This window comes from Rattus norvegicus, chromosome 2 (genome assembly GCF_021556685.1).
Source record: "Rattus norvegicus strain SHRSP/BbbUtx chromosome 2, alternate assembly SHRSP_T2T, whole genome shotgun sequence".
NCBI classification, from domain to species: domain Eukaryota; kingdom Metazoa; phylum Chordata; class Mammalia; order Rodentia; family Muridae; genus Rattus; species Rattus norvegicus.
The window spans coordinates 113,548,197-113,609,144 of record NC_141535.1 but is presented as its reverse complement, the minus strand read 5'-3'; the positions used below and the strand labels follow the sequence as shown (position 1 = coordinate 113,609,144).

At 43.5% G+C, this 60,948-nt stretch overlaps 2 protein-coding genes across 6 annotated transcripts in view; both read left to right on the top strand.

The window, feature by feature from the left end:
* The first annotated feature begins 4,422 nt into the window (after positions 1–4,422).
* On the top strand, positions 4,423–32,494 carry Skil (SKI-like proto-oncogene). Of its 5 annotated transcripts, none has more exons than XM_087614206.1 (8): positions 4,423–4,516; positions 6,070–6,132; positions 6,687–7,832; positions 21,443–21,540; positions 23,222–23,316; positions 26,680–26,909; positions 27,266–27,490; positions 28,367–32,494. In XM_087614206.1, exons 3-8 carry the CDS (start codon positions 6,744–6,746, stop codon positions 28,523–28,525), a joined length of 1,896 nt encoding a protein of 631 aa, XP_087470332.1. In that variant the 5' UTR covers positions 4,423–4,516; positions 6,070–6,132; positions 6,687–6,743; the 3' UTR covers positions 28,526–32,494.
* A 27,245-nt stretch (positions 32,495–59,739) lies between these two features.
* Positions 59,740–60,948, top strand: part of Cldn11 (claudin 11) — a 13,295-nt gene continuing 12,086 nt past the window's right edge. Inside the window, 1 exon segment of the mRNA NM_053457.3 lies at positions 59,740–60,160. Within this exon segment, the coding sequence (NP_445909.2) occupies positions 59,935–60,160 (226 nt within the window). The 5' untranslated portion in view covers positions 59,740–59,934.

Genomic DNA, 60,948 nt, shown 5'->3' with positions numbered 1-60,948 from the left:
TAAGACTCATGGCAGAGACCAGATCCCCCCCCCCCCCCCCCAAAAAAAATTCCTATTCGGATTGGCTGATTCTCTGAGCATAATACACGCTGAGCCCCTGACCTAGCCAGGGAGATGACTGAATATTCTTCACTCTATCTGTTCAATTAGGGGCGGGGCCACAATCTGAAGCCCTCTCTGCCCACCTCTGCCTTGCTTTAATAGCTATTGCTGTTAGTTCTGACTAATTGCTAGTCTGATGCTGCAGGTGTTGCTGGTGCTAGACCTTGATGGGTTCTGCTAGATGCTTTAATATTAGACTGTCGGGGTTGGGGATTTAGCTCAGTGGTAGAGCGCTTGCCTAGGAAGCGCAAGGCCCTGGGTTCGGTCCCCAGCTCTGAAAAAAAGAACCAAAAAAAAAAAAAATATTAGACTGTCCTCTTTCTCCTCTTACTTACATGACCGGATTGCAGTTCATCATGGACCTTTTCCCACTACGGTCTGTGGATAGTTAACACTTACCACAGTTACCAAGATGTGGCTATAAATTTCACTGGTTCCCTCACCTCAACTCCTTGTCCTCTTTTCGTTGGAAGCGGAGGGAGCCAGCCAGCCTGCCAGCACTTGCTTAGAGCCCTGTCTTTTCCTGTTACCTGTTGATTTGGGTATCTCCTCTCTAGCTGTAAGCCTTGTATTTACTCCTCAGTCTTCCCAACCTCACCCTTGTAACCCTAATCTCTGTTTTTTGCCGTAAGAGCAGGACAGAATTTGCTTTCCCATTTGCAGATTCTTGGTTTCTACGATTCCCAGACAGCTACACCTACTAATGAAGGGATTTTAAGGTATCTAGTCCCAGTGAGAGGACCAAACACTGGTCCCACTCTACCATTTGGGATTCTTAAAACACTGGCATGCTCTCACAGTGCTCTTGCTCAGAGCTCCAGATAGAGGCGAAGAAGGTGTGGCCTTGTTGGAGCAGTTGTAGCCTTGTTTGAGGAAGGGCGTCACGGAGTGGGCTTTGATATTTCAAAAGCCAATGTGAAGCCCAATATTTCTCTCTTTGCCTGAAGATCAGGATGTAGCTTTCAGCTATCTCTTCGTCACCATGCCTGCTATCATGCTTCCTGCCATAATGATATTAGACTAAGCCCCTGAAACTGTAAGCCAGCCCTGATTAAACGCTCTAAGAGTTGCCTCCACCATGTGATCTCTTTACTGATTTTCCACCTTACTTTAGTTTTTATTTTAGGACAGTTTCCCCTGCATATATACATGTGTATCACATTTACATTAGGTGTTCCAGGAGGTCACCTGGAGTTACAGATCACAGTGAGCCCCTGTGTGGGCGCTAGGAATTAAATTTGTGTCCCTTGCACGAACGAGATATCTCCCATGAGTTATCAGCCTCGCACCTTACGTTTTGAGACAGGCTCTCCTATGGAGCCTGGAGCTTACGGATCTAGTGATGCTGGAAGGCCAGTGAGCTTGGGGGCTCTGCCTTTCTCAGCTCCCTTCCGTGCTGGGGTTACGGTGGGCATCACTGTGACTCGGTTTTATGTCGGTCTTGGGGAAATGAAATGCAGGACCTCATGCTTCTATAGTGGATGCTTTCTTTACCAATGTACCATCTCTGTAACCCCCATGATTTTTTCCTAAGGCCTGTTTAAGATCTGTGTCTGTTTAAGATCTGTTTCTGGAATAAAGGATTATTGTCATTTGCTTTCAGTGTCTTTAATTCTTACTATTCTCTTGAGATGGCATCTCTTGTAGCCCAGGCTAGCCTCTTACTCTGTAGAAGAGGATGACTTTGGACTTCGGATCCTCTTGCCTCTACCTCCTGAATACTAGGACTGCTTATGCAGTTCTAGGGTTTAACCCAAGGTTTGATGTAGGCCAGGCAAGCACTTTACCAATGAGGCTACATCCGAAGCATTAATGTTACATTATATTACATTATACATCTTATCGGTGATTCTGAAAACCCTTAAACAGTCTTTAAAAGTGTGGTTCGGAAAAAGCCTACCCATTTGCAGCGGTGCTATGCAGACCGACCTCGCTTAGTTCCACTCACATCCTACCTTTACCTTTAGGCTAAGACCCAGGGAATTCGAGGGCAAAGTGAATTTTATTTCGTAATTGAAGAATAGTGGTAAAAAAAAATACCCAAAGCTTGGTTTTGATTGATTCTAGCCGCATGGCTGTGTCTAGTGTCTCAACTGTTATACATAAAAATCACAGACACAAAAGACTCTTTTCTCAAAAACAGATTCCTGGAGAGGACAAAAGAACAGAGAGATAATGTATTTGGTTTTTCTAAAAAAGACTATCTATTGTCTAATTAATTCTGTTTCTCAGGCCTTGGCCATGCTAGCAAGTAATTACTTTCATGGCTGGTAAGAGGACTACTAAATACTTACCATTAATTGCAGTCTCAGACTTGCTTAAGACACACACACACACACACACACACACACACACACACACACACACACACACACCCTCAGTTATCTTGGTTTCTAAGTTTGTTTCTTCTGGTTAGATCCAGAGCCAGGTGCGAGGTGACCAGGCGCTCAGTCTCAGGACTGTCCTGGCTTTGCGCCTCAGTTTTCCAGCCAGCCTTCTGAATATCCTGGCGGTTAGAACATCTATTCCCCGAGACTCGCAGATGCTGCTCTCCCCACACTGGCTCTGCACAGAACATCATTATCTTTGCTGAGCTTCTGTCTCTATGGCAATAACAGATGGGAAGTGCTGTGGAATTATTCATGTTCACACAGGCAGTCAAGAAACGGGCGAGTAGGAGGTGGGAGAGGGGCATGACCTGGGAGCACGGAGATGGGGGCCGACAGGAGCTGGGGCGGGGGCGGTGATGAGAGGTGACATTTGTTAGACCTATTGTGGGGTGAAAAAGGACGAAAATTCTTCAAGCACAAAAGTACTCCCAATTGGATAGCTGCAAATGTGGACCCAAACATGAGTAACCCCGAAGCGGTAAAATAAACTGGGCGAGAAAAAAAAAAAAAGAAAATAAAAAGGAGGGGTGGAGTGGGGGCGGGGAGCACCGCCGTCGCCGAAGCTTGAGTTCCCTAAGTCTGCGCAGTGCTACTCGCTGCGCTATTTCAGTTCCTGATCCTGCGGTGGGGTGGAGAAAAGGGGATTTCTTGGTGTTTCGAAATATGACGGGCTAGCTTCACAGAGTTGAATATTCGAGCTATCCTGGGTACGTTGGCTAGGAAGTCCCCTCATCCACCCCCGCCGGCGGTTCGAGGTGGCAGCCGAAAGTGGTTATCTTCCCCCACCTCTTACCGTCTCTGGAAAAAAAAAAAGAAAAAGAAAAAAGAAAAAAAAAAAAAAAAGGAAAAGCCCGAAAACCCCAACCAAAGTGCTTAGTGAATTAGAACCGGTCACTTTATGGAGGACGAGAGCAGCTGGGGCAGCAAGGTCTGCCCCGGCGGTGCTGAAACCTCCGCCTCCCGGGCGATGGCGGCCCGGGAGGCGACCGGGTGAGGCCACCCCAGCGCGGCCAGGCGGGGCTGATCGCCAGCAGCTGGCAGGGCGGCCGCGGCGGGAGGCCCCACGGGGGCGAGAGGCCCCGCGACGTCTGCGCGCCGGCGGGGGGGGGGAGAGCTGGGGGAGGGAGCGCGGGGGGAGCACGGGGGCAGGTGGCAGCGCTGAACGGGGAGGGTGGCAGCGCGGGGGCGTCTGCGCGGCGGGCTCAGCCCGGGGGTCGCGGCGGGGAGCCACCCGCAGGCTACCTCCGGGGCGGGGCCAGGCGGCCAGCTGCGGCCGCGGGGGTGGGGGGCTGTTGGCCGAGTCTGACCTCGGGCGCGGCCAGCTGCCGGGGTCGCGCACAGTGCAGCCCGCCGCGCCCTACCCCCTCTCCGCCTTCTCACCCCCGCCTTGCCGCGCGGCGGCCCAGCGGCCAGGGCGCCCCCAGGTCTGGCCCGTCACCACACGGCGGCGGGCGTGGCGGGGGCGGCCCCAGACAGCCGGCTGGGCGACTCGAGGAAGGAAGGAGGGCGGCGGGGGTGGGGCCGAGGGAACATCCTGTCTGCGCCGGGCACCGCAGACAGTGCCGTGCGCCAGCCGCCCAGACGGCGCGCCGGGCCAGCCAGCAGCGCGGGGCACGCGCGGGAGGGGGCGGGGGAGCGGGAGACCGGCGCACGCGCGTGCGCGGCGGAGGCACCAGGCGCGCGCCCCGGCCAGGGCCGGAGAGGCGCGCGCAGCCTGAAGCGCGCAGACCGCGAGGAGCCACAATAGGGCAGACGGCGCGCGCGCCCGAGGGACTGGCTGGCGCGGGGCCGCGCGGCGCCGCTGGCTTAGTTCCCTCCCCTCCCCCGCCCGCCGCCCTCGCTGTCCCCCGGGCGGCCGGAGACGGCGGCGGCGTCTGCGGGAAGCCGTGTCTCCGCAGTGACGTGGGCGGGCCGCGGGCCGGGTGACGTCAGAGGCTGTGTGTAGCGATGTGTGTGGGGTTCGGAGCGGCGCCGGCACAGCGAAGGCGGCGGGCGAACGACGGCGACGGCGACGGCGGGCACAGGTGCGGCCGCAGGTCGCGAGGGGACGTGAGGGGCGTGCGGCCTCTGGGGGCGCTGAGGCGGCGGCGGGGGGGTTATGGGGAGGCCACAGAGCCCGTGGGGCTGTCCGGGCGCCGAGGGCCTGAGTGGGGCGTCCGGGATGCGTGGGGTCCCGGGCGGGGTCGAGGGCACAGGGCGCGCGGCGGGGGTCCCACGGGTGTACAGGCCTCGCAGATTCTAGGACGGGTCGGCTGGGAGGGGATGGCGGTGCACTTGACCCGAGCCGCCGGGACCCGGGAGACCTGGACACCGGTCATCGCCGCCATCCCCCGGCCGTCTGCGCTCGGCGGGGATGCCTCGGGCTGGCCCCATCTCTGAGCGTCCAGCGACGCAGGCTTCCGGGCTTGGCGCCCAACCTGCCTGCGCCCCTCTGGGTGTTACGGCTCAGGGTGGGTCAGTGGTGGGGAGGCGCAGCCCTGGGGCGCAGAGGTAACCCCAGAGAACTTCCCGCGGACCGAGTGCGTGGGGGATTTCCACCGGCGGCCCCCGCAGTGGGGCGATGTGGGGAGGGCACTTAGGGTGATCCCGGTCACAGAGGTGGGGGTTGGGAGGACTCCTACTTCCTCTGCCCCCTCTCACCTCACCAGACGTCGGGAGTCCTCTGCTTCCCGGTCCTTCGGGTTGATGATGAGTGGGTGTCTCTGCGTGTGCGCAGGGCTGCGGGGGCGCCCCTGGTCTAGGTCATGCCTCCTGCCCTTTTCCTTGGCTCGCCTTGGCTGAGGTGTCCCTGTAGTGGCGAAAGTCACAGTACGGTGGCTAGGTGGCTTTCGTCCGTAATTCTCTGGGTTTGTGTTAACATAAATTGCTGGGAGTTTAGAAGCAAAGGTTTTTATTTATCGGCTTTTATTGGGTTTTCTCCAGGGAGGGAAGTGGATGAATACTCTTTTTCGCCACTCTGCCTCCATTTGCATTCTTTGTGAGGTCTGTCTGCCTTGTGCTTTTTGTCCCGGATTAGTCTTGCTAAAGGATGGAGATTTCCAGGCATGGAGTCTTACAGCTTTTGGCTTCCATTAAGCAAATTCGCTAACCTTTTAAAGGGAAAGTTTTTCTTCTTCTTCAATTTAAAAAGATAGTATATATTGACTAGATGAATTAATCTGCTTGAGACTTAATTACATATGGTAGGTATATTAACATGTATCTTTTGCGGGGTGGGGGGAGAGCAGAAACTACAGGGTTCTTTTTTCTGAAGAGAAAGGATTACTTTTTAAAATTTAAATGGCATGCATAGTTGAGAAAGCCTCTGCTACTGCGTTTTGGTTATCCGTATTCTAAATTTGTGTACTCTTCCTTGTTTGGAGAGATATTATTTAATGCTCCTGTTACCCACGGTCTGGACTGCTTCCTATTTAGATGAAGTTTCTTTTAGATAACTGGTGTTAGGTTGGAAGAAACCACCCAAGTGTTACCTTTGGCAAAGTGAACTGAGTTTAAGATTAAGAAACTGGTTTTAAACAGACCCTTTGGCCTCTGGAGCTAATTCAAATGTAACTCTCCCCACCCCTTTCTCTTCCAGATCAATTAAAAGAAGAATGAACTGTAATCCCTGAAGATAAACTGGGCAGCTTTTTTACTTAGTGTATGTATATTGCTAATTATAAAAGTTCAGGTGGAGCCAGGCTCCTGCTGTGTGGAGATTTAGACAAGTCTTCAGTTTGTCAGCACAGAGCCACAGACCACCATTTTCAGTGAGGATACCTGCCTCTTCTTTTTTGGTGTTCTTGGCAAAAACTAAAACCATTGCATCATTGTAACTCGTGTTTGGGTGTAGTTTCAGGATACAGTCATGGCATAAACTTTCCACATGCTTTGCTTAAAGAACAAAACCAACCAAACTCAACCACTATACCAAACTTTGGACTTCTTGAACTGAGGAATTAGCTTTATTTTAACATAAATAGCTGAAGTGCTCAAGAAAACAAGACTTTTCTCAGGGGTGTGCTGACAATTATACCCTTTGTTATTAGAAGCGAATTGAGAAGTTTTGTAGTATTTTCAGTTACATCCTGAGAAACGGCTGAACCGAAACAGAGTTGTACAATCTATTGAGCAAGAAAATTCATCTTTGGAAACTAAACATTTCTAAGTGAGTCACAAGTATTTGTATACGTTGCCTTTTTCTCTTCAAATTAGGAACTGAGAACAACATGCCAATTGAAGACTTAATTATTTAAAAACACCGGTGTGGCCATGGAAAACCTGCAGTCTAATTTCTCCTTAGTTCAGGGTTCAAATAAAAAGCTGAGCGGGATGGAGGATGATGGCAGTCCTCCCGTGAAAAAAATGATGACAGACATTCATGCCAATGGGAAAACGCTAACCCAGGTGAAGAAGGAGCATTTGGACGACTACGGAGATGCGTCAGTGGAACCAGATGGCGAGCACGCCAAGCGCAACTGTCCTTCTCTACCTGAAACTTTAAATTTAAACCCCAGTCTGAAACACACACTGGCACAATTCCATTTAAGTAGTCAGAGCTCTTTGGGTGGACCAGCAGCTTTTTCTGCTCGATATTCCCAAGAAAGCATGTCACCGACTGTGTTCCTGCCTCTTCCGTCTCCTCAGGTTCTTCCTGGTCCTCTTCTTATTCCTTCTGATAGCTCCACAGAGCTCACTCAGACTGTTTTGGAAGGGGAGTCTATTTCTTGTTTTCAAGTCGGAGGAGAAAAGAGACTGTGTTTGCCCCAAGTCTTAAATTCTGTTCTCCGAGAATTTTCACTCCAGCAAATAAACACAGTATGCGATGAGCTCTACATCTATTGTTCAAGGTGTACTTCAGACCAGCTTCATATCTTAAAGGTCTTAGGTATACTTCCATTCAATGCCCCCTCCTGTGGGCTGATCACGTTGACTGACGCACAGAGACTCTGTAATGCTTTACTGAGGCCACGAACGTTTCCTCAAAATGGTAGCATACTTCCTGCTAAAAGCTCTTGGGCCCAGCTGAAGGAGACTGGCAGTGCCTTTGAAGTGGAACATGAGTGCTTGGGCAAATGTCAGGGTCTCTTTGCACCTCAGTTTTATGTTCAGCCCGATGCTCCCTGTATCCAGTGTCTGGAGTGCTGTGGAATGTTTGCTCCTCAGACATTCGTCATGCATTCACACAGATCCCCTGACAAGAGAACTTGCCATTGGGGCTTTGAGTCAGCCAAGTGGCACTGTTACCTTCATGTGAACCAAAAATACCTAGGGACACCCGAAGAAAAGAAACTGAAGATAATTTTAGAGGAAATGAAGGAGAAGTTTAGCATGAGAAATGGAAAGAGAATCCAATCAAAGGCAAGTTCCTTTTTTTTTTTTTGACTAGTAATTTCAAATAGTAATGGTATCCTAATTCTGTGTCTACAGCTTTGAATTATGAAGCTAATGCTTCAGCCTGTCCATGTAACAACAAAAACCCATCAGCCTCCTGTTTGTCTGTCTTAGCCACAGTGGTTTCCGTATAGGTTTTCCCCTGAGAGAAGTAGGGTCATTCCCATTTTACAGGTAAGAGAATGAGCCTCCAGTTGAAAATGCCTTCTAAAATTGCAGGCATTGTGAATTCTTGGCCCATATCCTTCACACATCCTGCTGCTTGACTAAATCTGTTGCTTACGACTCAAGAGAGTTCGCACTTTGGTGTTGGCGTTATCTCCACTTGCAAACTGGTCCGGTGTTAGGCTCAAAATTGCCTTTCGAAGCTGTACAAATAGTTTTTGTGCTGGGATTGAGGATTGATCCGTATTCAAAGCAAATTGAGACATTTATCTGAGTAATTTGGTATCAGTAACCAAGATTTTGTTTTTAATACAAAGAAAGGAATGCTTTTGAAAAACTGTGATACAGAGGCCGAGTCAAGGTCATTTCAGTTTAATGAAGTACTGCTGCGACCAGCTGCCTGCAGAGAGATGGTAAATCATTACTCCTTCCACAGGTTTCTGGAAGGCTAAGATACTGTCTTCATTCTAGGGAAGGTTTGAATGCCTGGTATTTAAACCTTGATGTGGTTATTTTATATACTTTTCTACTTGATTTAAAGTTAATAGGTAATGTACCTAGGACTGTTTAAAATGCATTGAACATTACTCTAGAGCTGTTTTTCATGCAAGTTTTATGTTATTAATTTTTATAACAAGACAGGCCACATTTTAAGAACTTAGTTTTCCATTATTAGTTTTTCTTCCCTTTGAACTACCACTTTCTGTTTAATGGAAGAAACTTTATTAAGTAATTCAGGGTTGTTCACAGCAGTTTTAGGTAGGCTTAAATTCTAATTTAGTATTGGGTGTTGTGCGCTTAAGCTTTTGAGGGAATGTCAGTGTCTTCTGAGGCAGTAGTTTTCCGCTGCAGTGCAACATAGAGAGAGCTAGACTTTTCCTTAGGTTAGCTTGCTCCTTTCCCAGAAGTTTATCACTGACATTCCTCGCCGGTGGCTACTAAGATAAGTTCTTCAGGTGCAGTGCGAACTGGTTTTAAGTCAGGATTGACCTGATGCCGTTATTCAAAGTGGAAACTTGCCTGTAGCTAGAGCTCTCTGTGCAGTGCTCCTGCTCAGACATGATCTGTATTCCTCTGTCTGTTTCAGCTAATTAGAGCCACTGTCCTTCCACGTGTGACAGTGGCTGTATTATTTGCTCTGGTCTTCATTTCTCTTGACAACATTCTTAGAATTACCTGTTCTGCACTTGGGTGAAACCCATCTGAGAAATATGGCCCAGTCTGGTTTGAAAAGGAGAATTCACAGAGAGGGAATTGAAACTGCTTTTTTTTCCTTGGGATGCAGTAATACAGATACATTTTTTATTTGATTCTGGGAAGGTATGAGACACACACCCCCTTCTTTTGTTTTTCTCAGTTTGCTGGAGGTTTTGTACTGTGTTGTTTCCAATTTTATGTGAAATGAAGGAAGTTAGGGGAATTCAAGAAATTTTTCTTTAGAAGAAAATTGGGGTTTATTTAACACATACTTAAGCAGCTTTAAAAGTGCTGTTACTGTACATTTTAAAGTTTCCTCTGAATATGGAGAGGTAGTTTTCAAGGATCTGTGAGAGAAGTGACCTAGACTTTCCTTCTGTCTGGTGTGTCTGGCAGCTGGTAGGCTGAGGTGAAGGTTGGTCTTCTGGCTTTAGGCTAGAGATCTTCCCTGAAGCATGCATTTGAAGAATAATATTAGTGCTTACTTTAACATAATGGCTCTTAAATTCTTTACTGACTGCACAAAACTGAAGTACTTACAAAGGAAAGCAGTCTTGGGTTGGAGAAGATATTTCTCAGGGCATTCAGAGAGTCAGAATTTTAGTTGTTGGTTGCCAGACAGACCAAACTGATGAGGAAATTCATTTTTAAAAAAATCAAATCAAACTATTGTTAAACCCAAAAACTCTATTGAATATTTTGACCTACTAAATGAGATTAGATTTAGTGTGATCAGTGTAATTTGATATGGTTTGTGTAGTTTACTCATTTTGAATTCAAATAAAAAGAAATCTGAAAATATAGGCATTTATTGGAACTGTAGCAACTTTTTACTTACTGTTTTTAAAAATAATACATCCATATTTTGTGTGCATTGCTGTTTTGTCTGCTTGAGGGTCTGTGAGGATATTGGCCTTTGGGACTAGAATTACAGACAGTTGTGAGTTGCCATGTGGGAATTGAACTTGGGTCCTCTTGAAGGACAGCCAGTACTCTTATCAGCTGAGCCATCTCACCAGACCCTGTGGCAACTTATTTTAAAGAACAGCAATTGTATCAGTAATGACCAACAAGCTATTTGCATAGCTGATATATTTAATTTGCATAGTTAGCTATGCTTTAGATCCTGGGAATAAGTGGGGTCAGGTTAAGTGTTCTTAGTGGAGAGCTCAGCTTTTTCTTGGTAGAAATTACAATGTTTTGGACCCCTTCTTCAGTCATCAGAAATAATTCGTGATGGGTCTGGGAATGTAGTCAGTTGGCAGAGAGCTCGCCCAGCCCATACACAGCCCTGGGTGGATCCATAGCACGTTGTAAACCATGGGCGGTGGTGTGAACCTGCAGTCCTGGATTTGAGAAATGGAAGTAGGATGGTCATCCTTGACTACATAGGGGGATTGAGGGCTACATGGGATCTTACCTCAAAAAGAAAAAGTACATACAATTTTAGATACGCTTGGGTTGCACAGTACAATGGGTATTTCCAGAGCCTTTAATTTTTTTTTTAATTTTCTTAGTGTGAATTTTATTTAGAAAAATGGTTGTTGTGTTTTAGAATGCTCAGTTTGCAAAAATACTGTTTTCTTAATTCTTTCTCACTTTATCATAGGTATTCAGCCAGGTAAGAATCAGAGCATCTGAATCTCAGCCTAAGACCCAGGCTAAGCAGATACACCACTCAGATAAGCCTGCGGGGTGCTTAAGCTCATGTTCAGGCACACTAGAAAAGGTCACGTATGCTTAGCTGATAACAGAACTGTAGGCGATTCTTCTGTAGCCCAGGACTGACTACTTCTAATTCACTAAGGTGAGAATGGTGTGTGCCGGGACAGAGAGATGGCTCAGCACTGGTTGCTTCTGCCAAGGAGTCAGCTCTGGTTCCCAGCACCATGGCAGCTCATAGTCATCTGTAACTCCAGTGCTAGGGGATCTAAAGCCCTCTTCTGGCCTCTGAGGGCAACAGGCATGTAAATATGCTCACACAAACACTCATACACATAAAGATCCTTAAAGAATGGGTGGCGTATGCCCTTAACATATAGTAGAATTAAGATTTCCCTTTTTTTATTTTTTGGTTCTTTTTTTTCGGAGCTGGGGACCGAACCCAGGGCCTTGCGCTTCCTAGGTAAGCGCTCTACCGCTGAGCTAAATCCCCAGCCAAGATTTCCCTTTTTTAAAAAATTTTATTTATTTTATGTATATGAGTACACTGTAGCTGTCTTCAGACACACCAGAAGAGGGCATCAGATCCCATTACAGATGGTTGTGAGCCACCCTGTGATTGCTGGGAATTGAACTCAGGACCTCTGGAAGAACAGTCAGTGCTCTTAACCGCTGAGCCGTCTCTCCAGCCCAGAATTAAGATTTCTAACATTCAGATTTGTCTGCTCTTAGTACAGAATTGTAGTTTTACTTTATACAGTTAAAGGAATATTGTTTTTTTTTAGGTGATCTATGATGCAGATGTCCTTAAGATAAACAGCTTAGATACTTTCTCCTTGGTGGTAGAGAACTTAACCTGTGTTATCCCTCAGTTGAGATTCAGTTCATGCTCCCCCTCCCCCAAAGAAATTAACCATTTCACCCCCTCTAGTTTTGCAGTTTTGTTTCTGTGGTGATCACTGGAACAATGGTACACATATTTCTCATCCCTGGCAAGGTGCTATATTTATAGGAAACAGGCTTCTTGTTATAATCCTAAGGAAGTAAGCAAATACTTTTTTAATATATGGTATTCATTCATTCTTTTTTGAGTTCTGAGATCAAATTCAAGACCTTGCCCATGTTTGTCATGTTTTATCTGAGGATTCTCTGTGTAGCCCTGGCTGTCCTGCAACTCATACTGTCGACCAGGCTGGCCTCAGAAATCCACCTGCCTCTGTCCCAGGGGCTAGGATTAAAGGTGTGCTGCGTAGGCCAGCAGGTTTTCTGTTTTCTGTTTTTAAAGAATGGCTTGATAATGGTCATCCATAATTATTATATATATAACAGTGTAACTCATCAAATGAGAGGATAGATGTGAAAGCATTTGGAAATTGGAAGTCTATTATGTAGAGATGTCAGATGGTATTGAATGGTTACTGAAATATTAATATGTACATGGGAATTCCTCCTCGAGGTTTGTAATAAGAAACAGAAGCATTTTAAAATTACTAGACTGCAACAACCCAAACAGGTATGTCGATTGGTTTCTTTGAGGTGGTGCCCACTCGCACTCTGGTTGACATCTCCTTGAGGTTTCAGATAATAGAGCCTAGTGCAGACTTGTTTGGATTGGGTCAAAGTTAATTTGGAACACTGTTTTCTTTGACAGTGGATCTTAATAGGGAGTTTATGATGATTGAGTCTTTAGAGTTTATTTTTTGTAATACTGGAAGTTCCCTGATTTTACTGTAAAGTTTTATAGTACTTTAGGGATAGTATGTCTTAATTAATATAGGACATTAATTTTCTTAATCTAAAATAGAATCATTAGCTTTTTATTTTTTTTAAAGACAGTAAAAAGTTAGATATTGATTCTTTTTAATTTGAGTTACTTTTTTTTTTTGGTTCTTTTTTTTTGGAGCTGGAGCTGGGGACCGAACCCAGGGCCTTGCGCTTCCTAGGCAAGCGCTCTACCACTGAGCTAATCCCCAGCCCCTTGAGTTACTTTTCAAACTACAGCTTTTCATCTGTGTACTTTTTGTCTCATGCGGGGCTCCATGAGAGAAGTAAACCCTACAGAAAATGCTTGGGAAGCTGCTTTGCCAGTTTCCCCAAGAACAGTACATTGCAGCCCTTCACACAAGTCAGTGTCTTAGCATTTTTAATACTTTTTATAACCAGGTTGAAAAGGGTCAGAAGGAGCATGAGATCATTTTAGTAGGTTATTTTTTTTGTTTTTTTTTTTCTTTTTTTCTTTTTTTCAGAGCTGGGGACCGAACCCAGGGCTTTGCGCTTGCTAGGCAAGCGCTCTACCACTGAGCTAAATCCCCATTCCCATTTTAGTAGGTTATTAACATTTAAATATAGCCAAAACAAAATAGAATAAAGTAGAAAATTGGAGATACTATACACAGTAAGGCCAATATTCTTTTTGTATTCACAGTGAACATTATTTGAATGTTCAAATCACACCATTTTTTTTTTTTTGGTTCTTTTTTTCGGAGCTGGGGACCGAACCCAGGGCCTTGCACTTCCTAGGTAAGCGCTCTACCACTGAGCTAAATCCCCAGCCCCCACACCATATTTTTAAAATGCCTATTTTTCCAAATAAGACAGAAAAATCAAGCCTTATATTTATTTTTTTAATTGTAAAAGAACGAGGGACACATGGAGTACTAATAATAAGAGGTAGATGGGATGCAGTGATATTAATAACTGTTGCAAATACAAATGATCTGAATACCCCCAGTTAATGGCCAGATTACCAGATTGGCTAAAAATGGCAGTTATGTGCTGCCTTAAAGAAAACTATCCAGATAGAGCGTCAGTAAAGTTAAAAGTTGAAGCATGGAAAAAGATAGCACCTCTGAAATCTTACAAAAAAACTCTTATATGAATTTGGAGAGCTGCCTCAGTGGTTAAGAACATTGACTGCTCTCGCTAAGGACCCAGGTTTGGTCCCTGCAGATGTGTTTTACAGCTAGTTCCATAGGAGCCAGCCCCTTTTGCCCTTCTGGTACGCATCTGTATAGATTTGGCTTTAGCCTTAGCTTTATACATGATATGTTATACACGTTGAACAGTTGACAGGTATCAGTGAAAATACTCTGGTGGCATTGAGAGTGCTACTTTGTCTAAATCTACGAGGCTTCTACTGGCAGGGTTATCTGAAGGAGTCTGAATTGGGGGATTACCTCAATCAGATTGGCCTGTGGTGGGTCTTGGGGCACTTTCTTTATTGCTAATTGATGTGGGAGGTCCTCCCCCGGGCAGATGTTCCTGGTTTGTAGAAGCAAGCAAGCCAAGCAAACCAGGAATCAGCTTTCCTCAGTGGTGTCTGCTTCAGTTCCTGCTTGAGTTGCTTTTGACTTCTCTCCCATGGTGAACTGTGACTTGGAAGTAAAGTCACATAAGCCCTTTCTTGCCTTCCCAGGTTGTTTTTGGTCAGTGTTCTGTCACCATGACTGAAAGCAAATTAGAGCACTGCTTAATTGTCTAAGGATGTGGCTCAGTGGCTGGATGCTTGACTGGTGTGTACAGGGCTCTGGACTGATCCTAAGCACTTGGAGGAAAAAGCTGATGTTCGTAGTTTCTTACGTAAAGCTCATAGTATAAAATTTTGTTTTCCTAATTTCTTTAACTCCTAACAAGACTCTTACCAGTTCCTCACATTGCAAAGGGATAGCTGTACTACAGCTTCACACGGTTTACGATAACGACTACATATTTATTATTGCAGAGTTTGGTCTTTCAGTGTGAGCAGCAGGCACTGATGTCACTCCCGGGGATCCACGGGATCAGCTCTAGATACGTTAATGCAGGTGCTTAGATCACTGTGCCTCGGTTTTGCATTAGGTTAGTTAATTCTCAAGAACTGTGGCATGAACCTAAAGCTGAAAAGCGCTTAAGTAGCTATTTGCAACCACATAACACTATTTCATTTCAGTTGTTGACATAATCATTCACAATATGCTGAGCATGCTGAGGAAAGCAGATACCATCTGAGGGATTGGGTTTCCTTCAGTGAACGTTGTTGGCAGCCATGGGCTACGAGGTGCTTTGTGTACCTCTGCAGTCATTTACTGACCACTTGAGTGTCTTAGTGTTACATATGCTAAAGAGACCCAGAGCCAGGCATCTCATTTCATACTAAAAGAGATATTTCTTAAGCAGTAATAGCTTGATCTAGTGGTGTCCTTGGAGAGGTCGTGGATTTATGTTGAACCTATTATATAATAATGCGCGTTATATTTTAGTTCTCATGTAAGCATCCCATTAAGACTGTTAAGCTTGCCGGCCAGCATACTGTCTCTGAACACAAGAAGTTAAAGATGATGATTATTTGTAGCACTTTTAACTGTTGTTTGATGTGTGTGGGTGTTTTGTCTGAATATGTCTATGTGTCACTTGTATGCCTGGTGCCTGCAAAGAAATCAAGAAGAAGCTGTCTAGCTACCAAAACCGGAGTTTCATATGTTTCCGGGTTACCATGTGGGTTTGGGAGTCAGACCGGGTTCCTCTGCGAGAGACAACAGTTCTCTTAACTGTGCGCCTGTTTTTAGCATTTTTAACAGTTCTGCTTTTAAAAGTATTTTTGGAGGGGCAATGAGATGACAGTGGGTAAGGGCTTTTCCATCAATCCTGATGACCTGAGTTCAGGCCCCAGGGTATCCATGGTGGGAGAAGAGAACTGTTTCATGAACATACACACTTTCTCTCAAACACACACACATTCAACTCATATGAACACATCCTCACACTCTAAATATAAAAACATGTAAATGTCTTAATTTTTATTGGGAATTTGGAAGATTGATCAGCATTTTAAAACATTGTCTTAGTTTTTTAGATAATAAACATTTGTCACTACAAATTAAAGAGCATAATATTAATCTGATATTATAATTACAAAAATAAGCATACCACTTAGAAACCAAGTTTATTCTGGAGTGCAGTCCTAGCACTCATAAGAATTCAGTGCAGTGTGGAGTATTTGATACAAATAGCTTGGAGCAGGTGGACATGCTTTTGTATTTAAAGTAGTACCAAAAATTCTTTTTAGAAGATGAAGTCAACTTCCCTAAACTGTGTCATTGTGAAACTGATTAGCATGTGTCACCCAGACCAATTGTTGCTGCTTAGGATGTCTGATTATGTAAGGGCTGTGTACTCGAGGTACCAGAGCCAAGATGTAGACGTGTAGGAAAACTTTAAGACTTTTCCTACGGGTTATTTATTAAAAATTAACTTATTAAACATTTTGGGATCCTTTAAATTTTGTTTTCATGGGTGTTAATTTGATGTTTAGTAGAAAAGGAGTCTTTGGATTGAAATAATGTATCTGAAACTTTGTATGTGTGAAATGGTGCCATCTGTTAATTTTGACGTAGACGATGGTGGGGCAGTCCAGCAGTAGAGCATTTAAAATAATAAGACTCTGCCTTCAATTACTAAGTGATGTTCTTCTCCACTTGCCAAGCAGGAAAATGCATATTGCTTTAGTGTTTGAGTACACAAAGGAGTAAATTGTCCCACATCGAGTGTAAGAAAAAAGGCAGAGGATGCTCTGGTTTCGGGATCTAATTTGTATTTCTGATCAGGAGCGGGAGCGTTACTGTGGTATCATTTAATTATATTCTTTCCCTAAAACCTAATTTGTATGTTGACACAAATGCAGGCTTAGAAGAGAAAATCTGGCATGACTGTTACTGTTTCATTTTGTAATATGTGCTTAATTGTTTTTAACATGCAGTTAGGATAATTCGTTAGGAGTGTGTTTTATGGCTTACCGCAGCATTTAGGCAAAATGACTTTGCAGTACTTTATCGCTGTTGGCATTGTGCATCCCTTAGGATTTGTATAAAGTTGTACATCTTAGAAAATGCAACCAAACAGGTTCAGCTTCCCCTGTGCTTCATGGAGGAGAAAGATCCAAATCTGAGAGTGTCTGGAGTTTCTTGGTAGCCAGTAAGTAACCTTGTGCCACTCCCCTGCCTCTTATGTCCTTTCGTGTTCTCTTCACTGGTGCTGATGATTGAACCCGCGAGCTAGTTGAGCACACATGCTAGGCAAATGCTCCGCATGGACCGTTGCTACTCCAGGGTCTTCAGAGTCACCCAAAGCACTGCGTGGTAGGCATGGTGCTAGGTACTAATGTGTAAAATAAAGACGCTCTCGACCTCCAGTTACTGTTGAGAGGCCAGATAGCCACTTGCTAGGGTTGAATGGGGGAATCAGACATTGGCTAGGGACAATATCAGGTAATTGTTGAAGGAAGTGTTCCAGCTAGCTTCAGTTGTCTGCTTGGGGCATTGCCTAGGTCAGATTGGCATTTTTTGATGGCTTATTGATGTAGAAGAGCTCAGCCCGTGATAGGCATTATCAGCCATAGGGTGATATAAGAAAGCCCTATCACCCTATGGTGATATATAAGAAGGGCTGTATAAGAAAGTTAGCTGAGCAGAAGCCAGAGCAAGCCAGTAAACAACCTTAGTCCACGGGTGTCCGCCTCAGCTTACCTCGAGTTCCTGTGTTGACTTCCTGTGGTGATGGGCTGTTACCTGGAAGTGTGAGTCACAGAAGCCCTTTCCCCACCTTGCTCTGCCCATGGTATTTATCATAGCAACGGATGGCAAACTCGAACAGGACGTTTGCTCAGAGCCTGTGGTCTGTGACTCTTTTAGTTGACTGATGTAAGAATAAGAAACAAAGAATAGAAACTGAGGAGGATGAATACTTAAAAATAAATAAACGCAAAAGATATGTTTCAAATGTAGAGAAATTGCTGAACTAAAGGCATAATAACCAAGCGTGGTGGCTCAAGCCTTTAGTCCTAGCACTCAGGAGGCAAAGGCAGTGGATGTCTTGAGTTCAAGGCCGGCCTGGTCTACATAATGAGACACTGCCTCAAATGTTTAAAAAAGGGCATTCTGTGCTTGTATTATGAATAAAATGACCACACAAGTCAAAGTAGGCTTTTGAAATAAATTTAGTGATTAAAGTTGTCATATTCCAAATCAAAGTTTGAAAAATTCTTGCAAGCTGTTCTGAAGATTTCAGATTCTAGTCTGTATACTAGGAAAACCTATTTAATGTGTGGTTCAGTGTAGTGATTTTAACTTTAATGTTTGAAGTGATTTATGGGGCAATATATCTAGACTTGTTTAAGATATAAGATCAATTATGAGTTTTGTTTAATGAGTTTAACCACAAAGTTTGACTTAATTCAAGATAATCTTGTATTTCCCTGGATTATTAGAGTAATTACTGAATTACTGATGTTTCTCAACATGCCCTCTCATCAAACGGAGTTAAGCTACCCCGGGCATCACAATGTTAAAGAAGTCAGGTTTTTCAAAAAAAAAAAAACCACCTTTTGTATCTTTAAAATTTTTTACATTTTTCTGTGTATGAGTGTTTTGCTTGTGTGTGTGTGTGTGTGTGTGTGTGTGTGTGTGTGTGGTGTGTATGTGCCTGGTACCCCTGGAGATCAAAAGAGGATGTGTGATCCCGTAGATTTGGAGTTAGCGATGGCCATGAGCCTCCATGTGGGTGGTGGGAATTGAACCTGCGTCCTCTGCAAGAGGAACCAGTGCTCTTAACTGTTCAATTAGATCCCTAAAATTGTAAATATTTAAAGCGACTTTAAGTGTTCCAAATAAGTTTAGATCTAAATAGTTTACAGAATATAGCTTGATGATGTCATCTGGACTCAAGACTTAAGCATCAGTTACCATAGTAACTCAAAGTACTGGTTTAGTCATACACAATTGAAATGTAGTAAATGACTTGCTCTGGCCTATGCTGACACCCTCAGATTATCTTTTGCTACAGCAGGTTTTATGGCTATATTCTGTAATTCTTCTCTCAGGTTATCAGTGGTCTATGAACATTTGTCCTTTAGTATTTATTGCTAGAAGTCACTTCTTTTTAGTCTGCTGTAGGCCGAGGACCTGTGAACAACTGATTGCTTTACTTTGTAAGTAAGTGGTTGAGTTTGCCCTGATTCTGAATAATACATCAGAATTGTGCTACTTATTGGAATCTTAAAGAATATTTTATTAGCTTCGTGGATTTTTTTCCCAGAAAAATAGCCTACTCACATAGCAGTCTTCAATTAATAACCCATTCTTTCTTGTTTTGTGTTGTTTTATATTGTTTTTGAGCTGGAGTTTCTCTGTGTAGACCTGGGTATCCTGGAACTTACTCTGTAGACCAGGGTGGCTTTGAGCTCAGAGAGATCCCCCTGCTTCTGCCTCCTGAGTGCTGGGATCAAGTGTGCTCTCTTCTTCACCCTCTCCCTCTCTCCCTCCCTTTCCCCTTCCTCTGTCCCTGGCTCTCTCTGGCTCTTTCTCTCTTACTTTGATAATCAACTTTTAAGCCATTTAAAGCATTCCTGTGGTGGCTTGATAGTTGGTTGCTCTTCTTAGAGGACCTGGGTTTGATTCCCACCACAAACAAGGTGGCTTACAACCATGTGCAACTCCAGTTCCAGGGGATCTTATGCCTCCTTCTGGTTTCCTCGGGCACATGATCCACAGATAACATGCACACAAAAATATTTATACATGTAAAATAAAAATAAAGATTAATTTATGAAAATATTCTTTTCTATAATTTTGTAGTCTTACTTGTATTTCAATTTCCTCATCTAGTAATTCTTAGAAAACATTAAGATCTCCCAACAATACAAATTATTTTTCATTTTTTTAGTTTTCTAAATATTAAAAATTACAGTTATTTATTGGGGGGAAGCATTTGCTATGGACATACTTGTTGTGGTCAGAGGACAACTTACCAGAGTCAGTTCTGCTGTGTGAGTTCCAGAGATTGAACTCTTGTTATCCCGCTTAGTGACAGGTGTCTAACATGTGACACCAAGTGTCTAATGTAACCACCTCACCCAACATTTCTTTTCCAGTTTTCTTTACTTTTTAAAAAACTTTTCCGTGGCATTAAAGTCACACTTGTGAAGTTGTGTAAAGTTTACTCTAGAGTTGTTCCTTCTGTTTTTGTCTTTTTGTTTGTTGGTTGGTTTGTTTCAGGCATTGAGTTGCTTGTCTGATCTCTCAGAAGTTTTTTTAGTTTACAATGGTTTTCTTCATTAGCAACATGTCTCCCCACGAGACTCCCATGAGCCCCTGGGCCACTGCGAGTTGACTTTACTTTTACCAAGAACTGCACGTCATTCTTCCCTTTGTGTTCTTTCCTGACCTGAAATGTTGGGACATATAAACTACCCTCCCTAACTCTTAGTGTTGGTGACCATCCCTTGTATGATCACCATCACACTTTCTTTTTTTTAAGATTTGTTTATTTCATGTATGTGAGTACACTGTCGCTGTCTTCAGACACACCAGAAGAGGGCATCGGATCCCATTACAGATGGTTGTGAGTCACCATGTGGTTGACCTCTGGAAGAGCAGTCAGTGCTCTTAACCGCTGAGCCATCTCACCCAACCATCACACTTTTTATGTGTAATGCTGGAGATTGAACTCAGGGCCTTGCTTATTATGCCAGGCGAGTACTCTGCCCTGGGCTATAGTCAAAATTCTGTGTTTTCATTATGAGCTTGTTAGTCTCCATCTTCCTCCTGATTGCAGATGGGATTGGAGGCAAGCGTTCAGAGATTAGCCAGGTGCCCTGTTAGGTGACCGTCCTTAACCCACTTTTGGACCTGTGCACATCGCATCTCTGCTGTCTGCCTTCATCTGGCCCCTTTCAGCTCCTCCTTCGCTTTTCTGTCAGGGACCCTTGTTCCCTATTTCTCCTCACAATCAGGGGAGTGACTGTCACGGAAATATGTGAGGACAAAGTATCAACCAGGCCAAGACAAGAAAACTGCTAGAACCATAGACTATTCTTTTAGTGTTGTTCTAAAGATCACTGCTTAATGGAGGGGGCGTTTATTAGAATTAATTAGAGTGTGTAAAATTCTTAGCCAGTAATACTTAGGAAATTACCAGTTACCATTCCCCTGTTCCTTTATAGGTACTTAAAAAAAGCTTTTAATATTTATGAGGAATATGGTTTACTAATTCTTAATAGCAAGCACAGTAGTTTCACGTTTAATTGGCCAGAATACTTACTGCTATAGAATGGTATCTAGTTAAAATTTTAGCAAGTGCTGTGGCTATGGGGTAGAGGAAAGTCGATTGTGGCACCAAGAGTAAGAGGTTCTCAATGCTGTGTATTTTCAGGATTGTGTTATTTTATTTGGAATTGATTTCCAAAGTATGAAATTGTTTCTGCTAAGCTGTGCCATTTGAATGTGCGTATTGAAAGTTGTGACAAGATAGTAGCAGTCGATAAGTCAAGAAATGAGACATAGCACTGTGGGAGAGCTCCTAATAGAAGATGAGCCTTAAAAATGTGACACTTGTTCTGCAGCCCTATCAAGTGGACAGAAGATTAGCCAACAGGGCTTGGCTGTGAAGCCCAGTGGTTAGAGTGTTTAACTAACGAGGGCAAGACCCTGGATTTAATCCCTGGGTTCTATCCCTTGAACCATATTGAGCAAAGAGGATCATCTTCTCCTCTCAGTAATGTTCCTTTCTGTGTACTCCTACAGACAGATACGCCTTCGGGAATGGAATTGCCACCATGGTATCCTGTTATAAAACAGGAAGGTGACCACGGTCCTCAGACCCATTCATTTTTACACCCCAGGTGAGTGAGCCTGAGCTTGCCTAGTGGTTGTGTGCTTGTTTGTTTGTTTTTCCCACCCCTTCCCTGACTGGTTGATTCTTAGTTGGTTTGTTTATCTGTTTATTAACAGCTGTCTTCCTACAGTTCTAGGAATTAAGACTTAAGTCGCTTACCTTTAGGTTTTCCTTGTTAGCTAATGCTAATTCAGAGTTGTTTTAGGCAAGAACATTGGGATTGAATGCATCTTTTGTGTGGGTGTATATAAAATTTCAATCTTGAAGTAGAAATTGAATCAATTTATTTTATCTCAAGAGATGAATGTGTTACTTTGCTTTTTGTTTTATTTTTATTTTTTGAAACCAGTTCTCATTAGGTAACCCTGGCTGGCCTCCTTATGTAGCCCAGGTTGGCCTCAAACTCACAGAGGTCTGTCTACCTGCCTCTGCCTCCTGAATGTTGAGATTAAAAGTGTGTACCCCACATAGTAATTTTAAAAACAAATGGTTGAAACTTGGAAATTTTATAACCACATCTTTCAAAATCAAGAGTTTGTATTTCAATAAAAATCCTAGTTCAGTCTGAACCTTAAAATTCACAGATGTGCACAAATCACTATCATACAGTTTCTTATTAAGTCTTCTAGGCGATATTAAATCCGTAAGGGTTTGTTTAATTTTTAATTAGAATACCAAGTGTTCGGACCTAGAGATAAAGAGTAGTAACACAGGCATCCTGCAGAGAGAAAGTGGGACATCTGATTCTTCTGTCTGTGCTTGGGGCCCTTTCCTTCTATTGAGTCGCCTTGTCCAGCCTTGTGTGAGGCTGGGCATGTTCAGTTGGTATCCCTGGGCGGTCTGCGCTCCTCTCCCCCTTAAAGAAAAATGGAGGAGTGGATCTGGGGGGAAGTCAGGGAGAGACTGGAGGGAATGGAGGGAGGGGAAGAATTAGAAAAAAGAAATTGAGATGTAAAAGGAGATGAAAGTGTAGGGCAGGGTTAGATAAGGGACCGTTTCTCCTCTTGGAAGGTTACTTAGATTCTAAATTACAGATCAAACTCTGTAAAGTGTCTCAAATTTGTTATGTAAGACTCGTAGATGACTCAAGCTCACAGTTACGTGAACTTGGAGAAAAATCAGTGTTGTCCTTTTAGTTTAGGTTTGTAGTGTCTGTTATTGCTGCTTCATTCATAATTTTAAGAGACTGTTCTATGGATTTTGTTGCAAGGATTGTGGGGCAGTTGGGCAGTACTCCTGTGCTCTCGCTGAGGTGTGTAAGGTCCTGGGGCCTCACCAACAGAGCTGCTGAGAAGCCCAGGAGTTGGCATCCGTAGTTACTCGTGTGTTGAGAAAGTAGTAGAGCGCAGGAGGCAGGCCTGGGCTACAGATGTGAGGTGTCAGGCTTGGGCTTCCATCCTTTTTAATTGTCAGGTGGTCTTAAGGAAAGAGGAAGAGACTCACTTTTGTTTTCTAATTTTATTTATTTATTTTTTAGGGTTTTGAAGTTACTCTCAAAATAGCAAAATCCCTCAGTTTTGCTGTCTTAAGTACGGACTTTCTTTTCTGAGAAGTCTTTTCCATGGCCTGGATTCTTTGTGTTTTATCTTGGTTATTCTGGTAGCCCTGAGGGTGTAGAGCGGTGGGTGTCACATCCTAATGCACACTTAGTGTGATGTAATGTGTGCTTTGTTTTCCCTCTGTCTCAGCTACTACTTGTACATGTGTGACAAAGTGGTTGCACCGAATGTGTCGCTCGCCTCTGCTGCGTCCCAGTCTAAAGCGGTCACCAAGGCAGAGACAAGTAAGTCCATCTCCAAACAGTCAGAAAAGCCTCATGATAGTAGTAAGCGCCAAAAGACAGTGTCTTACCCAGACGTCTCACTTGAGGAGCAGGAGAAAATGGATTTAAAAACCAGTAGAGAATTATACAGTTGTTTAGGTAAGTATTCAGAAGTTATGTTTTTCAAATCAGATAGTTAAGAAACACATTTGCTCAGTATTTTAAAGGCTTTTTGTATTTAAGGTAATTTCCCCTTCTGTAACCACAACTTTTACTTTAAAACAGTTCTAACTTTGAAAACTCAGGATGGTTTCTTTGCACCTCAATTGCGAGCTTTCTAGAATGTGGCAGCCTGTGGAGGATGATGAGAAAGGACGACTAGCTCCCATGCAGTGACATTGTCACCTCCCTTTTTCCTTCCCCTTCTTGTTGGTAGAATCCCTTATCTTCGCTGTTTTTTCTTCTGTAAACAGAGATACCACTTACCTGATGTTAAATATATCTGCATTGGATTTGTGGTTCAGGAGGTATAGAATGGGACTGCTTATATAGTAAAGCAAAGTTGGGACAGATAGATGACATCGGTGTAGATCCTGGCTGATACCTTGGAGAAAGCCTGCCTGTTTCCTATGCCTTCTAAAATGCGTAGACCATAGGGAAGGTGTGCATGAAGATACAGCCCTGTTCCATGGCGCATTGCAGCTTAGCCATGCTCAGTGCCATGCAGCTGAAGTATTTAGCATCCCTCGGGTGTCCGTCTGGCAGTCCTGTCTGCATACAGTGTGACAGCTTCCTGTATTTGAATTATTATTGCTGTGATTCAGTTTCTTCTGAATTGAACTATGATAGTAATATAACACTTGCATTCTGTTTGGTTTCTAATTAACTTTCTTTAATGATTAAGAAGTAATGTGAGGGACTAGAGCGCTAGCTCAGTGGTTAGGAGCACTTGTTGCTCTTTGTGAGGACCTGGGTTTGATTCCTAAGCCCCCACATGGTGGCTCACAACTCACCTGTAACTCTAGTTCCATGGGACCTGATTTCTTCTTCTGACCACTGCTGGTACCACATATAAGTACACATGATATACAACATACACACAGGCAAAACACAACTAACAGAAACTAAATTAAAAAAACAAAGTGAGGTAGTTTGGCCTACCATAGAAGTTCAAAGCATACAATCTGTTTGTCTCTAGTGTAACCACCATGTCGTGAAAAGTATCCCAGCTGTTTAGTCCCAGAGCATTGTCATGGCTCCTGTACAGATAGATCCCTGTCATCCTGTGGCAGTGACCCGATGGGTGACTTTAGCTCCTTGACCCTCTGTGGTCTCTATGGATGTGCCTATTCTGGACAGTTTAGATAAAAAGAAGGACAGTGTGTGGTTTTGAGGTCTGGTTTTACTAGGCATGTTTTTCTCTACTGTGTTTCTAGTAGGAACAATTTCTTTTAAGAAAAGAACTTAATGTTTTCCTGCGCTTATGCAGGTTTTGTTGAACCCCTCTTCAGTTAGTAGATATTTTGCATTGTGTCCCCTATGTAGTTATTATGAAGAATACTGCCAACTGGCATGCAAGTTTTAGTGTGGACATACACTTTCAGTTCTTGTTCGTATGCGTTTAGTGGTAGAGTGTATTGGGCTGTGTAACTGCTGATGTTCTGAGAGACTGTTAGACTGTTCCACAGTAGGCACATGGTTGAGAAGTTCTCAGCTGTCCTTGAAGGTTTCACAGTCTGCACATCTCTGTCCGCACTGGAACTGTCTATTCTGAGTACAGTTATTGCAGTGGTTATGTATGGTACAGTGTTGTGATGACTTGGACTTGTCATTTCTTAATGACTGATGAAGTTGAGTATGTCTTTATGGTTTTATGGACACTGGATATTTTATTTGAAGAAAAAGCCCTGTTCACAACCTTAGCTTGTTTTTAGCTTGGGTTGTCTCTTTTGTGTGGAGGGAGTTCCAGGAGCTCTCTTTATGTTTTGATCCTTATTAGACATAGATTTGCCAGTCTCTCACAGTTCCCGTCCTTCGTTCTGTTAGTGAGGTTGCAATTTGTGTGCAGCTCAGTTTGTTGTTTAATTTGCTTTCTTACCTCATGGGTTGCACCTCCAAATGCATTGTCTAGGCCAAGGCCAGAGAGATTTATACATAATGGCTTTAGCTTTTACAGTTAATTCTTTGATCTTGTATTGAGATCATTTTGAAGTAGCATTTATGTTAATAGAAGTTTCACTTTTTCTTTCTGCTTACATGTTCGTATTGCTGCCCATTTGTTGAAGAGATTGTTCCTTTCTGGTTGAATTGTCTTGGCACCATGATAACAGCAGTTTAAAGTTTTTGAGACAAGGTCCTTGTTGGTAGCCCAGGCTGGTCTTGAGTTTGATCTCCATCAGCCTCCTGTGTGCTGGGATCACAGGTGTATGTCACCTACCGCTCCTGGCTTGGATGCTGAAATTACTCTTTAGTTAGCATACAAAGCAGTAGGCTTCATAGTCTATCTTCATACATATATATCCATGTACTTTGCTCTAAAAAATAGGTTCTGCTTTACAAGTTTGCATGCTGTCCTTCTCAGGCCTTGTGTAATTGTGAATCATTCTGCTTTAGCAAATGTGCTGTCGAAGTGAGCACTTGGACTCTGCGTTCCTTTTTGCTTATTTAAATGTCTAGTCTTCTGTCGGCACCACAGTTTTACTGGTGTGTATGTGCGATGTGTTTGTGTGCATACGTGTGCATACATTTGTGTGGGGTGCACGCGTAGCTTAGAGGATAACTCTGGGTGTTGCTCTTTGCCTCCTACCTTGAGACACAGTCTTTTTGTCGGTTGTCGTTCAAGCCTCAGGGATTCAACTGTATCTACACTTATTTTGCCTTAGGAAGGCTGGAATTATAATTGTGTGCTGTTGCACATGGCTTTACAAGTGTTCTGGGGATTCAAACTCGGGTCTTCACACTGATGGGCAAACACTATCAGCCCCACACTGTAATGTAGATTGCAGGAAGATTTGAAGTTGGGGGTTGTGAGTCTTCCCAACTTTATTACTCTTTTTCTAGGTTGTTTTAGGTATTTTGAATTTCTCACATTTCAATGTGAATCTTAGAATGAGCTAGTTAGTTTCTGCAGAAACAGGAGCTGCGGTTTTGATGTGGATCACACTGAGTAGATGAAGCCTTATTCCATGAGCATGCAGTGTCATTTCCTGTCTTCATGTGTTAGTTTCTTTTGTAGTTGTCATCTGGCACTGCGTTTGTTAATTCCTTCTCTAAGTCTTTTATTGCTTTTGATTGATTTATAAATGGAATTTATTTTTAACTTATGGATTGTTCCAGTGACTTTTTACCAATGGTATTAATGCTCACCCCCATTTTTTTCTAAAGATTCATCGGTCTCAAATAATTCTACAAGTAAAAAGAAATGTGAATCTACCATTTGCGACTTAGTGAGAGACACAGACAAGCAGGGTTCTGGAGCCTCCTCTCCACTCGTGGTCCGAGATGTTACTTGTGAAGATGACAAGGGGAAGATCGTGGAAGACGTGATGAGAACCTATGTGAGACAGCAGGAGAAGCTGAGCTCAATTCTACAGAAGAAGCAGCAGTTGCAGATGGTAACTGTCTAAGCAGTAGCCATTGTTCTCTCTCCGTTTTCCTCTAAGACAGGGTTTCCCTGTAGCTCTGGCTGTCCTGGAACTCACAGAGCTCCACCCGCCTTTGCTTCCTGAGTGCTGGGATTAAAGGTGCGCACCACCACTGCCCGGCTGGAAACAGTCAGTTAAGATACATTTCAGCAGTAAGGACATCAGACTAGACACTGCAGATGGACTCCGCTGTTGTGCTTTATACTGAGAAGCAGTTCTCTGGCAGTCACTTCTCTGCAGACATGATAGCACGACTGCACTTCACACACCTTGTGACGTATTTCTTCCTAAGGATAGAAATAAAGAATTTTCACTTTGTGTTACAGGAAGTGGAGATGCTGAGCAGTTCAAAGGCGATGAAGGAGCTCACTGAAGAGCAGCAGAATCTACAGAAAGAGCTTGAGTCTTTGCAGAATGAGCATGCTCAGAGGATGGAGGAATTTTATATTGAGCAGAGAGACTTAGAGAAGAAGTTGGAGCAGGTGATGAAGCAGAAGTGCACCTGTGACTCAAACGTAGAGAAAGACAAAGAGGCTGAATACGCAGCCCAGGTGAGTGGCCGTCTGCAGCATGGGCTGGACCCGTGGCATGGGCTGGACCTTACTGTCAAGGAGTTACTTTGGTCAAGTCGGGCTAGATTTCAGGATGGGAAATTGTTTTAAGCACAGCTTTTATTCACTAAGGTAGTGCGTTCTCTTTCTCCTTCCCTCCTCCTCTCCTCCTTTATTCTGCTTTCATTGTGGGGATGTGTGGAGAAGGTATCATTGTATAGTCAAAATCAGAGATCTGACTGCCTCCCAAGTGCTGGGATTAAGTGTGTGTGCCGCCACACCTGGCTCTAATAAGGTTTTTTAACCTTTATTATTTTCACTTTTAATTGAAATTCTGTAGTTAATTATCTAAATTACTAATGTCTAGTACTCTAAAATTTTGCATCTATTTGGTCTAGGGAATGTAGATGATTGGTAAAGCATCTGCTTAACATGTATAGGACCCTGTGTTCGATCTCTAGCACCATATAAATGAATAAACAAGTAAATAGGATCTAGTTTTTCGTTATTTTGATAGAGTAAGATGAGCTTTTGTTCCAAATTAGCAAACACAACTATTGCCTCCTGTACTTGGAAGTGGAAGCAAACATAAGTAAGGCTGTGTCACTCCTCTCACAAACGCTGAAGACGAGCACATGGACATGCAGCTGTGCAGACTGTCGGAGTGACGCCGGCAGCCTTTGTGCGAGCACGCCACATGCTTGTTCCTCGTGACGCTCCTAGTCCTCCAGTCCACTGTCTTGTCAGTTGTCACAAGTACTAGGTGTTCTAAGATATGCAGGAAAACAGTTCGTTTTGTTTCATAGCCATGGCAGGATGACTGAATGGGAAGCAAGTCAAAGTGATGGAAAACTAACGTCGGCTTTTAAATCACAGCTGGCAGAACTGAGGCAAAGACTAGACCATGCTGAGGCCGACAGGCAAGAACTGCAAGATGAACTGAGACAGGAGCGGGAGGCGAGGCAGAAGCTAGAGATGATGATAAAGGAACTGAAGCTGCAGATCGTGAAGTCGTCCAAGACCGCCAAGGAGTAAGCGGAAGAGGAGACGCTCCTGTGTTTGGTTGGCAGGACTTCATGTTTGTCACTTGCTTTGAAAATTGAATTCTAACATCTTACTTGCATGAAGGTAGCTAGGCATTCTGTTCATTTATAGGGCAGCAAAAGTGAAGATTATATATTAATACAGATTTTTTCCATTTCCAAATGAATGAAAATGTATGCTCCTTTGTACTTTTTCCAGTTGGCTTGGTAATAATAACCTATGTAGTTTGAACCGTAGGCAGTCTGCCTGTATTTCTAACAGTTACACTTTCCAAAGCAGCATCCTGTGGTGGGAAGTACCTGTGTCAGCTTTCTTATGCATTGCTTCAGGCTCGACCGACCGTAGATATACAGGTAATGTTTATGATACAAAGCTACTCACTCTGGAGCCTTCTCATTACAGAATCTCTTGACTTTTATACACCCAGCCTGTTGTTACTTTGTTCAGGTTGCAGAATGAGTTTCCTCTGGTTTCCTCCTAGAGGAGTTTTCCTGATGAAATGCTAGTAGCACCTCCCCGACATACAGCGGGTGGGTGGGGCACACTTTGCTGTGCTCTGATGGTACACACAAGAAGCAGTTGTAATTTGTCTTTCTGTTTAAGAGTGACCATAGCTAGATATGTGTGTGTGACTTCAGAAAATTAAAATGCTTTCCGAACTTTTCCTGTTAATAGAGGTGTGAAGTACTCATTCATGTGCATGAGGAAAGTGGATTCCACGGACGCACACCGCTTCCTATGTAACTCACAATGCTCTGTACAGTTTTTATATGTAGTCTTACAAAGGTCTTATGAAATTTATATAATGGATTTTTTCTTTTAAATTATAAAATACTAAATATCTTAAAGATTGTTTTGGACTTTTGTATGTTTAAATGTTATCTTAAAACTTGCACAAATGGACCATGATGACTCTTTGATCTTAAAATCAGGAATTTACAGTCAGCTAAGAAAATGTGATAGGTTAATAATCCACAGTGGGAGTATCTGCTAGGAGCAGGAATTGTAGATGACATGAATTCCGTGATTTGAGGAAGGGCAGCCTCTGCACTTTTCTTTGTTTTTGTTTTTTGCACATGAAGTCTGACATTTTTACCATCGAATTTCACATTACTAGATGGTTGGCTTGGGATTTACTAGGGGAAATTCTTAGCAACTTTGTACTTTGTTGTTTTTGTTCTGTTTGGTCTCCAGCTTGCAGAGACCCTCTTGCCTCTGTCTCCCAAGTGTTGGGTTGGCAGGATGAGCCCCACCACCGCTGGCCCTGTGCAGTTCTTTTGGGATGTCCCTGAAAGCAGCTGTGGCATTATCTTCTGTTTCATGTGTCCCGAGCTGTCTCATGGTACTACATGCAGTGACCTGAGATCTGCGTTAAGGAATAACTTAGGAGAAACGGCTGTCACTGTCCTCCCCGCTGTGAGACACCAGAGTTATCACACCTGTTATGGTCATACTTTGTGTTATGATACTGATGTCTAAGGCAATTTTTCTACTTTCCAAAAGGGAGTTTGTTTCCTAAATATATTGTGACCTAAATGTGGTTTTATTCTGCTATGTTCTATAATTTATGTATTGACTTTTGTAACCTCCTTGGGAGAAACATGTTAAGTGGCACAGGGACCATATATGTCATTTTATTTAGCTCTGGAGAAGGAAACCACAGGCGTTTGTAAAATAGCATTAGCTTAGATGTCAGTTCATTGTGCTTGGCTGTGTGGGAGGCAGACTCAAGGACTTGCACCATTTATTTTTCTGACAGAAGTGTTCTGCTTATGTGCTGCTTAGTAAGTGTGATTTTTCTAGTCTTGATGAAACTTGCCTCGTGACATTGTTGAGCGTAGTCTTCACTTTCCAGAAGATGAAATGATGTGCCATCATTTTCTGTCTAAACTTCCTTTAAAGTAATTTTTAATCAGCTGTAAATATCATATCTCCTACTGTTGAAAGTAACTTTAATTTACATTGCACCATATAGCTTGAAAACCAACTTTGAAATTCTGTACTCCTCCACAAGTGACCTCTGCTAAAATACCCATAGGAAGCTTACTTTGTGCATGCTTGCTTTGTGTGCTGGTTGCTGTCTTAAGGTTTGCTTTGGTGTTAGGTCTCGTGTGCTGTGCCAAGTTCACTGGGCAAGCAGATTTCCCTTCGGAGTCCATCCTCTGTTTAGGGGGAAATGAGACCATTTACTCTGAAAAGCTGTGTTTAGGAGTGGAAGACACAGGCGTTAGCTTTTATACTGAGTGAAGAGTGATGCTTGCTCTGGATGGTTTTTCTCTATGGTCCACACTGAGGACTTTGTACCACGTGTGTAAAGGTATTAAGTGTGGAAGCTCCTGCTGCCGTCAAGCAGGCTTTAAACAAACCACAGCTGAGACCCAGCACTGAGAGATTCTACCAACAACTTAGGCTTGGTTCGGGCTTTACCATTTTTGAAGTTTAGTCTTTCGCTTATATCTCTTGTGTTTTGGAAATAAGGATGTTTTATGCTTCTTGAGCTAATTTTATAACATATTTAATATATAAGCTGTTTATATGTAAAATCTTTTGTACAGGGGTGGGAAGGAGTAATGAAAAAACTGATTTGTACATAGTGAATTATAAAGCAGACCGAAGTCGGTGAAACAGTGAGTAACCTCATTGTTTGCAGGCTCCCTGCATCCCTCCAGAGTCCGCCAGAACACTGGTTAGTGTCTGTGTCTGTGGCTCCTGTCTGCAGAAAAGCAAAATGAAAAGGAAGCACAAGTAATAAGAAACGTGCCCGAGGTATTTCCCTAGCAAGAGCTGCACAGCTAGTCCTGAGGGTTTTCATCCACTTCTGAAAGGTCTGCCCACCATGCTATGCTTTGAGTGAGTAGGGAAGGATGCTTGTTTTCACTTGTCCGTTATGCATTTAACCTTTAGGGCAGGACATTACAAACTGACGACAGATTGTGTCCATGCTGTACCCCTGCTCCTGAACTTGGATCTACTTGTTAATGGTTTCATGGAAGCAATCAGCAATATGTGATATGAACTGCTGCATTACTTATTATACTCGTGGAACTGAGATATTTAAACAGAGCTTAACTTTTTTTTTTCTAGTGTAAAATACTTAAGCGTTTCCACTATTGGAAGAAAAGCATATATGGGTATTTTGTATTGTAACTTGTTTAAAAGGACAGTCTTTTTTAATCTTCCCACTTAAATGCTTTTAAAATATGTAATACAATTTGAAGCTTGTTTAGAAATAGAATTAAATGTCTTATATAGTGCTACTGTTTTGGAATTAGAAAGTGATCAAATACAAAACATTTTAAAATTAAGCCCAGAAAACAAAATAGTGTTTAAAGTTAGTTTAGTATAAAAGAAATTTATAAGATTTTTTCTTCAATATAAGATACCTCACTTGAAAATAAAGAAAGCACAGCACATTAAAGTAATTCTCATGAGAACACCCCATTAGAATAATTGCTAAATCTAGGACACCTTTTGAGTTGTGAGTTTGTGATACATGTAGTCACCATTAGCTTTTCTGCTGGAAGGACTTCCCGTAGTAATTTTAAGGCAGTGTAATAGTTCAATTACCCCACAGTTTCTAACCTGGGAAGGCAGTATGTGAATGGTCCCTTCTGCAACTACGGAAACACATTAGCTACATTGAGCATAACTCGATTGATAATTTTGCCAGTGCATATAGTTTTATGATTAAAATTGCTGTGGTTGGTTGCATTACACGACACACAAAACTGTCCTCTACCTCACATGAAATAAATATTTTATATGGTTTTACTAGAAAAAATGACTCATCTATCTGGTTACTTAGTTTACAAATTTTGGATTATATTTATTGAAACATGACATACTGTGCTCTTAGCTTATACCTCAATCGTATTTTGTGCTGTTTGCCATTTTCATGCCTTGTATATAACTTGTATAGATTGGATGATATTCCCAATAAACACTTTTAATGCCAATGAAGTTTGGTTCAGATCATCTTGGTTTCAGCTGCTAATGTTCTCATCCCCCTGTGATGAACATTTTCCTTTCCTTTTAAACGGAGTTATCTGTCTCCATGTGTGTGAATGCCTGTATGTGTGTATGTTTACCAAGTGAGTGACTGGTACCTACAGAAGGCAGAGGAGATTGTGGATGCCGGGAACTGAAGAGCGTCTTCTGCAGTAGTAGGCAGTGTACTTACCCGCTCAACTACCCCTCCAGCCCCCATTTCTCTCTCTCTCTCTACCTTATTATGCACATATAATTAACAAGGAATTTTTATGGTAAATCACAAACTTGTATAGTATTATTCTGGTGTTAAAAGTGCCAGGATTTTGTGGTTGTCTTGCTACTTGGACAAACCTTTGGGCAAACAGTGCCAGTATCTGAGTATCAAGTACGGGGTCAGCTTGACTGGGTGCTTTGGTTTGGGTGATGTCATTAGACTCTGATTGGGCCAGAAGGCTTGCTCTGGTGAGCTCATCATGTGGGTGTGGACAAACAGTTCCTCAAGTATGGACGTGTTGTCTCTGTTGATGGTGTGGCAGTGTGGAACTTGACTTCCCAAGTAAGTCACCCAGAAGACAGCAACGTCACTGTTCGTCAGACCAAGATTCCAAGTCACTCACTCACTTGCCTTGTCTTTGTGGGCTAGAAATGGGTTGCTAGTCGGGTGTGGTGACACCTGCCTTTGACTCCAGCACCCAGGAGGCAGAGCCTGGTGGATCTCTTGAGTTCTAGGCTATCCTTGTTTACAGAATAAGTTCCAGGACAGCCAGGGTGCCACAGGAACACCCTGTCTCAAAAAACAACAAACAAATGAAAAGAAAAAAGAATGAGTGACTGAGTCCAGCTTAATACTTGATTGAGGGGTTTTCATAAGGGCACAAATATGGAGAAACTGTTACAGTCATTGGGAGTCACTGAGAATGTGGTTTTAATACTCTGCACCATTTATTTTCTGTGACATAAATATACACTCATTTTGGCCATTTTCAGAGTAATCCAGTGGTGCTGTGCACATTCACTGTTTGCAGCCATAATTATTTCCAGACTACCAGTGTTACTGAGCGGTAAATCTTGCCTTTGTGTCTAATTTCACTCTTGTAGGTATTACAGGGAGTGAAAATATTTGCCTTTTGTGTCTGGCTTCCTCCTGTTGATAGGCTTTCAGGATCCTTCCGTGTCACAAGCATCCTTTACCACTGACTATATTTTCTATCTTTCTGCTTTGTCTTTTTCACTGTAGTCTTACTTTGCTCGTTGCCATGACAGAGTAGCAGACAAAAGAAACTTAAGGAAGGCCTGGCTTCTTTCTGCTTACAGTTTGATGGGATACAGTCCATCTGGTCACACTACCCCTGCTGTCGGGAAGCAGAGGGGTGAATCTGGTGCTTGACGTGGCTGCTTTTCTTTATTGAAGTCTCTCCCTTGAGCCAGCGCTGCCTTTGTTCAGTATCCTTCCTCTTCAGTTAAACCTCTCTGGAAATAACCCGCCAGAAGTTTATCTGCGGGGTATCCTACATCTCAGGTTAACTCTTTGATGAACAAGTTTAAAATTTAAATTTAATAGTCCAGTTTATGTTACTTGTTGTTGTTGTGTTTTTTTTTTTTTATTACTCGTTGTCTTGGAGTCATAATTGTTGCCAAGTTCAGTGTCACTAATTTTGGTCCTTGATCAGTTATCACTTAACTTTTGTATCTGATGTAATACTGTCTCCCCTCTCTCCTCTTCTTTATATATTGGCTTCCGGTTTTCCTACCCCTCTTATTGAAAAAAACAAGTCACAAAACCAACCTCAGTTTTTCCCATCAAATGGTCTTTGTACCTTTATTGGGGGGAAAAAGGTCACTTAAGCATATTTCTGGGCTCTTTTATATCTGCCCTTACTCAGAAATACACTGTTTTGACGCGGAGCTTTGACGTAATTAAAATGAAGACGTGTGAGTCGTCTAAATTTCTATTTAAAAACAGGGCCTCATTGTATGGCCTGGCTGGCCTAGAACTCAGAAATCTGCCTACCCCTCTCTCTCCAGTGCTGGGGTCATGTGTGCCACCATGCTGGGCCTCAGATTTTTTTATTCTTACTACTTTGATAATTTGGTATCTGTTGGGTTTGTTTTGCTTTCATATGACTGGAATTTTGATAGGATTGCACTAAATACGTGGAGTGCTTTGGGTTTATTGCCATCCTAACAAAATTAGATTTTAGGGAGAATGTACTTGGGATGTCTCTCCACTTAGGTCTTTAATTTCACCCAGGATTTTTTTGTAGTTTTCAGTCCACAAATCATTCTCTTTCTTGGTTAAACTTATCCTTAAGTAATTCTTACTGATGCATAGAATAAATTAATTTCCATTTAGGATTCTTTTGTTTTTAGGGTATAGGAATGCAACCTGAGTTTTACATGTTTATTTTATAGACTGGCACCTTGTGGAGTGGATTTATCAGCTGGTGGGTGGGAGTCCTTGATCATTCTTTTTTTTTTCTTTTTCTCTTTTTTCTTTTTTTCAGAGCTGGGGACTGAACCCAGGGCCTTGCGCTTGCTAGGCAAGTGCTCTACCACTGAGCTAAATCCCCAACCCCGTCCTTGATCCTTCTTGATGACAGAGTTTACTGATTCAGTCTTCTTGTCACTTGTTTAAAATTTTCTATTTAGCATTTTCTTGGTGGATTAAATGTGCCCAATAATATACACATTTTTCTCTTGGTTATTCAATTTATCACCATGTAATTATTACTCATACGTAGCAGTACATTTAAAAAATGAAATGCCATTCCACGATATTGCCAGCACTGTCGGGCCACATGTTGTGCTGGTTAGAACAAATGCGTTTTCCATTTTGATTCCTTTCTGTTTTGTTTTTTTTTTTTTTTTAGTCATTATGTTTTGTTGATTTTTTTTTCTCCCCTTGAAAAAGGAACAATTTCCCTTGAGGGTCCCCAAACCTTTTGTGTTGTTTTTCTGGTGTCTTGTTTAACTCTCGCTCCTCCTTATTAGTCTGCTCTTTCTACAGTCTTCAGGCGTCTCTCGGTCCTCTTTCTGTAGCGAGGAGACAGAATGAGACTGAAAGCCGGTATTAGTGTGTGTGCGTGCATGCTGGGTGCTCACCTCAGTGCAGAGATGAACTTGTGGAGTTGGCTCTCCTTGTTTTCTTTCTGGGTTCTGAGGGTCAAACACAGGTTGTCTGACCTGGGGCAAGTGCTCCGACCTGCTGAGCCATCTTGCTGCCCTACAGAATATTTTTTTAAAAAATGCTGGCATTTGTTGCCATAAACTCCCCCTCTTAGCATCACTTTAGGTGCACACAGTGAGTCTTGGAATACTGTGTTTCTGTATTCATTTGTCTCAAATGAAAATTATTTTAATTTTCCTTTTTTTTTTGACTCATTGGACTTCTGTGTGTTTAGTGTTTATGTCAGGAGCTTTTATTTGGTTCCCATAAACTGGGAAAAATTTGAAATTTCTCCGTTTATTGATTTATAATCTCCCACACTTGTGGTCATAAAAGATTGTTCTTAACCGCTTAGCTTTCTTTTGCTTGGGACTTCGTTTTTCCCTCCCCCATTTCCTTCCTTCCCCGTGTAGTATCTCTCTGTGTGTGCCTTATGCATTGCACCAAGGTGTCATGCTACGCACATGCTCTGGTTACTACTGAGCAGCTCCCTGGGTCATCTTTAAATTGTTCCTTCTGTGCCTTTAAAGGCAAAAGGAATATGCACCATCTATTGAGATGCCCTATCTCTTAAGAAACCGAAGATTCATCTTATTTTAGAAGTGTGTGGTGTGTGTGTGTGTGTGTGTGTGTGTGTGTGTGTGTGTGTGTGTGTGTGATATGTGAAGTGGCCTCAGGGTTGGTCCCCAGATACCATATTCTCAGCACAAAGGAGATTTATTACCCTAGAGGGGCAAGCAGGTCTGTACATAGATGCTGCCTCTGTGTGAGAAAGACAGGAAGTATGTATGAAGGTGTGGGATTTAAGGAGAAACCGGGGGTGTGTGGGGGGCGATTCTGTGCTAGGATGAGTGGGTAAACCATGATTGGACAGGTTAGCCAGTGTAGCCACATAATGAATTTCGATTGCTGGTCCTTGGCGGTTTGATAGTTGGACCTTGGAGTTTTAATCAGGCACAGGGAAGTGGCCAAATAAGGGAATAGGCCTTGGTGGCTGGCTTTAGGAATGTAATCTAATGCTCTAGCAAGGGAGAGGGAAGAGGAGTAGGAAAGATCTGCTGGCACCATGGTTGCCGAGCATGGTGCAGCCTGTTAGAGAGCTGTCAGCATGTATTCAAGAGCGCAGGCACCAGGGCAAGCCAGAGAAGCTGGATCGTCTGGAACTAGAAGTACAGGAAGTGCTAGCCGCCCAATGCATGTGCTGGCAGCTGAGCTCTGGTCCTCTGCAGGAGCAGCAAGTACTCATGGGAGCTGGAGAAATGAGCCGGTGCACCTCTCCAGAGCCCTTGCTGCTCGTGCAGAGGACCAGGGTTCAATTCCCAACACCCACATAGCATCTCCCAACTGTCTGTAACTCTAGTTCCCAGGATTTTGACATTCCCAGGCCCTGGATGCACATACACAGGCAGGAAAAACACTCACACACATGAACGTTTTTTTAAAGAGCAGCAGCATTCTTAACCAGAGTCAGCTCTCAAGCTCCCTGTGTGCCTTCACTGGAGAACTAAACTAATTTACATTCGTGCTGTATTGGTCGGGGAGACTTTACACGGCCGTTGGCTTGTTTTCTGGTTCTTTTACAGACCCTTTGTTCCCTCCTTGGTGTATTTCTTCATAATTAGATAATTCTTTTGAAGTGTAACTTTTTTTTTAAAGATTTATTTATTTTAATTATATGAGTACACTAGCTGTTTTCAAACACACCAGAAGAGGGCATCGTATCCCATTACAGATGGTTGTGAGCCACCATGTGGTTGCTGGGAATTGAACTCAGGACCGCTGGAAGAGCAGTCAGTGCTCTTAACCACTGAACCACCTCTCCAGCCCGAAGTGTAACTTTTGATTTCTTTTTTTTTTTCTTTTGGGGGGACAGGATCTCACTGTATAGCTCAGAATGGTCCCAATGATGCTTTCACGTGTGCGTGTGTCCCCAGTGAGTTTCACTAGGGTTAGTCACATGGATATGGCTGATGGTTTACAGCAGCATGGACACTTTAGCAGTGACTACACCAGTGAAGATCTTTCTCCCCTATCAACCATTAACTGTGTGTAAACCCTGGGGCTGAAGAGATGGCTCAGTGGTTAAGAGCACTTGTTGTTCTTGTAGAGGACGTGAGTTCAACTCCCAGAACCCACGTGCTGCTTCATAACCATTCAGAAATCCAGTTCTAGGGGGTCTAACATCTTTTTTACATCCCCAGGCACAAGGAGCTCCTGTGGTGCACATGAAGATATGCAGGCAAAACACTCATACACATAAAAATAAATAAATCTTAACAAACAAACGAACCTGTGAGCCTTGTATAAGTAATCACAACTATAAATCTGAGTTTGCCACAGCTAAGGCACGCCTGGAAGTCAGAATTCTACACCACTCCCAACCCTTCCTTCCTTTCTTCTTTCCTCCCTCCCTCCACCCTCTTTCTTCCTATTTCTTCTCTTATCATTGAGCCTTAGAGGAGGTGATAACCAATATAGATGTCCCATTATGACTGTGAGTTCAACAGTTACTTATTATCAATACTTTGACCACTTATGAGTCTCTGCGGTCACCATTTTGAGAACAAACACAAAAAACTGAAAGTTTCTCCGACCAAGATCCAAAACACCATCATTAACGTATGAGCGTAAACATAACTATTTAAAAGGCCATTTGACAGCTACACTATTAGCAAAACACCAGTAGCTTCCCCACGAACGAGGGCATAGTCCCTCCCCAGCCACTGGGTCTTGGTTGGCTTACAGTACCAGATGTGAATTTCCCATGTGTGCAGCGGGCAAAAAAATCCAATCACAAAAAGACTGGTTACCTCCATGACGATCTTGGCCACCTATGCATCTTTATAGTTGATCAGAATTGTTGCACACGGGGTCCACAGTCAAATAAGACTTGGGTGGCAATTGTCTTCCAGCAGTCTGAGTAGCTTATTCTGGCACATGAGGGCTAGCCAGTAGAGAGAAGTTTCTACACCAGTTCTAGCTTGGTTTCTCTCTTGTCTAGAAATGAAAGTATGTGGTGTCCTTAACAATAACCTCTCCCTCTCCAGTTCTGGCAGGCAACCAATAGCAGTGACAATCGCTTGATTATTATTTTGGGAGCCTCTGGGTCTCCCTAGCCAACAACCTATAGGGAGGTGGCTCTCCCCTGGCTCTGGGGTTTTTGTTTAATAACCTATGACCGTTGGGTGCAGTTAACCACCCCGTGTATCTCTGTCAAACTCTTAAAAATTGATTTTTTGATTAAGTTATAAGCTATCACATTTCATTTTTTGGATAACAGACTTGGCACTTTTTGCTTTGCATGCCTCTCAACAAGTCATCGCAGCTTTTTAATTTTCAATACTTCTGTGCTTTTTATCAATAGTGTGGGGATGATTTGTTCGCACGCCACCATGCAGTACTTGAGTATACCGAGTTTGATAGTGTCCTTAATTTTCCCAGTGAGTTTTATATCTTCATATGTATAGAACATCCCCTTCTTTCCATTTGAAGAACGGCCTTTAGCATGTTTTAGTCAAGTCTGGTGGCGGGAAAGGCCATTAGGTTTCAGTTGGGCAGGTTTTCCTTCCTCCTTCGTTTCTAGGGGACAGCTTCGCCATTGGCACGCCACCCACTCTGGACTTTGAGTATAACCTTCCCCGCTAACCTGGCGGGAAAGTCAGCGCCCACGGGTCTGTGCTAACTGAATCAGAACTTATACCATTTGCTTCTCTTCTATGGGTAACACCGTAGTCTTATTTGGTTGAAAAACCTTGGTCACCTTGTACCTAAATATTTTTATCTTCCCGCCATTATTTCTTCAAGTTAGCTTCCTTTCCCTTCGTTCTGTCCTGAATACAAATGACTCACACACTTGGTCTTTGACTCTGTCCGTAAGTCATATAAATTATCTTGTTGTTTTGAGAGACGAGCAGACGGCCTTGAACTTGCTGTATAGCTGAGGACATCTTTGAACTTCTCGTCAGCAGGTTCAATGTCCTAAAAGTGTGTGGACTGAGTATAGTGGCAGAGGCAGTGTTGGGGACACTCGGGAAGCAAGTGTGAGCCCCAGGGCTGGGCATGTATGAAGTCAGTAAAAGTAGCTCTACCTCCCTCCTCCCTCCTCCCCTCCTCCCTCCTCCCTTCCTCCCTCCTCCCTCTTCCCCTCCTCCCCTCCTCCCCTCCTCCCTCTTCCCCTCCTCCCCTCCTCCCTCCTCCCCTCCTCCCTCCTCTCCCTCCTCTCTCCCTTCTTCCATGTTCCTTCCTTCACATTCAAAAGCATCTCATCCTTCCTCTTTATCTTCTGACTATTTCAGTGGTCCCATGTACATCAAAGTTTAGTTTCTCCTGTGCAGTGTGGTCAGCGCTTTAACTTTATTGTACTCTGCGTATGTGATGTCCCCATAGGCTCATGAGCTTGAACACTTGGTCCCCCATTGGCGGCTCGCTCTGTTTTGGAAGGTGTGGATCTTTGGTTGTAGGAAGGGATCACCAGGGAAGGGACTTTATAGAGCAGCCCCGCTTGTCTGCTTCCTGACTACAGAGACAGTGTGCCCAGCCACTCAGGCTCCCGATGCCACCACTTCTCCACACGGTACACTCTCTTTCCTGGAACTTTAAGCCCAAATAAAACCCCCTCTTAAATTGTTTCTGTCAGCTACTTTGGTCACAGGAGTGAAAAAGTACATGATAACATCGTCTTCATATGGATGTGGATGAGTCTGCTATCTGTGCTTCGCCAGAGATGTTCCTAATCCTTCTTTTTGGTGACCATTTCTTCTTATGAGACAGGGTCTGGATGCGTAGCCCTGGTGGCCCGGAGCAAGAGATCTGCCTACTTCTGCTTCCTGAGGTCTGGGGGCAAAGGTATGCATGGTTAGGCCTGGCAGACGTGCTCTTTGGATGGGTAATGTTTCTGTTTCTTTGTATCTCTCAATGAGTTTTGTTTTCAGCTAGCTACCTGAAAAGAATTATAATTTAGTAACTCTGAAACTCAGTTACTTTTCTTTCCTCCAGGATTATTGGCTTCATTTTTTTTAAATTGATAAGAGCTACACTGGCCTATTTGCTCTGAGACTCCCCTAGACTACTTTTATAAAGATTAGTTATTGTAGGGGTCACTGAAGTGTCTATTCATTTTATCCATGTTTAACAAATACTTTTAGAGTTTTATTGAAGAACAGGAGCTAAACCTACAAAGAAGGAAACAAACAAACAAAAAAACCCCTCAAAAATCCAAAAAAAAGAAATACGGAAAACCAAAACCTATTAAAAGATGTGCAATGGTGTCCCCCAGTTTTTGCAGCTGAATGCCTGAGCACACCTTCACCTCTCAGTGAGGCTCGTATGAGCCTAAAGGTCAACTTGTGGTTGCTGTCTTTGGGATCAATCCAAGTCGAATGCTCAAGGCTTTCTCAGGTTTTTTTTTTCTGGACATGTCTTGTCTGGGAATTTGTGTTGCTTTCCAAACTCCTTTACAAACACAATTCCTTTGGATGTCCTGTTTGCCAAAAGAATTTTGTTCCAACCTCTAGTCCTTAGGTAGTCTGTCTGTCTGTTTGCCCCCCTCCCCACCCGTCTCTTCCTACCCCGCTTCCTTAAAACAGGGCCTCATGCACTCCAGGTTTACCTTAAACTTGCTATGTAGCCAAGGGTGACCTTGAATTTGTGATCCTACTGCCTCTACCTCCAGAGTGCTATCATTGCAGGCGTGTGTCACCATGCCCAGTTTATGTGGTGCTGGGATTGAACCTAGGGCTTTGCGTATGCCAGGCAAATACTCTTCCGACCAGGCTGCCCTTCTAGCCCCAAGGCAGGCAGCTGAATGTTTTCATCAGCACTGTTTCTGTTGAGACATCCATGAGCGTGTAGTCTACACGTGTTCTTTATATGTAGCATACATCAAACACCCGCCCCAGAGGTGACATTGAAGTATTACAGCAAAAAACCCAGCTCTGGGAAACCCAGAGACAAGGGTCAGACACTTAGGTAAACACACCAATTAAATCAATGATAGAAAGCAAAAAAAAAAAAAAAAAAAGGAGGTGTGTGTGTGTGTGTGTGTGTGTGTGTGTGTGTGTGTGTGTGCTTGTTTATGGGCGTGTGCTTGTGTCTGTGAAGGCCACAGGTCAATGTTGGGTGTCTTCTTTCCTCAGTCACTGTTTACCTTTTGAGATAATGAACCTGCAACTCACTGAAGCCGGCAGTCGGCTGGCCACTGAGCCCAGGGATCCTCCTGTCTCCGTGCCCTCAGTGTGGAGGTTACAGACAGGAACTACCCAGCCTGGCTTTCATTTGGGTGCCCGAGATCTGAATCCAGGTCCTCTTGCCCATGCAGCAAGTGCTGTGCTGACTAAGCCATCTCCCCAGCCACTGCAGAAAGGAGATTTAATGGCCATTGCCACGTTGGGACATACGAATAAAGAGGTCAGGGACTCCTGGAGCCTGTCCTTGGGACATCGATGCGTGTGTTAGGTTCAGGACGGGGAAGCTTCAGGCGTCTCTTAGGGGTCTGGAACAGCACGTCGTAAAAGCTGCTGACTCAGTTCTTCTTATCTCTTGCACCCTTTATGAGACGGGATGGGCGAGGGCTTTTAGACAGACACACCTTAGTGAGTCACATGTCTACAAAGCGTCAAGCAGATGACTGTCCCAAAGTAACAAGAAGTACACGGTCAGAGATGCTTGTCCTTGCAACACTTTTAGTTGCCTGTGAGCCTACGTGAGCAGTCAGTGCCCATGAAGAGAAGAATTACTTTCTAAATGTCGGGTGTAAGATCGACGCAGCCCTACTCAGTGTATTTCGAATAAGGTCTGTTCCTGCTCTGGTTTGAAGGAGGGAACTGGACTCTGGCTGCTGTTCCGGATAAGGGGATGGGCCCAACGTGAAAATTCTTCAGGATTTCCCTGTCATTTTAAAGGTGGTGTTTCCCACCCCAGCTGTGTTTGCTCAGCTGCTGCAAAGTTTTTCCCTGTTTCGCAGAGCACTGAAAAATGCTGGCCTTGACAAGGTTTTGTTTGTTTCCTCGTTCCTGTGGGGGAAACGTGACTCCAGCTTCCTACTCCACCATTTTGACCGCTGCCGTCCTGTTTAACCAAGCCTTGGCAACCTTGTCTCTCAAGTGATATGTGGTCATTTTGTCATTATGCTGTTGGAATGACTAACTCTGGAATGAGAGAAAGTGACACAAAGGACCAAATGCTAAGAGACGGAGCAGTTGGAGGACATTACAAAGGTTGCTTACCACGGGAAGGAACCATAAAGTACCCCCCTCCCCACGCACCCACCCCAAAAGATCATGGTTAATCTTACACTTTAAAGCTGGAAATTTCTGTGGGAGACATGTAAAGACCTGGATTTAATTCAGACAACAATGATTGCTGCTTTGTTCTGGTCTGACATCCACACAGTGACTTAGAGTTAGGAATGAGTCAGACTGGCCTCTCTCTGCCTTTCGGGAACTCCCAGACACCTGAACAAAGCTTGCCAGTCGGTAAGCCCAACTGCAGAGGTCTACACAGGACGGCAGAACACAGGGGTGTCTCAACAGGGAGGCTGGGAAGCTTCTCCTTCAAGAGCAGTTGAGTGTTCAAAGATGGGCGAGTCAGTAAGATTCAATAAGCGTGGTCACTTCACCCCCATCCTCAAAGATGAGAAAGGAGAAGGCCCTGTGATGGATGTATCTAGGCAGAAGTACAATGAAAACATGTCATGTTGCCCAACATGGAACTGAAACTGTGTGTGTGTGTGTGTGTGTGTGTGTGTGTGTGTGGTGTTTGCTCATACTTGTATATATTGAAGCCAGAGACAGATTCATATTCTCTCTCTCTCCCTCTCTCTCTCCCCCTCTTTCTCTCTCTCTCTCTCTCTCTCTCTCTCTCTCTCTCTCTCTCTCTCTCTCCCTGCCTCCCCCCATGTTTGAGATAAGGTAGCTTCTCATGGGACCTGGGGCTTGCTGTTTAGACTAGACAGGCTGTCCATCTATCCTCCAGAATCTGTTAACCTTTTGCATGGGTGTTAGGATCCAAACCCAGGTCCTTATGCTTGGACAGCAAACATTTCACCCACTGAGCCACCCTCCACCTAGAAGACATGTTTTGGTAGGAGAATCTACAAGGCTCTATGGGAACACTTTAGAATGAACTCATTAGAAAGAAGCAGGACAGCCATTTTGAAGAAGAGTCTTGGGTTTTAAATGGTGGAAGTAACAGGGGGAAAAGCCATTTCCAGCACAGTGGAGAACTAGGAATGCAGCTCAGGAATGAAGCGGTGAGCCGGGGGTTGGCTGGGAGAGGGCTGCACAAGTGGGGTTGTTTGCAATGTTGTATCATAAAGGGCTTGTGGGAATTTTGTATCCTTAGGGTTTTTGCTATTGTTGTGGTTTGGTTTGAGGCCGCCAAAAGCACCCTACCTTCAGGGTGCTGGGATTAAAGGTATGCACCAACATGTTCTGTGTATCTTAGTATGATTTTTTAAGGTCGATTTTACTTTTAATTATGCGTTTCTCTGTGTGTCCGTGTGTATGTGCACTCGGTTTCTGATGTCTATGGTGTGGGATTTCCTGTAGCTGGGGTTACAGGCAGTTGTGAGCTGGACTTGGGTGCTGGGACTTGAACTCAGGTCCTCTGCAACAGTAACCAGTGTTCTTACCTGCCGAGCTATCTCTCCAGCCCCTTCCATCCCGTACGACTGTAATGTAATGGGTTGGGGAGATAGTTCAGTGGCACAGCACTCGCTTAGTATGTTTCATAATCCAGGTTCGACCCCTAGCTATGGAAGGGCAAAGATGGCTGCATGATATCTGAGGACATGAGTCTCTTCCAGAACTTATATAATACCGAGCATTAAAATGATTGATTGATCGTGTGTGTATGAGGTGTGCGTGTGGCGTGTGTTTGTGTGTATGTGTGTGTTTGTGTGCATATGCATAGTCGATGTGTGTGTGTGCTTATGAGTTTATGTGATGTGTGTGGTGTGTTTGTGTGTATGTATGTGTGTTTGGGTGTGTATGTGTGCATATGTATAGTGTGTGTGTGTGGTGTGTGTATGGTGTGTTTAGATGTACATATGTGTGTTTGTGCATATGTGTGTGTGATGTGTATATGGTGTGTGTGTGGTATGTATTTATGTGTGTATGTGTGTGTATGTATAGTCTGTGTGTGTGTGTGTGTGTTGTGTGTATGGTGTGTTTAGATGTACATATGTGTGTTTGTGCATATGTGTGTGTGATGTGTATATGGTGTGTGTGTGGTATGTATTTATGTGTGTATGTGTGTGTATGTATAGTCTGTGTGTGTGTGTGTGTGTGTGTGTGTGTGTGTGTGTGTGTATGGTGTGTGTGATAACATGGGTATGGAAGCCAAGGAATAATCTGTGAGAGTCAATTCTCTCCTTTTACTGTAAGGCTCCCAGGAATCAAGCTTGGGCCATTAATTAGGCTTAGTAATGAGTATCTTTACCCATAGAGCCATTTCACCAGTCCACAGATATTTATAAATGCTTAAAATATCTTACACTTAAAAATTAAGAGAATTTCCTATTTATCAAGACAGCTCATATTTTCTATTGGAAAATATCTTTTAAAAACCTCAAAAGAACCTGGTGGTGGTGGTACACGCTTTTAATCTCCGAAGTCTGCATCCCAGGGAGGCAGAGGCAGGCAGGTCTCTGAGTTCAAGGGCAGCCTGGCAGACAGATCGAGTTACAGGACTGGCTGGGAGAAACCCTGTTTGTAAAGACCCATGAAACAAAACAAAACAAAACAAAACAAAACAAAACAAAACAAAACAAAACAAAACAACAAAAACCCCTCAGGCCACAGCAGCAACAGCAGCAGCAGGAGAACAAAACACCCTAATCTCACTGCTCAGAGGAATTATTTGTTAAATTTTTGTGTCTTCTCCACGTATGTGTGTATGGATTTAAAAAGCCTCCAATTTTAGAGATATACTGAGCTGAGTTTTAGTAGTGTGTACTTTGACTGATACTTTGGGCTGGAGAGATAGCTCGGTGGGGAAGAGCAGTTGTGCTGTTTCAGGGAGCAGAGTTCAGTTCCTTGCATTCAGGCTGGACAGCTGCAAGTTCCTGCAACTCTGGTTCCAGAGCACTGGGGCCTCCCTGGGCATCTGCACACATCTGTGCATACGTGAACACAGACTTACACTTGTACACATAGAATAAAAATGAGAGGCTATTTTATAACGTATCTAGTTCTTATTTATATGAGTACACTGTAGCTGCCTTCAGACACAACAGAAGAGGGAATCGGATCCCATTTCAGTTGGTTGTGAGCCACCATGTGGTTGCTGGGATTTGAACTCAGGACCTCTGGAAGAGCAGTCAGTGCTCTTAACCACTGAGCCATCTCTCCAGCCCCCACATAGCTAGTTCTTAATTGACCCTTTATTGAGATGTAAATTGAAAAACCCATTAAATGAATATTTTTCTAAAAACTGGATATTTTAATTTTTACATTTCAAGTGCTATCCCTGTTCCTGGTTTACTCTCTGCAAATCCCCTATCCTGTCCCCTCTTACCCTGCTTCTATTAAATGAATATTTTTACACATTTCTTAGATAAACTTACAGAAGCTGGGTCAAAAAATATGTGTATTTTTAATCCTTTGGCAGTGTCTTGTCAGATTACTCTGGAGAAGAGTATGCCTGGGAGGCTGATGGTATTTTTTTTTTTTTAGGTGATCTTGACTATTTTTTATTTTATTTTAATTTTTTTTAACTTGAGTATTTCTTATTTACATTTCGAGTGTTATTCCCTTTCCCAGTTTACGGGCCAACATCCCCCTAATCCCTCCCCCTCGCCTTCTTTATGGGTGTTCTCCTTCCCATCCTCCCCCCATTGCCACCCTCCCCCAACAATCACGTTCAGTCTTAGCAGGACCCAGGGCTTCCCCTTACACTGGTGATCTTACTAGGATATTCAATGCTACCTATGAGGTCAGAGTCCAGGGTCAGTCCATGTATAGTCTTTAGGTAGTGGCTTAGTCCCTGGAAGCTCTGGTTGCTTGGCATTGTTGTTCATATGGGGTCTCGAGCCCCTTCAGGCTCTTCCAGTTCTTTCTCTGATTCCTTCAACGGGGGTCCTGTTCTCAGTTCAGTGGTTTGCTGCTGGCATTCGCCTCTGTATTTGCTGTATTCTGGCTGTGTCTCTCAGGAGCGATCTACATCCGGCTCCTGTCGGTCTGCACTTCTTTGCTTCATCCATCTTGTCTAATTGGGTGGCTGTATATGTATGGGCCACATGTGGGGCAGGCTCTGAATGGGTGTTCCTTCTGTCTCTGTTTTAATCTTTGCCTCTCTATTCTCTGCCAAGGGTATTCTTGTTCCCCTTTTAAAGAAGGAGTTTTTGTTAACACTTCTTTGAGTAAGTTATTTTAAAGTCCTCTTTGTCAATTAGCAATGGGAGTCTATGAGAGCCCTCTAGTGGCCAAGGTAAGTTTTGCAAAGATTTTCTTCTGTGGAATTAAACTTGAAGGTGTACAATCTTCACAGAGAGCTATCTTGGCTGTGTAAAGGTCTTTTTCTCAGCCAAGCTTGGTGGCACACGCTTTACTCCAAGCATTTGAGAGGCAGAGGCTGGTGGATCTCTGATTTTGTGGCCAGCCTGGTCTACAGAGTGAGTCAAGGCTATACAAAGAAACCCTGTGTCCGGGTTGGGGATTTAGCTTGGCGGTAGAGCGCTTGCCTAGCAAGCGCAAGGCCCTGGGTTCGGTCCACAGTTCCGAAAAAAAGAAAAAAAAAAGAAACCCTGTGTCCAAAAACCAAAGTAAGTGGAGACCTTTTCTTGTATGTTGGAGCAATAAGGTGCCACTTGCTTTCAGTTCAAACTCTGATTGTCTGGTGGGTTAATGAAGTACTCTGAATTTCACTGTTGTATCACTAAAAAAATGCCCATGTTTAGTTACAAATTTATAACCAACTCACCTTTTGTTTAATACTTATGATCACCTACTACGGTTTTATGTATTATCTACTTCATGTTCACACACACACACAGATACACACACACACACACACACACACACACACACACACACACCATGGAAGATGTGTTGTGATGAGAGAATATCTATCCTTAGTTGCTTCTCTCCTTTTGTCATATGGGTCCCATGATCAATCATGGTCATCAGGTGGCAGTGTGTGCTATCTTACAGATCCAGTATCCATTTCTTCTTTTTAATTCATCTACTTCCTTTTTTAAAAAGATATTTATTTATTATATGTGAGTGTAATCACTGTAGCTGCCCTCAGACACAGCAGAAGAGAGCATCAGATCTCATTACAGATGGTTGTGAGCCACCATGTGGTTGCTGGGATTAGAACTCTGGACATCTGGAAGAGCAGTCAGTACTCCTAACCACTGAGCCATCCTTCCATCCCAATTCGTCTACTTCTTAATTGGCTTGTTTTGGAGGTGGTGTTCAAGGCTTTCTAATAACCTGCAGCAATGTCCCCTTGGTTCTTGGTGCCCGAGCATTCAGGATCACCTGTTAAAGTAGAATAATGTTTTCTGTAGGAAACAGAAGGAAAAAGGTGCAGGCATGGTGAGGCTTGCTTGTAATCCCTGCATAGAGAGTCTGAGAAAGGAGGGGCACCAGTCAGAAGCCAGCCTGGCTTACCTTTACCAATTACTTTAATTGTGTGTGCTCATTGGTATGTGCACATGTGGACAGAGGCTTAAGAGGTCAGAAGCATTAGCTCTCCCTGGAGCTGGGTTTCAGGAGTTCTGAGTTTCCTGATAAAGGTGCTGGGTACCACATGTTGCAGCAACAGCAGTAAGTGCTCTCAGGCCAGAGCCAGCTCCCAGAGTGTGTTCTCTCTAAATCATGCACTGAATGAATGCTGAGGGACATGTGATGCTCTGGTCATGTTACAACACGTATGTTTTCAGTAAAAGGTTTAAAACCTGACAAACTGGTCATTGTACCAATGTCCTGTGGAGTTAAATGACAATATTTGTTCTTTTTGCCTTTGCCTACAGGGCTTAACCGTGGGCCTTTTTGGGTCGTTTTCTCATTTTTTCTATCCAGGACTCACATACTTTACTGATTTCGGTTTTCTCTAGGGACAAGTCCCCCGATGAGTGGCCCGTGCCCAGGTAGTTAGCCCTATACTCAGGTGAATACAGGCGTGTATGGAAGAGGACATGAATTTGAGAGGGGTAAAAGATGACAAAAACGAATTATACTTGAGTATGGAAAAAAACCCCAAAGTAAAAAGGAAGGCCTTTGAAGAAATGGTTTCACTGAAGTTGAAGGCCAAGAAGTCTGGTATCTAAATAGCTGATTAAAAAATCATTATTTACTGATTTTGAGACTGGATCCTGCTGTGCTGCCAGGACTAGTCTCACATTCCTGAGCTTATGCAACCCTCCAGCTGATGCTCAGGTCTGCCTGGGTGTCCGAGGCTGCAGCTGCAGATGCAGATGCTCAGGTCTGCCTGGGTGTCCGAGGCTGCGGCTGCAGATGCATCAGGGGGCCTGGCTTTCAGCAGTGTCCAGTTCTGGATAAAGCAGCCTGTGGAGCTCACTCTGTGATAGATTTACTGGAGAGGCCATTGGCACCCCCAAATAAGCAAAGGGGTTCTGACTAAATGCTGAGCAGAATCAACATGTCTTCTGTTGGAAAAAGCTCTCTCCCTGTCTAAAGACAGCAGGTGAGTGGCTGAGACCACAGAGGGTTGGGCTTTGCCATTGGCCATTCCCTAAACCAGTGCTGAGTCCTTCTGATGTTGTCTGCACACAGTGTCTTCCTCTCCTAATGGGACCTGGCACACTGGAGTCCTGGCAATGTCTTTCCCCCTTTTTCTGATTTAGTGCTATTTGATGAGTATGTATTTAGTGACCTTGTGGGCACCTGCCTGGGCCACCATCTCATGTTTCTGTAAAACACACACACACACACACACACACACACACACACACACACACCCCAAAATCCTGAACTCATGGGGCATTTAACTTATTTTAAGTCCTTTTTTGGAGAGTTGAGACAGGGTTTCTCTGTGTAGTCCTGGCTGTCCTGGAACTCACTCTATAGACCAGGCTGGCATTGAATTCATGTCTGCCTGCCTCTGCCTCCCAAGTGTTATTGACAGCCCAGTGTTATTTTAAGTCTTTTTTTTTTTGAGACACTTGGTTATATCATGAATCTTTATCTTCTTAATTCTAAAAGTATGTGTATGTGAAGTGTTCACATCATCAAATATTTTAAATCCACAGGGAAATTTGTTGTTTAAAAATAGATCCTATTTCCTGGATGTTTTGGGTTAGGAACTTTTTGCGTTTTGCATTTTCTTTGACAATTGTGTCAATGATTTCTATGGTATCTTCTGCACCTGAAATTCCCTCTTCTATCTCTCATATTCTGTTAGTGATGCTTGCTTCTATGACTCCTGATCTTTTTCCTAGGTTTTCTATCTCCAGGGTTGTCTCCCTTTGTGATTTGTTTATTGTTTCTATTTCCATTTTTAGATCCTGGATGGTTTTGTTCAATTCCTTCCCCCTTTTGGTTGCGTTTTCCTGTAATTCTTAAAGGGAATTTTGTGTTTGTTCTTTAAGGGCTTCTACCTGTTTACTTGTGTAGTCCTGTATTTCTTTAAGGGAGTTATTTATGTCCTTCTTTAAGTCCTCTATCATCATTATGAGATGTGATTTTAAATCAGAATCTTGCTTTTCCAGTGTGTTGGGGGTATCCAGGACTTGCTGTGGTGGGAGAGCTGGGTTCTGATGATGCCAAGTGGCCTTGGTTTCTGTTGCTTAGGTTTTTGCCCTTGCCTCTTGCCATGCAGTTATCTCTGGGGTTAGCTGGTCTTGCTGTCTCTGACAACAGATTGACTCCCCCTGTAAGCCTGTGTGTCAGCACTCCAGGGAGACCAGCTCTCTCTCAGTGGGTGTTGGGTACAAAGAGCTGTGGCACAGAGTCATGAGAAGATCAAACCTAAGGGTAATAGGTATAGAAGAGGGTGAAGATTCCCAACTTAAAGGACCAGTAAATATCTTCAACAAAATTATATAAGAAAACTTCCCTAACCCAAAGAAAGTGATGCCCATAAACATACAAGAAGTCTACGGAACTCCAAATAGTTTGGACCAGAAAAGAAACTCCTCCCGTCACATAATAATAGTCAAACCACCAAATGCATAAAACAAAGAAAGAACATTAAAAGCAGTAAGGGGAAAAAGGTTAAGCAACATACAAAGGCAGACCTATCAGAACTACACCAGACTTCTCAACAGAAACTAGGAAAGCTAGAAGACCCTGGACAGATGTTATACAGACTCTAAGAGAACACAAACGCCAGCCCAAGCTACTATATCCAGCAACGTTCTCAATTGCCATAAATGGAAAAACCAAAATATTCCATGACAAAACCACATTTACACACTATCTTTCCCCAAATCTAGTCCTACAAAGGATAATAGATGGGAAACTCCAACACAAGGAGGGAAACTACACCCTAGAAAAAGCAAGAAAGTAATCTCATTTTAACTAACCCAAAAGAAAATAGCTACACAAATATAATTCTACCTCAAACAACAAAAATAATAGGATACAACTATCATTGGTCCCTAATATCTCTCAACACAAATGGACTCAATTCCCCAATAAACAGACATAGACTAACAGACTAGACACTTAACCAGGACCCAGCATTTTGCTGCATACAGGAAACACACCTCATTGACAAAGACAGGCACTTCTTCAGATTAAAAGGCTGGGAAAAAATTTTCCAAGCAAATGGTCCCAAGAAACAAGCCAGAATAACAATTCAAATAGCAAATAAAATAGACTTTCAACCAAAAGTTATCAAAAAAGATAAGGATGGACACTTCATACTTATCAAAGGAAAAATCCATCAAGATGAACTCTCAATTCTGAATATCTATGCTGTAAATGCAAGGACACTCACATTCATAAAAGAAACTTTACTAAAACTCAAAGCACACATTACACCTCATATAATAATAGAGGGAGACTTTAACACCCCACTCACATCAATGGACAGATCATGGAAACAGAAACTAAACAGAGGCACAGTGAAACTAACAGAAGTTATGAGCCAAATGGATTTAACAGATATCTATAGAACATCTTATCCTAAAACCAGAGAATATACCTTCTTCTCAGCACCTCATGATACCTTCTCCAAAATTGACCATATAGTCAGTCACGAGACAGGCCTCATCAGATATAAGAAGGTTGAAATAATCCCATGCATCCTATCAGATCACTATGGACTAAGACTGGTCTTCAATAACAACAAAAATGACAGAAAGGCCACATACATATGGAAGTTGAACAATGCTCTACTCAATGATAACTTGATCAAGGAAGAAATAAATAAAGAAATTAAGGACTTTTTAGAATTTAATGAAAATGAAGGCATAAGATACCCAAACTTATGGGACACAATGAAAGCTGTGCTAAGAGGAAAACTCATAGTTCTGAGTACCTCCAAAAAGAAACTGGAGAGAACATACATTAGCAGCTTGACAGCACACCTAAAAGCTCTAGAACAAAAAGAAGCAAATACACCCCCAAAAAATAGAAGGCAGGAAATAATCAAACTCAGGGCTGAAATCAACCAAGTAGAAACAAAAAGAACTATACAAAGAATCAACAAAACCAGGAGCTGGTTCTTTAAGAAAATTGAAGATAGATAAACCCTTAGCCAGACTAAACAGAGGTCACAGAGAGTGTGTCCAAATTAACAAAATCAGAAATGAAAGGGAGACATAACTACAGAATCTGAGGAAATTAAAAAAATCATCAGACCCTACTATAAAAGCCTATACTCAACAAAACTGGAAAATCTGGATGAAATGGACAATTTTCTAGACGAATACCAGATACCAAAGTTAAATCAGGATCAGATAAACCATCTAAACAGTCCCATAACCCCTAAAGAAATGGAAGCAGTTATTAAAAGTCTCCAAACCAAAAATAGCCCGGGACCAGATGGGTTTAGTGCAGAATTCTATCAGACCTTCACAGAAGACCTAATACCAATAGTCTTCAAACTATTCGACAAAAGAGAAACAGAAGGAATACTACCTACTTTGTTCTATGAAGCCACAATTACGCTTATACCTAGAGCACACAGAGACCTAACAAAGAAAGAGACCACATTCCCTTATAAATATCGATGCTAAAATACTGAATAAAATTCTCGCAAACTGAATTAAAAAACTTATCAAAACTATCATCCATCATGATCAAGTAGGCTTCATCCCAGGAATGCAGGGATGGTTCAATATATGGAAATCCATGCAATCACTATATAAACACACTCAAAGGAAAAAAAACCACATGATCATCTTATTAGATGCTGAGAAAGCATTTGACAAAATTCAACACCCTTTCATGATAAAAGTCCTGGAAAGATCAGGAATTCAAAGCCCATACCTCAACATAGTAAAAGCAATATACAGCAAGCTAATAGCCAACATAAAATTTAATGAATTTAATGAGAAACTTGAAGCAATCCTACTAAAATCAGGGACTAGACAAGGCTGCCCATTCTCTCCCTACCTATTCAATATAGTACTCGAAGTCCTAGCCCAAGCAATTAGACAACAAATTGGAAAGGAAGAAGTCAAAATACCACTCTTTGCAGATGATATGATAGTATACTTAAGTGACCCTAAAAATTTCACCGGAGAACTCCTAAACATGATAAACAACTTGGGCAAAGTGGCTGGATATAAAATTAACTCAAACAAATCAGTAGCCTTCCTTTACTCAAAGGATAAACAGGATGAGAAAGAAATTAAGGAAACATCATCCTTCACAATAGCCACAAATAATATGAAATACCTTGGTGTGACTCTAACCAAGCAAGTGAAAGGTCTGTATGACAAGAACTTGACATCTCTGAAGAAAGAAATTGAAGATCTCAGAAGATGGAAAGATCTCCCATGCTCATGGACTGGCAGAATTAATATAGTAAAAATGGCCTTCTTGCCGAAAGCAATCTACAGATTCAATGCAATCCCCATCAAAATTCCAACTCATTTCTTCACAGAGTTAGAAAGAAAAATTTGCAAATTCATTTGGAATAACAAAAAAACATTGGATAGCGAAAACTATCCTCACCATCAAAAGAACTTCTGGGGGAATTATCATCCCTAACCTCCAGCTGTATTGCAGAGTGATAGTGATAAGATACTGTATGGTATTGGTACATAGACAGATACCAATGTACCAGGTATCAGTGGAATAGAATTGAAGACCCAGAAATGAACCCACACATCTATGGTCACTTAAAAAAGACAGAATCTTCAAAAAATGGTGCTGGTTCAGCTGTCAGTCAGCATGTAGAAGAATCCAAATCGATCCATTCTTATTGCCTTGTACAATGTTCCAGTCCAAGTGGATCAAGAACCTCCACATCAAACCAGAGAAAGTGGGTAAGAGCCTTGAACACATGGGCACTGGAGAAAATTTCCTGAACAAAACACCAACGGCTTATGCTCTAAGATCAAGAATCAACAAATGGGATCTCATAAAATCGCAAAGCTTCCATAGGGCAAAAGACACTGTCATAGGACAAAATGGCAACCAACAGATTGGTAAAAGATCTTTACCAATCCTACATCTGATAGAGGGCTAATATCTAATATATACAAATGACACAAGAAGTTAGACTCTAGAGAATCAAATAACCCTATTAAAAATGGGGTTCAGAGCTAAACAAAGAATTCACAGCTGAGGAATGCCGAATGGCTGAGAAACACCTAAAGAAATGTCCAACATCTTTAGTCAACAGGGAAATGCCAATCAGAACACCCTGAGATTTCACCTCACACCAGTCAGAATGGCTAAGATCAAAAACTCAGGTGACAGCAGATGCTGGCGAGGATGTGGAGAAAGAGGAACACTCCTCCATTGTTGGTGGGATTGCAGACTGGTAAAGCCATTCTGGAAATCAGTCTGGAGGTTCCTCAGAAAATTGGACATTGAACTGCCTGAGGATCCAGCTATACCTCTCTTGGGCATATACCCAAAAGATGCCCCAACATATAAAAGAGACACGTGCTCCACTATGTTCATCGCAGGCTTATTTATAATAGCCAGAAGCTGGAAAGAACCCAGATGCCCTTCAACAGAGGAATAGATACAGAAAATGTGTTACATCTACACAATGAAGTACTACTCAGCTATCAAACACCATGACTTCATGGAATTCATGGGCAAATGGAGGGAAGTAGAAAATATCCTGAGTGAGGTAACCCAATCACAAAAGAACACATAGCTTGGAATACTCAAGATACAATTCACAGACCACATGAAGCTCAAGCAGAAGGAAGACCAAAGTGTGGATGCTTCAGTCCTTCTTAGAAGGGGGAACAAAAATACTTACAGGAGGAAATATAGAGACAAAGTGTGGAGCAGAGACAAAAGGAAAGGCCATCCAGAGACTGCCCCACCGGGGGATCCATCCCATATACAGCCACCAAACCCAGTCACTGTTGGGGATGCTAAGAAGTGCATGCTGACAGGAGCCTGATATAGCTGTCTCCTGAAACGCTCAGCCAGAGCGCGACAAATACAGAGGTGGATACTTCCAGCTAACCATTGGACTGAGAATAGTGTCCCCTAGTGGAGGAGTAGGTGAAAGACTGAAGGAACTGAAGGGGTTTGCAACCCCATAAGAAGAAAAACAATATCATCCAAACAGACTCCCCAGAGCTCTCGGGGAGTAAACCACTATCCCAAGAGTACACAGAGATGGACCTGTGGTTGCAGCTGCATATGTAGCAGAGGATGGCCTCGTCGAACACCGATGGGAGGAGAAGCCCTTGGTCTTGTCAAGGCTCGATGCCCTAGTGGAGGGGAATGTCAGGGCAGGGAGGTAGGAGGGAGTGGGAGCACCCTCACAGTAGCCAGGGGAGATAGCAGGTTTCTGGAGGGGAAACCGGGAAAGGGGATAACATTTGAAATGTAAATAAAAACATATCCAATAAAAGAAAAAATGTCAAAAGAATAGATCCTATTAAAGGTACTCAATGGGCCTCGGAACTGCCTCAGTTAATAGATATTTACAAGCAAGAGGACCTGTGTTTGCTCCTCAAGACCTATGTTTAAAAAAGAAAAGGCTGAAAAAAAGGGGGCGGGGCAAAAAAGGCCAACCAAATGGCCTGGTGGCTCAGTGTTTACAGCACCCATATCAGTGCATAATCACTCGTAAGTTCAGCTCCAAGAGGTCTGATGCAAAGACAGACAGTCTCTGGAGCTACCAGGCTAGCTTACTTGTTGAACTTCCAGGCCAGCAAAAACCACCTATACAATGATAGTCACTAGGGGGCGCTAAGAGCACACGGATCCGCCTAATGCTCTCGGCACGCTCTATTAAATGTCAGCAAAGCTCTAGTATTGAGTCAGTCACGCAGCACTAACTGAAGGGTTGCTAGCTTGGTTGACCAATTTCAAGTATAAACGGTAGAATAACATTTATCACAGCTGTTTCCTTCTTCACACACATCTGTGTTTCAGTACACTCAGTGGCCCCTAAACCTTTCTTTTCAAATACCTTTCAGTAAGAATAAACATTTTCATACCAAATATAATATTGAGTTTAAGGAAGGAGATGGAAACTGAGGTATCCTCTAGAACTTTCTAGCTCTGTGTTATATTGTGGGGACATGGAGAGGTGACATGGCAGAGTTTCGGTGAGAAAAGGAACGGAATGGGGTAGACTGGGAACCCACTGGTGACACTGTCCGGGTGTGGTTGGACTCACTGTCACACTGGAGCAGGGCCTGAGATTGTGTGGGGCTTGGAATGCTCATTTACTGTGTTGTATTATGTGGGAGGTCAGATCGTGATCACTGGGGACACTTGGGATGCAGTGTCAGCAAGGAATGTGGGAGAATCCCTATGTCAAATAAAATGGAGCAAAACAAGAAAGCCCAGAGAGCCTGGCCATGAGACTGTCTGCAGCGCCCGTGGCCTATGGAGAACCTTTTAAATTAAATTAAATAAATTAGCTCATGGCTAATTTATTCAGTTAGATTATATCTCTGCTGGCCTCCCTCGGGTGCCGGTTTGTGTGTGTCTGTCATAGAAAATGATAACAATAATTTAAGTATTTAGTGTCCTGTCTCTTACATGCACCTTACATTCTCATGTGATTTGTGCTACCTTCACCTTCACAGTACGCACGGTGGGAAATTCACTCTTCTCACTTCCAAGTGGAGATCCTGAGAGTCACATGGGTGAAGGAACAGATCTAGGAGGAACGTGTTCCCTGGGTGTCACCTTCCAAGACAGAAACTTTGGGAGTTTAGTAAGCCATTTTACTACTCTGTGCCAAAGTTCTGAATTCTGACTTTGCAAAAGTGTGTGTGTGTGTGTGTGTGTGTGTGTGTGTGTGTGTTTGTGTGTGTGTTTGTGTGTGTGTTTGTGTGTGTGTGTTTGTGTGTGTGTGTTTGTGTGTGTGTTTGTGTGTGTGTTTGTGTGTGTGTTTGTGTGTGTGTGTGTGTGTGTGTGTGTGGCATATGCCACACATGCATTCAAGAGACCCATGGGTGGGCGGCCATTGCTCAACTCTGACTGACTGAGCCGTCACGTGTAGAACATTAATTCTAACAGAGTTCCAAGAATGTAAGCTTCGTAGCTAGTTTTGCAATGAATTGGTGGAGCTTGGGGATTTTATATTTCACATTGTACTCAGCACAAAGCTAGTCTTGGCTATTAAAGGAAATATCTGTCAACATCCAGATGAGTAAACCTCATGGCGAATAATCTGTAGACTCGGTGGTTCCTTCAGAAAGGGCAGATATTTCTGTAAAACAGTTTGTACGAGCCCTCGCCTTACACGAGCAACAGAAGAATGCAAGAACAAGAATTCCTAGCTTTATGTCATAAACTAGTAGCCAGGTTTCTTGAGTATTTTGTCCCAGACATTACTTTCAGCCCTATATGTATAGTGACTCACATATACATAAAGAGAACTATAAGGCAGGCTCTGTGTTCACCCCACTTTACAAATGACAGGAGGCCAAGAGACATTATTAGGACAGACGCAAAGGCTCAGCAGGAAAGGCACTGCCATCAAGCCTGAAGACCTGCCTTTGGTTCCTGGGACCCACGCAGTGGAAGAACTGACTCCTGCAGTTGTCCTCTGACCCCTATGTATGTGCCGTGCACATACACCCACACATGTATACACTTATTCAAAGTGTATACACTTCTACAAAGTAAATAAGAATGTAATAAAAAGACACGTGAAATTGTCAAGGAACAAATACAAATATAATATCCTTTTAAAAGGCGATGTGAAATGTTTTGATCCCACAGGCAGTAGTAGTGGAGTCAGGCCTTGAACTAGGCAGCCTGGCCTGGGTAGCTCAAACAGTGACTGACATTGTCAATCAACAGCACCAGGCCTGCTGTCAAACACATTGTAGGAGTTATCCTCCATAGCCCACAGTAACGCTAATGAAGTATCTGCCATTCTTATTCCAAAGCGATCAACCCACATAGGCTAAGAGACAGCCCACTCGTGTCCTCGATCAAGGGCAGTCTTGTCTTGAAGAACAGTGACAAGCATGACCCCAGCATGGGGATAGCTGCAGCAAGCGAAAGACCAGTGGTGTGTGCTTGGCATCTGCAGCTTCAGGAATGTCGAGCAGAATGTTACATTTTCTGAAATCTGTCATCATTTTGAATAGGATAAGGGGAAGAGGCCCAGGTGACTAGATCAAACCATACAGTAAGATAAGCAAACACTTTCAAGACATAAAACTGCGCAAGCCTGAAGCTATAACTCCGTGGTCGAGCATTGCCTGGCATGCTCAAGTCCTTGGGTTCAACCCCAGTACCTACTCCCTCAGCCCAAGGGCACAGAATGAGCCTATCTTCAAGTAGAGAATGGGGCTGCCAAGTAGCCTTTGCCGATAGCTTCTGCTCCCACTCAATCTGGGCTAGCGGTTGGTGGAGAACAGAAGCTAACTTATTTACAGCGATCTGGGCAGAGTGCCTGGCTTTTTAATGTATCATAAGCGGAACACCAAGTGCTTTAGGGACATTCAGAAAGTGATAACCAGGACGGATTCCCAGGAATGGTCAGGGACAGGAATGAGATGGGCCCAGGAATTCTCCTTCCTAGCTGTGTAAACTTGAGGTGTTCATCCTTTTGGGGGCTGTTTATTCTGTGTAGCTTTGACAGTTGTTCCCACTACCAAGTGTGAACAATTCAGTAAGCCGTAGTATCAAAGCACATGTACGTAGCAGTGAGTATTAATAACGGTGAGTAATTGTTGATACCATTGTTTTGACCAGAGCTAACTCTGCTGGCACCACGGGAAAGCATCTTTATTGTGTTAATTGTTTCTTGTAGAGTGTTTGCATGTGTGTTTGTGTGTGGTGTGTATGTGTGTGCACGCGTGTGCACTAGGAGGATGTCTCAGGTCCTTCTCTATCGCCTTCCACCTTATTTCCTTGAGCCATAGAATCACACTAAACCTGGCGTTAGAGTGGCAGCCAGTAAACTCAGAGATCCTTCTGTATGTCCAACAGCACTGGGTTACAGTCTTTTAGGCAATGGCGGGCTTCTTATTGGGTGCTGGGGATGGCGATTGAAGTTGTCGCACGTGCAAGTGCATCAAGTGTTCTCACTCACTAAGCCATCTTCCTGGTCTTTTCTTGTGGTAGCATCGGAGTGAAGAATGTGTACCCTCTTAGTTTCTTAGGGGCGTAAGAAACTTTGGAAGTGTCCACAGCTAAGAAGAGGGAGGGAAGTTGGTAGAAGTTGAGGAGGAAGACACAGACAGAGATAAGAGAGGGGCCCAACAGGAGCCGGACGCACCCCCTGCACTCTGCAGGTCTCCTTAGGGATGGGATTAGTTTACTTTCCAACGCTGACCACGCGTCACCGGCCCGCGGGGAGGTCTGCTGCTCCTCTCATCCTCTGCTCTCTTCCACACCCTGTACCAGAGCCTGACCCGCGATTGGTCCGCTCGGCTCGGGGCTGTCACGGATTGGCGCTTGCCAGCCGGGTCCACGGAGTTTAAAGAGGGGGCGGGGACACGCTGCCCAGCAGCGCTGCAGTCCCCGCCAGGCGCACCTGTCCCCGCTGCACGCCGTCGCAGCAGCGCTCGCAGCCTCTCCTCTCCACTCGGAGTATCCCGGAGCCAGCGGCTTGCGAGGGCGGGAGAGAGCAAGCCTAGGGAAGGCTCTGTCCAGGCCGGCGCAGGGGGCACAGTCCGTGTGGGTCGAGCTGCGTGGACGTCGCTGCGGCCACCATGGTAGCCACTTGCCTGCAGGTGGTGGGCTTCGTCACTAGCTTCGTGGGTTGGATTGGCATCATCGTCACAACGTCCACCAATGACTGGGTGGTGACCTGCAGCTACACCATCCCCACCTGCCGCAAAATGGACGAACTGGGCTCCAAGGGGCTGTGGGCCGACTGCGTCATGGCCACTGGTCTCTACCACTGCAAGCCCCTGGTGGACATCCTCATCCTCCCTGGTAAGGACCCCGAGCTTGCAAGCAGCTTCCAGAGGCAGGTTGGGCCAGAGATGGGGAGTTTTAGACAGGGCTCTTGGAAGTTTGGAGACTCAGAGAAGTCTGGGTACATTTTTGACATCTCCAATCCTACCTCATAGGAGAGTTAGTCCTAGTGAACCACTTGTCAGCTTCAGTTTCTTTGTACATGGGGTAATAAAGATAGTTTGGCCACTGTTTTGAGAATTTGATGAGTCAAGTCGTATACACATGGTGGGAATCACTCTGTTAATTCCCATGATTTCGTCATCCCAGGTACCCAAGCTAATCGACACTGCCGTCCCGATTCCCTGCCGTCTTCAGTGGGCTTCTGGTTAGAGCCGCCCATAGGACTGAGGGGGAAGGAACAAAGCGACCTCAAATAGGTGTGGGCTGAGCTTCTTAGACTGCGTGGTACCCCGGAGGCATCCAGTGAGGTTAGGTTCACATTTGAGGAGATGCTGGACTGCCTAGATAAGAGAATCCCAGCTGGTTCTCACAGTTCAGGGCCTGCTTATCTGACCGGTCACCCTCCCTGCCTATCTTTTGCCTCTGGGATTCCTCAATAGCAGGCTGCAGTGACTGCCCCCCACCCACTCCAGGGTGATACCCTTCTCCAGTTCTGCCCAGCTGGCTGCTAGGTACTGGGAAGAACCAGTACCCTGGGGGAGGGAAACTCCACCAGGGAGACACAAGTCAATGCCCAAGGTCACCGGATGGGGTGGGGATGGGGTGGGAGGTGTGTGTGTGTGGGGTGGGGTCTGGTTTGGAGA

Coding starts and splice junctions, on each gene's coding strand:
- Skil (XM_087614199.1), top strand. CDS start 6,744: ATGGAAAACCTGCAGTCTAATTTCTCCTTAGTTCAGGGTTCAAATAAA. Junction 7,833..21,442: donor GAAAGAGAATCCAATCAAAG/GCAAGTTCCTTT, acceptor GTACTCCTACAG/ACAGATACGCCTTCGGGAAT. Junction 27,491..28,366: donor AGGCTGAATACGCAGCCCAG/GTGAGTGGCCGT, acceptor TTTAAATCACAG/CTGGCAGAACTGAGGCAAAG.